The 72,089-nt window shown below is 36.1% G+C and overlaps 1 protein-coding gene across 7 annotated transcripts; it reads left to right on the top strand.

The window, feature by feature from the left end:
• The first annotated feature begins 10,403 nt into the window (after positions 1-10,403).
• On the top strand, positions 10,404-54,240 carry CD36 (CD36 molecule (CD36 blood group)). 7 transcript variants are annotated; one of them, XM_028120021.2, is made up of 16 exons: positions 16,394-16,438; positions 20,562-20,666; positions 23,814-23,907; positions 24,323-24,534; positions 33,404-33,564; positions 37,822-37,969; positions 38,655-38,834; positions 40,073-40,164; positions 42,362-42,408; positions 45,736-45,805; positions 47,013-47,200; positions 48,138-48,256; positions 49,306-49,379; positions 49,907-49,961; positions 50,790-50,954; positions 53,311-54,240. In XM_028120021.2, the coding sequence occupies exons 4-15, from the start codon at positions 24,415-24,417 to the stop codon at positions 50,952-50,954; spliced, it is 1,419 nt and encodes a 472-aa protein (XP_027975822.1). In that variant the 5' UTR covers positions 16,394-16,438; positions 20,562-20,666; positions 23,814-23,907; positions 24,323-24,414; the 3' UTR covers positions 53,311-54,240. The 7 variants fall into 7 exon arrangements, with proteins under 7 accessions (XP_027975837.1, XP_027975844.1, XP_027975852.1 ...); XM_028120014.2 differs by lacking the exon at positions 16,394-16,438 and adding an exon at positions 16,445-16,820 and having other exon boundaries at positions 20,442-20,666; XM_028120007.2 differs by lacking the exon at positions 16,394-16,438 and adding an exon at positions 16,445-16,820.
• The last annotated feature ends 17,849 nt before the right edge of the window (positions 54,241-72,089 follow it).

Below are 72,089 nucleotides of genomic sequence, written 5' to 3' on the forward strand. Positions count from 1 at the left end.
ATATACAGAGAATTACCCTTTGTGTATGAGCTATATCCTTAGACTGTGAGCTCCTTGCAGGTAGGTGTTGCTAAACGATCCAAGCCAATTTTGAGCATGCACTATTATCAGGTTATCTTAGTAAATATTGGTAGCCCTCAATAACTAACAGCAGGGCGAGCTACAGACCTTCACAAAACAAAATGGAAAGTTCTCTCAGATTGGCTTCTGACTGAAGCAGATGAGTAGCAAGCAGGAAAAGCTGGAACTCAACCTGTTGCTCACGCTCCGTGAAGCCCTCACCCTCAGTAGGCTCAGTAGTTCTTACATGGACAATTCAGAGGCATGTGCTTACCATGCAAACAACGGAATTCAGCTAACCACCCAGGTCTAGGCAGATAACCAGGAATGCCCCCAAATCAAAATTAAGACAGTGGGCCATTTCTCAACTGAGCCTTAGGCAACTGGGCTCGGTGGGTTTTAAGAGCCTGTAACGTTAGAGTAGGGAGTTAGCCATATGTCTAGGCAACTCATAAATCTTTCATTTCACCACTGAAAACCTCATGTATATATTTTCATGGACATTTTCGGATTTTAGGAGATAAAGATAATGAAATTATAGACTTCGATTACATGCTAAATAGCTCAACAGGGAGTGTTCACAACCAGGGTAGCAGCCCATTTTAAGAAGGTAGCTTAAAAGTGCTCAGTACTCACGCGTTGTATTTTCTATGGAAGTATTTGAAGTACTTTACAGAAAACCTCGTGGTAGGAGTCATGCTTTCTTCCTTTTTGTGGCAGACCTCTGGTCACATCATGGCCACATGATAAATCTTAATCGAATACGTGTATGGATAAGGATGCATGTCCTCAACAGTAATCCCCAGGGAATTATTGTCTAAATGATGTGGGAAAAATCATATTTTATTTTGTCCAGTTTAGCATATACCATAATGGCTTGATTTGGTGTTGGAGTGTCTTTGTTTTAATTTTTTATTCTGATGAGTTGTATATATAATAACATACCCACCAAATATTGCTCTCCTGGTTCTCTCATATGGCCAAAGAATGTCATGATTCTTGTAGACCCGAACCTGTTCATTTTTCAAGGCCCTGCACCAGAAGCCTCTTATCTCCAGTTTTCACAAACTAGAATAGGCATCGATGCTTTGTTTCTTATCCTAAAGACAAGTGTGCATGTTGTTATGTAGTTCCTAGGAGGGCTGGAGAGTCCTATAACAAAGACACAGGATGAAAAGAGTCAAGGGAATTGCCTTGAGAAAGTAAGTAGGGAGATCCCTGGAGAGGGACCTGCTTCTGTGTTCTTTTAAACGTCACAGAGTAATTGTTTCTTTCTGTCTCTCTCTCGCTCGCTCGCTCTCTCTTTTTTTTTTTTTTTTTTAAGGAAAGAACCAGGGTGAGGAGCAGCTCACTTTCAAGCTGGGGAGGTTGGTAAATACTGGCGACAGGGCTCACTGTGGTTTAGGAATCCCACTGCCCCAGTGGAGTGTCACTCAAAATTCCACAGCCATTCTTGGATACTGGGAGGTAGGCCTGACCGATGTACAGCCATGATTTGACCCGGCACTTGGGGCAAACTCAACCACAGTTATCAGTGTTAATTCCATTTTCTTCCAACCAGCATTTTGCAAATGAGTTAATATTGGTGGCTTCGCACTTTCTCATCGGACTTCAAACTGGTAATTATGCTTATGTAATCACTGTGAAGTTTTCTAGCTTAACAACGTAGGACTGAAGACTGGTGCCTGCAATACTAAAATCTCTCCGTTGATCTGATTTTTGCTTTCTTCTTGTCCAGTGTTAGCTCTACTTGTATTTTTCTCTTCTCTCGGTGAGTATTTGAGACCCAGACGTACAGGCAGCCTATCCCAAGCGTTTAGATGAGAAGTTGTATCTAAAAGAAAATGGAAAGAGTTGGTCAGGTGTTAGTAACTTTGCTGTGATCTTGTCAGTGATAAGTATAATACTAAGTGATAAGAGGATATTCAAAGATATTTGAAAGTATCCAGACCCTCCAACATACAAGTGCTTATATACATGCAACAATGGAGGAATATCTTAATGGAGCAACAACATACTAAAAGGTCAAATTCGTGCATGGTTATCTTTTCCTCTTAAGAATATCAGTGCCCAGGAAGACTGTTAAATCACAGATGGTCACTTTTTACGTGAAGAGGCGGTTACAATAACATGATGCAAGTTTTGGACTCTCGAATATTAAGATTGTAAGGCAGAGCGGTTGTCTTCCCAATCTTGGAGAAGGAAGCAGCTATCCTTCCCCAATTCGAGTCAACAGTAATTGGTAGAGGTCACAGGCAGAGTTTGTCCTGCTGACACTCCTGGTATGGCTCTAGTCAACAGGTGGCTACTGTGACTTGTTTGAGAGGAGACTTTGCAACTTTATTTTATACTCAGGTTAGAGAACTCGGTCATTGTATTGTATATCTGACTTGGGTTACCGAATCTTTGATTCAAAGGCTAAGGGACTATAGGATGTAACGTTAGAGAATTAGCCATTAAATTAAAGGCAGTTTTCAACTTGCACATCATTCCTACACTGTTTTTGATGGTAAGAACCAGCCACATGGAATGATAATAGGAGAGGCATCAAAGACCAGATACGAGAATTAGGTAAAATTTTTAGAGACTTCAGACAGAACCATTTTACCGGTCACATGTAACCATTTCTAGTCGTGGCATTTTATTTTGACTTGCATTGTGATACAGTGTTCTGCAGCAACAAACAATATCTGTATGCTTTAACTTTATTTCACCATGATTATCTTAAATAGTTGGAAAGTGAAACTTGTGAATTACAAGACAGCTTTAGGTTCACCTCTGTGCATATTGTGTGAAGACAGGGGACTGAGGGGAGAGACTGTTTGACATATAGACAGGGACAGGAAATGCTAATACAACCTCATTCAAAGAATAATCCGTGACCTTGCTTGTACCTCAGAGCTATACAATTCCGTTTGACATCTGAGTGGTTTAATGTTGTTTAAGGATTCTAGACAAGCCATAATTAAACATGTCAATATCAGATCACAGGCCATTATGGATTTACAGTTACACATGCTACCTAAAAGTAAACAATTAGAAAACAAACAAAAAAAAATGACATGACATGCTGTGTGGTAATGCTACTAAACAGATATATTTTCTTTTATACTAAAGGGCTAGGACTTTATGAATGCTAGCATTATGCAAATGACTTTGTCTTTAGACAGCTGGATTATTTATTCAACAAATATTTGCCCAATCCATACTTGGTACTGATTATTTTCTGTACCTAGTATCATTCACTTAACACTTTGAAAACCAATTCCCCACTACAAATATTATTTAATAAGTTAAATGGATATCAACACAGGAGCACTTTATAGGAGGTCGCTGCTCTACTGGGTCATCAGGGAATCCTCCACTGAATTTGGTACCATAGGTTTTCATATTTCTCCCTTAAGGATGATGAAAGATCAGTGAATTCCTGAGTATCTGAAGTCTGTGGAGTCTTGGGTTGCTTAGAAACTGAGTGACTATGGGCTTGCTATGGCAACCCAATTTATCAGTGAATGCAGAACCAACGCAGCTGGCATTATGCCACGTCTCCATACTTTGCTGGTAAGAATATTCAGACTAGATCCTCTGTTGTAACAGTATTTTTTATTATTTATACAATCAAACTAAAAATCACAGATTACCAAATTTTAAAATAGTGACCTATAGTTCATAATGGATAGAAACTACATGAAAATTAAGCTTAAGTTTACTGTGTAATTTTAGTTATGTCAAATATATTATGTCTGTTGGTTATTATTCCATTGCCTACCTTGCTTTTATAGAAACGATTTTCATTACATTGAAAGCATGAGAAAGGAAGACTAGTAAAGTATTTAATCTCCGTGATAATAAGAAAGTTCTGTAAATTTGACTTAGATGGATAGTTCCATACAAATAATCTGTGAATGTATCTATGTATGTAGTATATTTTAGTGATATTCTCATTTTATATTAACTCTTTATTTGCATATAATGTGTTTTACCATATCATTTTTTAAAAATCTTACGCCTTAGGCGATAAACCATGTCTTCTGACACACAAATGTATTAGATAATTAATTTATTTGGAAAGCACATTTTTGCAATAATGGAAAAGACCTTAGAGACCTACTCTCATCCTCAGTTTATTTGCTCCCTGCAGTGCACTAGCAACTATTGTGCCCTTTCTGCTTTTAGACATGTTTTCAGATTTTAATGACACATCCTCACAGCTTTTATATAGTCATGCTATATGTAAGTGTAACCTCTGCCCCTTTTCATAGGTAGGTGCTGTATTGATCTGCTCTCCCTGTTGCCCCCTGTGTTTATCACGGTCCGTAGCAGAGAGAGAGATTTTGTTTTGATTGTATTAAGGGTTCTCCTGAGAGTAAAAAAAAAAAAAAAAAAAAAAAAATCAGTGTGACTCAGGTTTTCATGGGACAAAGAAGGATACATCTGGTGATATTTTCAATTTGTTCTTTATACTCATTCATATCTACAGAATTCTGAAATTGATCAGTGTTTTGAATCCTCCAGCATGTCTATTCAGCTGGGCAATGCCCAACTTAATGTTAATATGTCTCATCTCACAGGTGGAAATAAGGACAAAGACAGCACTTGGGCCATTTTTCTGGAACTAACTGCTATCAGAACAGAGAAGCCAGTTCCCAGGGGTGCTTGTGTAAGGCGCCAATGACTGAGCCATACTAACACCCTTGACAAAGGTGCATTTTGAAGTCAGAGAAAGGCCCACCGTTGTTTAACAAAATAAGTGAGCGGTCCAGAAAAAATCCTCTACACAGCCCAGAGGAATCAAACTATTAGCAAGGGATCACATAAATTAGTTTATAGAGAGATAGATTGGCATGTAAAAAGTTAGATGGCAGAGTATACTATTTGGAAAACTTGGAAAAATTCTAGTAGGCGAAACAACACAACGCCATCACTTATTAATGGTCCACATCTAATATTGAATCATGATTTGAACAAATTTAGAAATCTTCATTTTTTTTAAAGATTTATTTTAGAGAGCATGTATGTGCGCACATGAGTAGAGGAGGAGCAGAGGGAGAGAAGCAGACTCCCCGCTGAGCACAGAGCTCATCACGGGGCTCAATCCCTTGACCTTGAGATCATGACCTGAGCCGAAATTAAGAGTCAGATACCCAACCAAGTGAGCCACTCAGGCAACCCTAGAAATATTCACTTGAATATATATGTCTTTTCCTTGCTGTGGACCCATAAACGCACTTGGTCTATTAGAGTCATTTAAAACACTTGCAAAGAGCTTACTCTGTAGGAGCTTGTCCTACATCCCTGCATTGCAGTTCCTCAGTTAAGTGTCTGTGGAATGGCAGAAGTAAAGCCCTTCGTAAGAATATTTTCTAATGTGGAAGAATCAGACTCTTGGTTCAGTACATGCAGATTTTTGCTTAAAGCAGATCACAACTGTTCTTGGTTTGATTTCATGCCTGTTGTCTACTGCATATAAAAAACACCTAGAAAATAACCAGTCATTCTAAACTTGATTATCAGATAACCTGGTACCTCCTCTCCTACCACAGTATTGAACATACCCATGTCTCTCTTTGATCTCTGCCGTGATACCTCTAGTATAGATTTTTCAGTATCTCTTCAATGCATATTTGAACACCTGTTAGCTGGTAGGCGCTATTTTAAAATCTGAGATATAAAGATAAACACTACCAACACAGTTCCCAGTGCATACGTTACAGGGAGCCCCATTGTGACAGGCTCCCTTGCAACTCTTGAATAAACAACTAAATGATGAATTGAGCTTTTTGTAACACTTTTTATGAGTATAACACTAAAAAGTTCTGGAGATACATAGAAGAAAATGTAGTTACATGATATTTTATATGTGCTTAATATTAATATATCTGTTGCCTATGGTGTTGAAAACCATATTTCTTGCTTTATTTTTTTTTTTTAAAGGCCTCCGGGTTAGGTCGTGTTTCTTGACCACACTTAATGCACCAGAATTTGGTTAGATATTTTAGTTGTTTAAAATGTATGTGATCTAAGGTCCACATTTTATGTAGAATCTCAAGGTATCGGTTTGGGTGCTTTCAGCTCAAACTAGATGAATCAGTACAGGGATTTTTGATGGTCCACATAATTGAAAACTCCAGTAGTACTCTTGAGGCATAGTTGGATCAAACTTGCTGGTTCTTTCTCCTTAACTTTCTCTGTTCTTCCCTTTATTTCGGTGTCAGCTTTGACTTAGATTGACTTTCCTTGAGGTTTTAAGAAGTCCTCCAGCAGCATGAGTATGTGTTTCCCTATTCTTCTACATCGAGGATGGGGAGGGGGGAGAGATAATAATAGAAAGAGTGATTCCCACTAATATTGAGCAATGCTGGCCAACGTCTTTGTGAGTCCTGAGGGAAAATGTATGTCCTGGTAACACTCCCTATTTAATTAAAGGAAAATATTAAATGGAACATTTGTATTTTTAGAGGCAATGCCTCTAGAACCAAAACCTTTATAAATCAAAATCGGGAGGCAGTTTTTTGAATCTTTCCTGATGAACTTGATATGTAAAGGCATTTTTAAAAGCTGAGTCAGCCATTCATGGTTTCTAGGGCACAAGCTGCTCCACCCTACATGGGAGGCACTAAGGATCTGAGGGTGTGAAGTTCCTGAACAAATGTTACTGTCTTTCTTTCCTCTGGGAAATTATCAAGCATATCCCTTGCAGATCATGATTTAGTCAATTAAAATGGCTGAATTTAGTCAGATTTATTCATTATGTTTCATCATTAAAAATCAAAGCCAATCTCCCAAGACATGTCTTAATACTTATGTATTGGACTTAAACAAACAAAAGAGACATTATCTATTCTCGGTTTTAATTCTATTTGCCTAGGATCAGATGAAGATTGAAAGAGTGACCTATACGATGGTAGAATATTCTAGAAAGAAAAGTTTTCCAGGTGATAAATTTGCACCAAAAGACTTAAAAAGAAAATCACACGGCATTTTTTCCCCTCACCTAGCTGACATGGCAGTTAAGCCAGAGTAAGTTTAGTAAATAGCACAAATGTAATTTAATCTTCATTTTTTTGAGTTTCATAGTTTGAAGAATTTAAATATTTTCTATTGCACAGGATGGTAAATATGAGGTTAAAAGAATAAGTGACAAAATAAGGCAAAGTTTTGACTAGAATATTTTCTGGTAATATTTGGTATATTGAATTCCCATTGGAGGCTGGTGCCTTTCAAAACAGAAATATCTGTTAAGAGGATAATGTGAGTCCGTTTGTAAAAGGAGTGAAGGGTCAAATGAATTCATGATTTCCACTGATTTAGGGAGAGCTGTGCTTTTGTAAATGCAGCTGCACTAAGTAATTTGGATGCAACTCCAAATCTACATGTCCAAAATCATGGACCCTTTTGAGAGAATACTAGAAAGAAAAAAAGGAAATGTCAAATAGTCACATAGAAATCAACCAGGACAGATACATGTAGGGTAACCAAGGAAGAAAAGAAGGAAAAATTAAAACAGAGAAGCTCGTGAAAGAGAGAAGTCAATGCTGAGGTTTATTATAAAAACAATATTTGGGGACATGCCACTTTATAACATAGGAATTATTTTCGGGTTTTGAATTTTGAGTTGAGCTAATTCATGAAATGGAATGGTTTCTGTGCTTTTATGGACTTACTTCAGCTCTGATTTTACTCATTGTAGCCTTCTTTTTTCCAACCTGCCATGTTGACCCAATTTTCCCGGAGGGGTTGTAGGGGATGAGAGGAAAAACAGGCCTAGCAACATTCTTGGATCATATCCAGAAAATGGTTTTAGCCTTTGGAATACATGGAGGATGCTGTTCCAAGCCTTGTATCTGTGGCTTGGGAAAACAATAGTATTCTCAGCATTTACTCTGAACAGGAAAGCACTGTGCTGTTAACAGAAGGAGCGTCACAGAATAAAATAAAAAGCCCTCAGATAACATAAGCACTCCAGTTCACATTTGTGTCCTTACCCATGAACCGGAGGCATTGTGGAGGAGCATAGTTTGCTTGCCTACATACCACAACCGAGAGACCTCGGGCCCCAGTAGCCAAGAAAACAGCTGGGTCCCAGCAGTCGTTGAGGAGAGGAGAGGTCATGAAGCAGAACAAAACTAGCAGGACTAGTAGAGTCATGCAAGGGTGACATTCTGTAGCAATTAATCTTCTTCAAGCTGCTGCTGTTTACATGAATAACACCCTCAGAACAAAAGAGAAGAGGGACCTTCAGGAATCTGAAAGGGATGGCCATGAGAAGCATGTTTTGAGTCGTTGGTGGCTTGTTGAAGAGCTATGAAGAAGACAGAGACTTGGACAGAGACAGGGTTGACGCTGCCTAAACTCACTTAAACCTCCCTAATATGGTTACCACAAGGTGATTTCCTTTATCAGTTCTACTCTCAAAGCCCCAAAATGCAACGCAAGCTTTAATGCTGCTATTAAAGTGTCACAGCCAAAATGAAGTTTAATAGGCAAGTCAAACTTCTTTATGATTCAGAATTGAAGTGTGATTACAAAGGGAAGGTTTGACTCTATCTCTACCTCTGCTTGCACGAAAGAAGCAGACAACCAGCAATCACAGAGACACATGTAGGCCGGTCTCAGGGTTTGGATATTTTGGAATTATTCTGAATTCATATATCTGTCTAATGCATCACAGAGTGGTAGTGTACCCTTTTTATTCCATCTGGATTCTAATGTTTATGGTATCTGGGCTATGCCCATTGGAATATGTAAAGGACGTGAGCTAAATGATTCATAAACTTTCCAGGTCAATATTTGCTTCTGGAAGTTTTATCAGATAGGTTTATATAAACAGTCTATGTATGCATGCGATTTTTTTTTGTTGTTTTTCTTACAGAGTATTGTACGAGGCTTTATTCAAACTGAAAAATACATCTAGAGTAAAATGTTCCCACCCTGAATCCTATGGAGTCTTGGAAATCTTAAGAATATATTTCAAGTTCTTCCAAGGAGTTCATTTGATAAGTAGCACTCTCAACCAAACTTATTGGTCTCTTTGAAGACAAAAAACTCAGGCTTGTCCAAGAGTAAACCCTTCCCTTTAGCCCACTAAGAACCAAGCTGGATGATGAAGTTGATTTGATTTCACTCTAGGGTCGACAGACTGTTTTTTATATTCCCTTCAACCTTCTAGCAGCAGCTGCCATGTCACTCAAATGCAGGGTTTGTGCCAAGTGATTCTTTGTAGTGTCGAACTTTTCCACTTCAAACAAACAGAAAAAGAAAGGTATCAAGAATACATTTTTTCCTGTGTGGTGGTTTTTTTAAATAAATTGTTGTATAACATGATTCTTAGAAACTTTTTTTCACCTTTGAAAAGAAATCTAATTAGGTATGCTCCTATGTCCCTGGAAAAGTGTGCATGTGTGCGTGTGTGCATGTGTGTCTGCACATATGTGTGCATGTGTGCGTGCACGTGCGCATATGTGTGTGTGCATATGTACACATGTATGTACATTTAACTCTTACAGGAATCTGATGTCCAAGCGTTGTGTATCTTTAAGCTTAAGGTAACAGGTTGTCTGGTGGGATGGATGTCCATATAATTAAAGTGGTTAGTATGTCTCTTAAATGGAACAAAATCACACTGATTCTCATTATCCAGCTGATTTCTCTGTGTAAATTTTTTTATTGTTATACATTTGCCACACTCTTCAATTTTTTAACTGGTGCTTAAACAGTAAAAAACCTGATATTTTAGCATTTTAAAGCACATTATTTTGACCAAGCCATGAGCTAACACGAATGTAAACTGATTTCTCTAACCCTTCCTAAAATTATTTTATTTCATTTTTAAGACCCCACTTCAGGGGCTATCTGTAGTCAGATTACATTTCTTAAGAATAAAATGTGTTGCACCTTCAATTCAGTCATTTTTTAAATATTTCTGTCCTCTGAAATTTCAAATTAGTTGGTTGTATATATTTTTTTCTCAACCTTTTCTAATTTGGCATTTGTTAACTAAGTGCTTGTTTTCCCTATTGATTATTGTGATTTTTCCCTACTATTTCACCATGCCATGTTTTCAGACCTAGTTATCCTATTACCTGACTATTTCTGTTTCTCCCCCCTAATAATTTTCCATTTAGCACAAATTACTCTGACAACTGTGTTGATCATATCTTTTCCTTGTGTTTCCTAGTATCATTTACATGTTGACTTATTTTCTTCCCCCTTACAGAGTTGAGTCAGCTTTGCAAACTGTTGAAGTAAAGATTAGTTCTGTCAACATTTTTAGATGACCTGTAAAATTTACATATTGATTTGGCCCTGCCCACATGAGCACCAGCCACATACACAGAGGTGCTCTCTCTTTAATCTCTTTTACACACAGCTCCTACGATGGCTTCTATTAAACATATGGGTAAGTTCATTTTCTAATTTTAATGCAGTATCTTTGCTTTTATCCTGTGTTTCAATTCATTAGATCACATGGTTTAAATCTAAACTTTAATTACCCTGATATTCTGCCTTTTACCTTTGGTGATGTCCTTGAAATTCTCTTTTTAAGGCCATTTTACAGGCCTCTGTTTTAATCTCTCCAGCTTTCGCTGGCATTACATTATACTGTTATGTCTTTAATTATGTACATCTATATTTATTTCTTTCTATTCCTTCATGTAAAGTCCTTCCTCACCATAGAAAGCAGGTAAAACATGCCATTGGTTTAATGCTTTCACAAATAAGCAAGGTAGCAATTGAAAATAATAGGTGTATGTTTATACACATACAAACACACACACACAGCTATGTGCATAAATATGCGTATGTATGTGTGTATGTAAATCTCTATGGTTAGTTATCCCCAAAGATTAAAGTGATAAAACAGATTTTACTTACAGTTTGACACTGGTAACTAATGTTCTGAGAAAGTTTACAGGCCTTTAGAAAAATTTTATTGAATTTCAAAATAATTCTGTTACCACTTACAGACTATGTTCACTGCTCATTCTCCCTTGTGGTTAGAAATCATTTTCTTCTCGATGTAACATCAGGTTATTTAAAATTGTTATTCAGGGTGCCTGAGTGGCTCAGTTGGTTAAGCAACTGCCTTCGGCTCAGGTCATGATCCTGGAGTCCCTGGATCGAGTCCTGCATCGGGCTCCCTGCTCGGTGGAGAGTCTGCTTCTCCCTCTGACCCTCCCCCCTCTCATGCTCTATCTCATTCTCTCTCATTCTGTCTCAAATAAATAAATAAAATCTTTAAAAAAAATAAATAAAATTGTTATTCAATTTGTACAAATGTGTCAAAGAATATGCAAAATTAGGTATTGATCAAGGACTTGTTATCTTCTTTTTTTTCTTTCAGAAAAGAGTATAGGCTTTTCATTCGGTCTATCTGGGTTTTAATCCTTGCTTTGGCACATACTAGCTTTGTGACCTCAGTTGTCTAAAGAGCCCAGGGAGGTGGTGTGACGGGTTGATGAGATAACACAGGTGGAAGACTTAGTTGAACAAGACTCCAGTGTGTGTGAGCTCCCTTATTATGTCATCATCATAATTTATAGGTCTTTGCGTACCCATACAATCTACAATTGCCATGTCTATTATACTAAGATTCTTCTTTTCATTTCCTGAACTGTAAAAAAAAAAAAAAAAAAAAAATCACTTAAAAAACTCCATCTCCTAATAGAGGCTGCATACAGATTTGCATTAGGTTTAAACCTAATATCTGATTTGATCTTTCAGCCTGAGGGTGTAGGTGGAGTCTGTATGATTATCCTCTTTGGCAAGAAAGGAAATCAGAAGTACAAAGACTATGTGTTACTGAGTCCACAGATCTTGTTGTTAATAAGCAGTGATCAGAACTCAGGCCATGTGAACCCTCTTTTAGAGTCCTTACAATGCATCTATCATCTGTTTCTCAAATATGTTGCAATATTTGTTACTCAACTCACTTTACTCTTCCTCTTTTACTTCATAAGTGTTAAATTCCACGAATCAGCTTATCTGAAAATACTGTTACAAAGGATTTTATTTAAACCATACAAATACTAAAAGAAGGTTTATTATTTTTAGTATTTTTGAAGTGAAGAGAGTCAAAGCATGACACAGTATTTAAAAGGAAATTACTGTGAAAGTTAATGACATAAAAATTTTAAATTTTAGTATAAAATTATAAAAAAATTTAAAATTGTCAAAAAATTTTTTATAACTGTCAAATGTCAGAAGACTGGCCTATTCCTTATTAATTAACAAGGAAAGGACAAAGTCATAGGAAAAAAAAAAGATGAACAGGAATATAACCACAAATATTTTAAAGATTTATTTTAGAGATAGCATGTGCACCAGCATGGGGAGGGACAGAGGGAGAGAGGGAATCCTAACCAGACTCTCCACTGAGCATGGAATCCACACAGGGCTCAGTCTCAGGACCTTGAGAGATCAGGACCTGAGCCAAAACCAAGAGTCAAAAAACAGTCAACCGACGGAGCCACCCAGGCACCCCTCACAAATATTTTAAAATAGAAATGGCTAATATACTTAAGAAAGTAGGTTAAACTACATTCTTTTGAGTATTTACCAATATAAAAGTACTTGTTGGGGGCGCCTGGGTGGCTCAGTTGTAAAGCGTCTACCTTCGGCTCAGGTCATGGTCCCAGGGTCCTGGGATTGAGCCCCGCATCGGGCTCCCTGCTCGGCAGGGAGCCTGCTTCTCCCTCTCCCACTCCCCCTGCTTGTGTTCCCTCTCTCGCTGTCTCTCTCTCTCTCTCTCTGTCAAATAAATAAATAAAATCTTAAAAAAAAATCTTAAAACGATAAAAATAAAGTACTTGTTAAAAACTCAAAATTCAGTATAAACCAGTATGAGTGTGTATGCAGACAGGTAGTCTCACACATTGTGGTGTAAAAATATGAACAGAAATTTGGTAAAACTCTACCCCCCCCAAAAAAAACGTACACACTTTTGACCTAGAAATTTCACTCACTGCTGTTTGCTGGTGTCCTAGATCAGGAAACAGAACTATATATACATGCAATGGTATTGTAATAGTGTTGTATGGTGACCGATGACAGCTACACTTAGGCGCAGAGCATAACATACAGAGATGTTGAATCACCATATTGTACACCTGAAACTAACATTGTGTGTCAACTATACTCAAAAAATTTTTAACCTGTATATGAATGCTTAGCATTTTTTGTTAAGATTAAAGAACTGCAAATAAAAATAAAAAGTATCCATTAAATAAGCGATCAGGTATTTAAAAAAGACAGTACATCCTTTACTATGGAATATTTTTCAATAATGGAAAAAGAGAGCATTAACTCTATCCAAAATATATCTCCAAGGCACATAATTTGAGAAGAGTCAGGTTGCATAAAGTATGATTTGGTATATGTATTATTCCATATACACATGTACGTAAATTTAAAGTTCATAAAGCTCTAGGCGGTTGGGGAGAACATACCTGAGCTGGGGGTTGAAAGAATTTCTCATTTTACACCTTTTTGTAATTTTCAAAATTTCTTATTTGTCTATATTACTTTAATTCCCTAAAATAAACATTTGCTTAATAGCCATTGATCACCATAGCAAGTATTGATTAAACACTATATGTCAGGATCTGTGCTAAATCCTTTATATTATCACTGTCCATTTTTACAACAATTCTGAGAAGGCAATATTTCCACCGTAACTACGAGAGGTGAAGTAGTTTGCAACAAGTCACACACTTTAGGAAGTGATGAACTCCAAGTTCAAACTCTGGTCCATTAACTTTCAAAACAGATGCTCTTCATCCCAATCAAACCATTGAATATTCATGGTATGAACAGACAGCCTAGTAAATTCGGATTTCTGGTCATCCTCACTCTTTTTTTTTTTTTTTTAAGAGGGAGGGCAGGGAAGGGGGGAGAGAGAATCTTAAGCAGGCTCCACACCTGGTGTGGAGCCTGATGTGGGGCTCAAACTCATGACCCTGAGATCATGACCTGAGCCCAAATCAATAGTCGGAAACAACCTACTGAGCCTCCCAGGGGCCCCCATTCTGACTCCTTATAAAATATTATGGTTATGACAATTATTGTGTGTCCATTTATTTAATTGGTTCCCAGCTTTGAGTCTGTTCTTTACTCTGGGGATTCAGCAGTGAACTAACCAGACAAATGCCCCCCTCCTGATGGAGCCAATATTCTAGCAGATGCAAAAACAGGACAAAAAATATAAGCCAAATCTATGTGGGATGGTGCTATGTAATCACAAGAAAATAGAAGGGAGAAAAGGGTCAGGGGCCCAACGGAAGGGGTTTGAGTTTGAGTGCTAGTAATCAAGCCCCTCTAAAGTGTTGCAAACAACTCCCTCACTTAGTTCTTCTCACCATCCTCTTACTGAGTTTTGTCCATCTTTTGATTACGAAGAATAAGAGTAAGTGGTCCTTTAACTGCTAACGCCCACTCGATACAACCAGTGCCCAGTAACACCAGGATTCACTTGTCTGTCTGATTCCAAACCCTATGTGGTCACAAAAAAAGAGAACTGTGCGTAAGTGGACTTTATTATGTTGAAAGTTTTATCCTTCATCATACTAGATCTATCTAGTGTTCTAGTGGATGTACATAAGGCAAGGTGTACTCTCGTGTAAGATCTATCCCTTCAAAATACTGTAGGTACATATTCTTTTCTCAAGATGAAAATCTCAACAATTGTTTACTCAGAAATGGGTACAGTGTTTGTCTACCTTATTGTTCCAGGTAGCGCTTTTGCTCACAATCTAAATGTATGGTTACAGATTTTACTTAGCCGTGCTCTCTCTGGGTCTTAGCACACAAGACTCAGAAAGCTACTCAGGAACTGCTGTCTATGGGATTGAACACAGCTGCTTCTGGGAATGTAAATTTGATTCTTTGGACTGCTTGGGAGTGTGTGACATTTCCCTCTCCAGAGACAGTCAGAGGGTTTGGATGACATTGGGCTACTGATGAGTGATCCAAGTAAGTTCAGTGTCAAAGCATCTATTTTGCTTGTATTTTTTTTCTTTTTCTGAAGGATCTTTCTCTAAGGGTGTTCATGTTTTCATTGTTATTTAACTATCCTTCCAATATGTTTAAAATGTGCTCTTTAAAACAGGAACTATCTGAACTCCTGTGTCTGTGAGCTATTTCTGAATTGTCATGTTGGGGGCGGGGAAAATGTGTGAGAATTCAAGTTGAGAAGAAAATATATCAAAGCAGTTTAAATCCAACAAAATAGATACTCTTAAGACAGTTATTGAAACAGCCCTTTTATTACCTTTTTACTAATACAACAAAGATTAAAGTTCACAGTTTAAAGGACTCTTCTTTTTTAAGTTACCTGAAATCTCTAAGTTCTTCTGTTGAAACGAAAAGCATACATCACAAGGGGATTGTACATGTTCATTTCTACTTTATCCTAATGGAGTGGTCTAAAATTTGGAAAGAAAAAAGCCCAATAGGCCTAAAGTATTAATACCTAAGCATTCGTCTTTAAATAAATGTGTCAGTGAAAGTACCTGGGGAAAAAGAAGGCAATGCTTGAGGGAAAAAAGAGCACTTGAGATTCTTGTCCAGTTGTACCGCAGTGCTAACAAATAAAAGATTCACCACATACTCGGAAGGGAGAGCATAGGCAATCCAATGAGAAGGGCTGCTTTAAATAGGATCTAATGAACTAAATATATTTCTGCCTGTTATTGTCAGCTCACTTTATTTCAAGGTTGACTTGGAGGCATGTATTCAGCTGGCCTGTCTGCTAGATGACGGTTTCACCTTGTAAAGGTGTTGATCTTCCTTACATGATTTTGGGAATTTCTTTGTAAGAAGGGATTCTTAATATTGACAGTCTTTCCCCCACAAGACCTTTTGTTTTTGTTAGATTTTAAATATTGCCTTTCCTTTAAAGTACCTTACGTATATACCTTTTTACACTAAAAGGTCATCTTAAATGTAATTCTATTTAAATGTTATTGAATAGTTGTATTTTGGCTGAAGAAATTTAAGGGAAATTTAATTTTTTGTTTTCACATGGATATTTTGCTGTGCTCGTGAAACTTGGGGCAAACTAACAGAAAATGATAAACAGTGAAGACTTTCTAGTTAGAACAATATGCGATTCCTTTTTTAAAGTCAGTTTATCATCCGTGCTGATTGACAGTGTCTCCAGTTGTTTTCAAAATCCTTAGTCTTTCTGCACTTTAGATTAATGCTGTACAGAGAAGTGCATTTTATTTCAACCTCATGGAGTTTTGCAAGCTAACTCATGACAAGGAAGTAAGATTGCTAATTCGTCCTAATTTACACTTTCCACCCCCCGATCCAGTTCATCATCTGGAATAATAATGATTGTGCAGGAAAATAGGATATATTAGAGGCAGATCAGCAGGTCAGTGCCTTTTGTTTCTCCGGCCTCTGACTTACTTGGATGGGAAAATGGCCAAAAAAAAAAAAAAGTCTGCTGAGTATCTCAGATATAGGTAATGGGTCCTCACCAGACTATAAAAATAGACCCGTTAAGAGCCATACCAGTAGTGTGATGTGGGTGGGTTTCTTTTTTTTTCTTTTCCTAATTCCTCTGGCAACAAACCACTCATTGGGATTTGATACCGTACTTTTTTTTTTTTAAAGCATATTTAAAATCACACACTTTATGTAACGAGGATTTTAGTGTAGGGTTTTTCTGCAGAATACCATTTGGTCCTACCAAGAACTGTCTGTTCAAATGTTTGAGCCTTTGATTGAAAAATCTTGCTTAGCCTTTTTAAAAGGTAAGTCATATGATTTGTTTTTAACAAAAAAGATTTCTATCTCCTAAGTGATAGGAGATGACTCTACTATATAAACACTCTTAAGGAGTTGTAGAACAATAACAATAAAAAGCTGTAACTTTTTTCAAAGTCATTAGACTTTATTTAAAAATTAGGTTTGTGTTGTTTTCCAAGTTACTAGTCTTTCTACATTTTATGTTTAAAAAATATTAAAACCTTGTCCAATGGTCAATGGCATTCTATTTTTTGATGTTTAAAATCTTCTGTAAACATTTATTAATATTTAAAATGATTTATGATCCAATTTGATTATTTTGAAATTTTCCTTGTACACTTAGGCTATTTGTACCTGATTTTTAATTTAATTTAGGAATAAAAATTCATGAGTAATATAATGCATTAATTGTTATAAATGACTTACCACTCTTATGTCAATGTACTTTCTAGTTTGCAATTAACTTCTTATTTACCTGACAGAGTCATTAGTGTGTTTAATTTTCTACCTATTATATTCTGTCTATTATTTCTATCTATTAATTTTTGGTGAACTTTGTCACGATGGTTAAATGCAATGTGTATTTTGGAAATGTTCTTGCTAAGCGTTTTTTTCCTTAATGAACAAAGATACTATAATTGCTACTTGGAACAGTAAATTATATTCTAAGCAATGATTTTAGATTTAATTAGTGTAAATTATGCAAAATTTGGTAGGTAGGAGAATAAAAATAAATCAAAATTAATATTTTTGGCTCTGTAGGAAGCTTATTACAAATATCAGTAAATTATTTACTTGAGTGATGACACCAAGTTTAAATAAAGGATAAATCATTCTGGGAAAATTTAAAGTTTCAATTTAACTACAGTAAGTTAATTCATACTGGAAATGGCATAAATTCTCTGGAGTGAATCTCACACAGTTGTGGAATTATCAAGAAACATAGTGAAAGACATTTTTAAAATGTTTGCATGCAATTTTCAGTCCTCTCCTATGTGGTTTTGAATTAGTAATGTCTTTTGAGTCTAAAAGAAGCATTGCTTCCAATATTGGTTCAGAAAATAATCAAAATGAAATTTTAAAAAGGTTTTGCTATATACAGTCCAGTGGTCCATTGGATTTTATGAGACAAAAATATGTAGAAAATCTTTATTTACCAGAATCACTATACCAGAACAATGAATCCAATCCACCATCATCAGATAATAGGTTAGCCTGGGAGGAACATCGTCCTTACAATTGGACAGTACTTGCACAGGATGTACTGAAAAGTTTGGAATTTATAGTTGCTTCCCTTATTTCTCATGAAAATATTTGGTGCTGTTTACTCAAGCACATTTGAATCTTGTGGATTTTTTGTTTCCGAAGGAACAAATTCTGTAATTGTCTTTTGATATAATCACAAGGTGTTTTAGTTCACTGGCCCAAGTTATGGCTAAAAGCTTTAAGGAGCATCTCCTAAGCTAGCAGCTACCTCTCCATTTGTGATACTCTAAGTTCCTATAGATTAAAAAAAAAAATCTTTTCATCAGATTTTATTGTCATCTCAGTGTTTTGCAAATAATCATTTCTATCTACACTATATACATTTGTTAGATTAAAAAATTGGCCAATATGAAATAACATTTTACTGTTTAATTGTATGGTTGTTCAAAATAATATTTCATGATTGGGCACCTGGGTGGCTCAGTCGTTAAGCGTCTGTCTTCAGCTCAGGTCATGATCCCAGGGTCCTAGGATCGAGCCCCGCATTGGGCTCCCGGCTCCACGGGAAGCCTGCTTCTCCCTCTCCCACTCCCCCTGCTTGTGTTCCCTCTCTCGCTGTCTCTCTCTCTGTTGAAAAATAAATAAAATCTTTAAAAAATAATATTTCATGATAACATGTCAAAATAACATTTTCTATGATAGGAATTTTTATACATAATCTCATTTACTTTTGACATTTACAACCTTATTTGATTAGTGATGCAGCCATTTTAGAGAAAATTTAGCCACAAAGAAACTCTCCTATTAAGACCCAGATTAAATCTAAATCACTTGACTTCAAAGTCCAGAATCTGAACCGTTGCAAACCACATGGCATCTTACTGTTTATAATATAATTTGAGGTGGGAAAAAAATAGAATTTCTGTCTGAGATTCAAAGATCAAGAAAAGCTGTAGACAGTCCTATTTAAACTGCTATGACTCTAAAAGAATCATTTCAAACCTATAGTAATTCCTGTAATCAAGTACTCCAAAAGATAAGAGCTTGTTTCTAAAAGATCCTTAGTACAGCGTATGAAGTCCAATATACTTTTTTAATTTAAGTTTACTACCAAAACAAGTTTTAAATTATAATATTTGAAAAGTATAATTTAGTGATACGTATTATTGTTTCATATTATAGATGTTTATAATTTTTTTCTATTGTATATTTTTACCTCCACATATTCTTTTTTTTTAAGATTGATTGATTTATTTTTAGAGGGGCTGGGGAAGGGCAGAAGGGGAGGGACAGAGAGAATCCCAAGCAGACTCCCTGCTGAGTGTGGAGCCCGGTGCGGGGCTTGATCCCCAGGACCCTGAAATTGTGACCTGAGCTGAAACCAAAAGTCGGACATTTAACTGACTGAACCACCCAGGTACCCCTACTCCCACATATTCTAATAGGATAGAAATGCACATATAAAAAGGACTGCGGTAACTTCAATAAGAAAAGATATTGGAGAACTTCTCGTCTAGTTATTGAAGTATCTTCTGCAGAGTGGTAGGGTTCTGTGAGGATGACTCAGAGCCCAAGTGAAGTACAACAGGAAGGGGAAAAGGCTATAGTTCTTGCCCCCTTTAACCAGAATAGCTTTTCTTGTAGCTATGTTTATATATTGGAATTGCACGTAAAGAATTCTGTGTCTAAATAGAAGTTTATAAGGTACGGATCTAATGACCTTCTGTTCCCACGTAATGAAACATAAGCAGATTCAAATTATTGGTTTACATCCATTGCAACTAGCTTGGATTTGAATCTGCATCATACTCATGTCTAGGAAATCATAGCTTGTAAACACACCTAGGCATGGTGTAGGGTCAGAGTGTGAAAAGGAATCTAATTTTGAAAGCTAACTTTCATCATTCATATCCAACCTGTTGAATTAATCACATCCCAAAACTCCAAAAATGGGTTTTGTGAGCAGGTAACATATTTATTAGGTGAGGAAGACCGTGTATCAAAAGAACTGTGTGTGTGCGTGTGTGTGTGTGTGTGTGTGTGTGTGTGTGTGTGTGTGTGTGTGTGTGTGTGTGTGGTCGAAAACAGAAGTGTGTGGTCTGGTTTTCTATCCTAAGGAAACCTGCAAGGAAGGCTTATGGAAAGAATAGGAAATCTGAGCTACTTACTCGTGAGTAAGAAAATGTCATGCGGGTCCTGGCATTCATTTGTGGTACAAATAATCTTGTAATCTGAAACTTTTTCAAGTTTTGCAGTTCACGTCCCAGGAAACATTACGTCTGGGCCATGCTTTTTCTGGGTGGAGTTTCCCAAGGAACACAGCTTTATCCACACATGGGAAGAATTACAGATTCTCTGGGAATTTTCTCTGATTTTCTGACCAATTTATTGGAGCGGCTTCTTAGAGCTTAGTCTCTCAGTTTCTACCACCAGGTTTCCAACATAGTGGAAAGGCGTAATGCTCCTAAATTCATTCTGGAGACACCCCTTTGATTTGACAAGAAAAAAATAAAAAGAAAAATTGTATTCTTCTTTCAAAGATAACCCAAGGGAATAAGATACACTTACAAATTCTACAAAAGGAATAGGATTTATAATCTGTAAACTGATAAGATACAGCTGATCTCCCTGTAGACTCAAGAAAGGTATGTGATAAGTGATATTTTTAAATATGCCTTTTTCTTTTCTCTTCTTTAGACAAGTCTCAACCGTTAGTTTTCTTTCCTGTACCTGTGATGATGCTTTGCTTTCTAAATTTAAATATGTCAAGCAAGAAGTAAATTATTGCAGATATCAATGTCTTGTCTATTCTTATGAAGGAGAAATAATAAATAATAAAATGTAATCTAAAATTAAGTGAAATAACTATTTTAATATGTAAGGAACTATGGTTGTGAAGAAAACCAAGTGTGCAAGACACACACACTTTACAAGCTAAATATGAGAGAAGAGTGGGAACGAACTACACTTTTTTTCCTGAAGATAAACATGGGTGGAAAAGCTGTTGAATAGAATGTGCTGGAACCTGAACTTTCCTCTTATGTATGCAATGTGTGTCCTACATAATGTGTTTGGCCCTCCTTTGCCTCAGGTGAATAAAACTGATTTTAATTTTATAATATGAAGCATAAGGTTAAAGTAGGAGTTGAATAACGATACCCAATTACTCATGGTATCAAGGCACTGAAGGAAAATAAATGAACCCAAGTAATGTCAAATATCTTGCCTATTATTAGGGGGGAAAAGTTGGAAACTTAAAACCGAGTACCAAAAATGAATCAGTTGAAAATTTGAAAAAAAAAATACACATAGTCTCTCTTTCTCTCTCAAAAATATTAGTACGCATGTGAAGTGATGTTAGATTAATACTCGTAGCTTTCCTTACATATCATCCAGAGCAGTGTTATCCCAGGAACTGCCTAACCATGAGTTCGACAGAATAAATTACTTGACACTTCTGTTTTCTGATGAAATTAACAAAACAGCAGTGGGATGGGTATGCTCTCTCACTTCAGTTTTAAGTTTAAAGCAAACAGAGCCTAAGCAGGACCCAGGTATGTCCATTACTTGACATCTCTAGGGCTCAGGGTCTTTAGAAGTAATAATGAGTTTCCTAGTTCAGAGAGGAAGGCATTGGACAACACGTGCTGTCCTCTGGGTCTTCTAGTGGACATTCTTGGGACTCTTTGCCCTTTGCAGCAACCCTTCCCTCTAGTACATGGGCTACTTTAATAAAGGAGAATAATTCTGGAAAAAGATAGATTCATGTCTTGATTATGGCATAGAATCTGGAAAAGGGCAAATATATACACATATATCTATTTTAGCAATAATAGAATTGTAATTTTTAAATCATTTTATGTTCCATCTGTCAGAGTTGCAAATGACATTAATATTAGTGAAGATGTTTAGTGATGTTTATGTGGAATGTAAAATAACTTTCCAAAAGGGATGACTTAATATTTGAGTTGTTTTTTTTACATAGATTCATGATATTATATAAAGAAAACTACAATTTAACTCTGGGGATTTCCTGTACTAATTTTTAAATGGGTTTGCAAAGCCATGGATTTCTATAGAGATTCTCCTAGAGCTTCCGAAAAGTGGAGAGGAGAGTGTCAGGTGGGAGTGGGGAGACCAAGCTGGGAATTGAGACCCCAGGGCGCCACAGTTGTACTCCATAGTCATTCTGCCTATTTGTCATCCATGTAAGAATCTGAAGAAGAACCAGTTCAGCTACTTAAATTAAAAAGAGCAGATCTCATCTTAGTGTCTTATTTTACACATGAGGAAACTGAAGTATGAGAGATTAAGTGGTTTGCCCATGGTCATCTGGCAAGAGAGTCACAAATCAGTTTTTGGTTTAATCTCTAGTCTACTAGGCTCAACTACACTAGGTTAGATCTCTGTATTTGGATGGCTACTTTAGGTATAACATGCAAATGAGAGTTGGAGGATGGTCTTTGAAATGAGCATTCAGTAAGATAGTACTTGATAAGCTACCCTGAATATGATTATTTGTTCAAAGTGTACAGAACACCAGGATGGCGCGCATGTTACATGATTTCAGAGGGTAGGGAAAGTTTTTCTTCACACTCCACCCCCAAGCAATTAATAAAAAGCCAACTCCAGTCCACAGGAACGCTAAGTCACTTGTTTAGGCTTATATTTTTTCCTTTTACATTGGAAAAAAACATTTGACACCTATAGGATTCAGGCTTCTTTGCCACCAGAACCTCCATGTGAATGAGTTCAGTGCATCCTGATGTACGGTGGATGTATCGAAGGTATAAGGCATGGGTAAAGGGAGATGACAAAAATAAGGGTAGAAGTAAGTAAGCAAAATTGCCATGGGGAAATTGTGTAACACTCGTCTTTCTCCATTTTGAGGAAAAGTCTAATTTTTCTTATTTTCTTAGCTATGCAAGTAATATTCTTGAAAAACGAAATGGCTCCTTCAGTGGAAATAAGTACTAATGACATCATAAGGCTGGCATAAGGCTGTTTGCAACAACTCTGTGGAGGGAAAATCCAAGACCATAAGAAAATAGAATTTTTGTTATTGAATTTACAGTGTTGGCAAAGATACTTTGTGTGTGACTTTTTTTTTTTGTCTGCAGTCTCCATTCTTTTGTTTTCCATGGCCTTGGGCGATGAAGTAGGGAATATTTGTTTCTAAGCTACAAGGCATATTTTGACTGTTTATCAATGTCAGGTCAGCCCCACTTAAAAAATACAGTTGCAACCAAAATAGGAATGTGTTTTCAAATATTAGAAGAAACAAATTCTTATTTGTTACAATAAATAGAATCCACTCATTTCAGAAATCGTTTCCTTTATATTTTTATGAAATAACCACATAGTGTATAAAGATACCAAAAATAAGATTGACTAGGTGAAATACATACAGGCACAAATTAGTTGATTTTAGCATAATTGCCCTTGATGACAAAATAATATTGCAGTTGAATATGCAAAAAAAAATCTCTGAGACTAGTAACAAAGCAATGTCTGTCATTAAAACTAGATATCCTCTACCTCGTGTATTTAAATTCTTCACACCTTTGGTCTATCCAAAATTCAATTATTAATGTTGAAAGTAAAGTACACTTCTTGAAAATATTTCCGTTTTCAACGTCGTTTATAAAAAAAATTCAGGCGTGAGCTCAGTATTCATGAAAATGAGCTTTTCTTTTAGTAGTGATTATAATTTTGGTGACATGAGAGTATTCTCGTATTAATTTCCTGACCATGTATTTTCCCAATTTAACCATATATTTTTGTTTTAACAGATAGCTTACGAATGATTAGAAGAATTGATTCTTTCTGAGACTCCTCAGAACATTCCCTATAAAATTTGTATCTTGCTCTATATTCGTGAATAAGGTATAGTAAAGAGACTGTGTGTTATCATACTTAATAACCTTTGGCAGAGAAGACCTCTGTCCACATACCTTCATGTGCAGGAGAGTTTTAGGCGGGCTGTGGGTGGGTGTGTTTGGGAGCCAAAGCCAGATAAAGGACGAGGAGGCACCCAAGTGGCCCAGGAAAGCAGATGAGGCAGAAGTACAGGAAGCATGTTCTTCTGAGAGAAAATATCAATGCTCATCATCAAACAGTAGAAAACTGAAAAGAAGAGAAAATAAGAAAGGGGGAGGGCCTAACCTAGAAAGTCTGTCTCGTAAAACTAAAAGAAAAAGCCTCTGTTTATAACTGGCAAAATGATTTTTTAATTGCGTTCTTTGTACTTTGATCTTCTCATACTGATTATTTAAGCTTCTGTTTTATGATCTCTTTCTAGTGCTAGAACCAGACCTCTTGAAACCACCTAATCTGACCCGGGAGTTTGAAAGAAGCAGGTGCTGAATTGTAATTTTCCCCCTGATTAAGAAAATGGGCTGTGATCGAAATTGTGGACTCATTGCTGGAGCTGTCATTGGCGCAGTGCTGGCTGTGTTTGGAGGTATTCTGATGCCGGTTGGAGACATGCTTATTGAGAAGACCATTAAGAAGGTACAAGTAGTCTAAAGGGTATTTCTTGTCTTGTGTGATTCAGTCTGTCTTCTGTCCCTGTTTTGCTATGGTACCTGTTTTATATTCCGTGGTCACTGGCAACATTGTGTCTTTAATACAAAGGTGATGATGAACCATTGCAACTTCACCTGATGGAGAAATGTTGAAAGTATAATGTACATTGAATGTGAATGCATCACTATCTTAAGTATAATATCCAAATTCTGACAAAAGCTGTTTAGAGGTATGCAGGTTCGTAGAAATGATTGCTTTTCATTATGTCTCAAGATTATGTTGATATGCTTTTGAATGAGAAGTGTCTTTTGTGACGGTACATTTATAAATTTAGTTGTACTTTGGTTCATTTTGAGAAAAGTTTTATATATATATATGTGTATATATATATATATACATACATACACACTTAAAATTGTATTTCATAACAAAGCAGGGATCTTTGGTAAAACTGGTATCAACTTTTTTATTTGGCAAACTGATGCTTTTTATAATATATATAATGACATATGATTGTCTTATAAACATTTCCTATTTATAAAGGTTTATATCGATTCTGCGAAAATGCTTTCAGAAACGTTATGTAGGACATATGCCAGCATATATGCAATGACTTGCCTGTAGTTTTGACAAAAATTAGGATGATTCAATACACAAGCTAGAATTCATCTCCCACCTTCATTCTTTCTAATGAGCTTCACACTCACCGAACTTTAACAGAGAGAGAGAGAGAGAGAGAGAGAGAGAGAGAGGGAGCATGAGAATAAGAAGCTGATTGGCTGGAGTCCTAAACCAAGGGTGGCAAATTCAAATGGCTTCAGGGGTTTGGAGACAGCGTTTAAAAAAAAAAAAAAGTGAGGGTTCCGAGAACAAAATAACATAAGAACAGGAACTATTGTGACCCTTGAGAGCGTGTGTCCTGCCCCAGGGCATGTATGCTCAGTTTTTTACATACGCTTGCCAAATGAAACATATCTGAGTGCTGGCCTCAGGTTGCAGCCTGGCTGGTTGTCAATGGCCCAGGCAGAGGGTTAAGGAGCATAGTACACAATGGAGAACAACAAGAATCCAATCATAAAGTGGGCTAGACCTACCAATTTATACTGAAATTTCTGTTACTGCCAAAACCTTTACTTCTCTCATCCATTCATCCCTGTTGACTTCTTGCTCTTACTATGAGTGTAAATAAATACCATTTTATTTCACTGAGGCATTGACTGAATTGACAAATTAACATGAAGAATTAATTTCAAATCCAGTTATTCATGGCAAGAAGCTATTTCCCACTATTTCTTTCTATAGCCACAAATGATAGTGGTTTGAAAATTAAAAGAAATGGTCTTGGGACGCCTGGGTGGCTCAGTCGGTCAAGCATCTGCCTTTGGCTCAGGTCACGATCCCAGGGTCCTGGGATGGAGTCCCGCATTGGGCTCCCTGCTCAGCAGGGAGCCTGCTTCTCCCTCTGCCTGCCGCTCTCCTGCTTGTGCGCTCACTCTCTCTGTCACATAAATAAATAAAATCTTAAAAAAAAATTGTGTCACTATAGCCATTGTCTTAGTATAGGACAGTAGGACATTTTTGAGGTAATGGTTCATATATATATATATATACACACACACACACACACACACGCACGCACACACACATACACATAAAATAGGAGTGCTGTATTTGCTCAATAATAATATAGGCATTTCTAACTTTTCTATTGCTAACACATTGCAAAGGTTCAGCCGCATGCATTTAACTTTAAAGATATACTGTAAATGGAATGTCACTCCCCTTCCTTAGAATTCCCAGTTTTCTTGCCATTATTTATGATCCAGTTCAATAAAGATAAGCAGATGCTGGTGAGGTAGGGCTTACGTGACCATGTAAGATGGAAGGCCATTGCACGGTGCTCTTCCTACTCTATAAACTGTGCTTCCCTTCCGGATCTTCTGGGGAGAGAGAGAACAGAATCAGTTTCTCTGCTAACACACAGGCTATCATGTGTCTTTTGGGAAAGTCTCCAGAATGGAAAGTCACAATAATCTCCCACTGTGCAGCATTTTAGACTATTTTTTTCTGACACATAATTGATGGTCAGTAGCTAAATACTGATCATTTACCTTTTTCTTCTTCATTTGACAATAGTACAGATAGCCTCTCTGTTCAGGGGTGTGTGAAGTGCTAACATCTATTTTAAGTGTTTGACATTTATCTCTACATTCATAGTAGTTAATCGTGAGAAAATAAGAGTTTTGAGATGTCAAAAATGTGCTTTTATATAGTGACAGAGTAAAATATTTTGTTTTACCTCAACAAGTTTAAGATTTAACTGGAGAAAAGCATATCATGCCAACCTACAGAGAACTGTGAGCCTCATGTATAATATGGGAAACTGCTACTTAGAAAGACGACTCTCTCGGAATATTCAGTAACTTCAGAAAGGTGAACCTGTTGGATTTTGAACAAGCATAGGATTTTGAAAGAGTGAGGAGGCCAAAAACAGCAGAACAAGGAAAAACTAATGTAGGACATATCCACTTTCAGGGAGAACCTAAGACTCTCTTTTAGGAAGATCTCTGCACAGTCTGCTCAAGATATCACAAAGGTGCTCTGGGCTAGCATGGTAGAGTACATAGGAAAAAAAGGGTAATGGAGTGCAGTGCAGTTTGGATATGGAACTAAATTAGAAGAGAGTAAAAATACTTCAAGATGTCCAGCTGAGCTATTGGGTAAGATGTGCCATAGGAGAAAAAAAAAAAAAAGACTGAAGTTTTATGAGTGTTTTGATGTGAACATCAGTGTATGTTTCAAAGGTCAGAACTCAGACTGATCATTGCTATCGAGATTACAGATAAAACTAAACAGTTGATGTGCTTTCTCGAGAGCTTGAGTGTAGAGACAAAAAAGCAGAGAGATCACTACAGGTTTTATGCATAATTCAGAGGTAGGAAGACAAGAACAAATGATTTTATGTAAAGAAATAAAAATAAAAGAGTGTAATTAATTTGGAAGTTAATGGAGGGCCAGCACTCAAGGAAAGAGAAAATTAAATGCCCTCAGGCATATGAAAATTCAGGAAATAATAATTAGAACATGGTCACTAAGGTTCTTGAACATATAAATTCAGTAGGGTAGGGTAACAAATTTAGTAGGGTAGGATGCAACAGAGAAATGGAGGACTTTCTCTTCTTGTTTTTGAAATAAGGGTTATATGTGCAACCTTTTACAAGACGGGGGGCGGGTAGTATGGAGCTAGACCCTCGAAGGTGGAGGAGGCACAAAACTGAGATTTGAGGAGGAATGAGTTCCAAAAAACTCTTAACTGATAGTTTATATTGTATGCCTGCCATGTATCCATAGACTTTCATAGACTAATCATCAGAATCCCTTCAATGGTCAGTATCTCTGATACATTTAAGACTAAGCCTGATTTTGCTCTCAGATTTCAATATAGCCATGTTGATCTTGTCAATTTTAGTCTTATAAAGATGCTGGGACTTTTTCTTTCCTTATACTAGGCTGTTTCTTTATTCTTCAGTTTACAAAACTGTTCTAAAAATAAGATTGCAACATGTATCTGCTTGACACAGAGTAGGAGTCAAATCTCTGAATTATGTGTAAACCCACAGAGCCAAGTGCCTTACCCCCTGCCTCAGGAGCACTTAGGTTAAAGCTATTGTTTTGCAAACATATAAACATTTTAGTTCTGGTTTTCGTTTACCACTGAAACTCACTGAAGTTTACTTTCTTCATTTAATTGACTAACAGCAAATTGGGAAAGTTATTACCTGCATACAAGCATCCTTTAAAAAAATTAAAAGTGCTTACTTGAAAAAGATCAGAAAATCATCCCATGCTGTTATCTCATTTATAAAGTGGAGCTGGAACAGGGTGTTGTCTTCTGTGATATCACTTAGACAGCACAGCACTTGATATGGTCTAAAATAGTCCAGAAATTTTACTACTTTTATATATAAGTGTGTGCATGTATATACACACATACATTCATTTTATGCTATTTCTAAGGGATGTTTTCTAGGGACTTCATGCTTTTTATAGATTACAGCTGAACACTTTCTGACCAGTATTTTTGACTCTGATTCCTAAGAGAGTTCTGTGGAGCCAGCAGGTTTATGCAATCTTACGTAGATAAAGTCAATGGCATCAGATGTCACAAATGTGGAAGCTACCACAGCACTTTGGAAAAAGGTCAAAGTTCTGCCAGCATTTATAAAAGATAATCTGTTACTTGACATTGTTAATATCACTTGATAAGTATTTCATGAATTTTGCACAACATTGGTAATTTTAAATAAATCTTAATTTCCCTATGCTATTAAGTATAGAACACCAAGAAGGAAATTAAAGCTTTTCCTTTCCTCCTAAAAGACTAATGTTAAATTATACCATCGCTCAATTATACCATCATTTCTTTTCCTTATTCTTGAAAAGAACAATCCATTAGTAGTTTGTAAGACATGCCTTCAGATAAAATAAATTGAAATAATTATTTGTTCAATAGCCCATATTTGACTCAATAGTCCATATTTTAAATAATATAATATTTATATTACTTTTATAATATCAGTTTACAGTATTTCCAAGTATGAAAAAATGATTTGCAGAAATCGTTTTATGTTAATGACAGTATATGAGAATATGAACATGAAACAGTGCAAAGTAAATTTTAAATTAGAGGTATAAAAATGGATTAAACACTACATACGTTTGCATTTTAACTGCAATAATGAAATTACTTAAAACCAGTGTTTCAAGAAACAGCAGGTACATGTATGTAATTTCCTTCCTCCTATCCAAGTTGTGTCAACATATCAACATAATTTAGTACTCATGCCGAATGCACCACCTCCCATATTAAGTTCTCACATCAGGTTTTGGAGGCTAATTTCCTGGGTTTCACCAAATCTTATCCTGGGTTTTAAGCGATGACTTGACTCTGAAGCTGTTCTTTGTCAGCATAGACACCGCTAATACCATAATTCAGTGCATTTTTGTGTGCATGTGCACACACACACACACGTGCATAGACGCTTGCAAAATGCACAGATCTTTTTGCACGTGAGGAAATGTCTTGTCCTAAACGGAACAAATTGTGGTAGTGAGTGGGGATGGTGAAGACTATTTTCAGTATGTTTCTGCATTTTAAGGAAGTTTTAATGTCACTGCGGTGAGAGTAAATTTTAAAATGACTAAATAGCAGAAAAAGAAATGTCTGAGAATACTATGTGAGTTATCGCCACATGACTGAGACAGGAAATGCTATCAATGAAACAATTCAAGCAGTCTGGAGAGTAAATGATGTTAGAATTCTCCCTCCAAAGGGTGGATAGGACTTGTATGAGAATAACAGCTAACATTTACTGAACGCTTGCTAGCTATGTGCAAACACTGTTCTAAGTGCTCACATTTATTAATCTCTATAACCAGGAGGATAAATATTCAACTAAACCATATTCAACTTATGTTGAATTTCAAAAAATACTAATTTCATGGGCTTCAACCTAATACTATTGTTTTTACCCCCATTTTACAGATAAGGAAACTGAGGTATAAAGAAATTAAATAACCTGCCTAAGTTTCAGTGGTTAGCACAGGACCAAACTGGGGACTAAACCCCTAGGATTCAGGGTCATTCTTAAACACTTCACTCTGCTTTGTTGGAAGAAGCCACTATACTTGTTCAGCGTGGGGACAAGATATGGGAATCTAAGTCATAGATTAAAATCTGCTACACATAATTCTGTTAGTACTTTATACGATCCTTGACAACATATTTTCTACATTGGTACTCTACATACTCCACACATAGGAGGATATCAAGGGCATTTTAATAATTACACCAAAGTTCCCAGGGTTGGTGATGAGCACTGTTTTCCTGGAACAGCAATAATCAAGTGGGTATATAACTAGGTGGAAGATATTGCTGCTCAGACATCTGCTTTCAAATTAATGTAGCAAAATAGAAGTTACAATGTCAATAGCTTTCAACCCAGCTGGAGTCCTTGCCATAGGAGAGTCATCATGTCGGAATCCAGCCAGTACTGGGGTTGGATAGACTGTATGCTTAAGGTCAGGGACAGATGCTGATGGACACATCAGCCAAGTGAGAGGACCTTACATTATATTATTTTTTTCATGTACATCATTATTGACTCTATACTTCAAATATAGTGAAAGATTTGCAAAATAGGCTAGATATAGCCCAAATTCAACTTAAAATCGAGGCCTTTTAAGGTCACAAATAACATAAAATCCTTTGTTCCTTTTAAAATTAAAGGGACTCGTGGCATGTTTGGTCTTGGTACTCAAGGAATGGCTATACACTTTTCTAAACTACTACATGCAGTAGTCTTAGGATCAGAAGAAATGCATTCCTATTTTGACTGTTTCAAGATTTTTTCTCTTTGTCTCTGATCAAACCATGGCAATATGGAAACTACACAAGTTTGGAGTACGAAGACCTGATTTCTCTATTGCCTGCTACTAACTTGTCATGTAACCTTGACTCAGACATCTGTTTTCTCCAGGACTCATTTCTACCACTGAAAAAAAAGAGAGATGGGATTAGATGGCCCTAACTCTAATAGCTGATAATTCAGTGCACTCATTTCAGTTTTTTGTGTTTCAACTTTACCATTTAAAAAAATATATATATCTCCTGATCAACAAATAAGGCAGAGTGAGTCCTGGCCTTTAGAAGAAAGGCATGATACACGGGTAGTCTTTTGATATTAAATGCACATACCTTAGAGTTAGGGAGATTTTCTGCCCCGGCAAGTACCTTCCATCACAGTTCCTTTTCAATTCTGTAAACATTTATTGAGTTTCTTTCATTAAGAACTAAAGTAAAATGTGTGCCTTAAGAATTATATGATAATGGCTATTGCATTAGTCCTTAAGATTCTTATAGTGCAGGAGTAGCAGTGTGTATGTTCGTGTGTATTTTCTCCTCATATAATCTCTTGAAACTGGTACATTATTGTAGCTTTCGGCTTCAACACCCTCATCAGACACCTTTACATTTAGAAGAATAGCCATCATACTTCATCTGCATGTAACTCTGTCTTACTATTGAGCCTCTTAGTATTGGAAATAAGACTTTTGGGGAGCTACTAAAAAGTTTTTCAAGGACAAGTGGTTGTAAAAAGTACTGGTCTAACATGTTTTAGCAGCTCCAGTGAGCCCAGTGAAAATGCATTGCAAGAGCACGGGGTTTTGTAATAGCATTTTAGCTTGGTGCCCTGTTCTTCTCTGAGGAATTTCCTTATTCTCTGCATTAAGCAATAAGTAATGTATCCTGAAGATATGAAACTTAGTTTGACTTCTACCAACTAAGTACAGAGGTGACAGGGGAAAAAAAGAAAAGACCATAATAGTATGGTGTAAAAGAGGACTAGTCTAAGAGTCAGAGACTAGGATTTTCATGATGGTTCTGCTGCTCTTAGAGCACTCATGGGCCAGCCACATCATTCCTCAGAGCCTCAGCGTGCTCACCTAGAAAATGTGATAATGTTCCATGTCCTTTCCCAATTCATCATTCTATGAATTGATGCTTCCTGGTGAGGGAAACAAATAGGTCAGATTATTCCTGTATTCATGTGTCTGTTTGGGTTCATTTTCTGTGAAATGCTTTTCTTCCTCTTCCTCAAGCACAAAGATGGAGCTTTCCATTGTGGGCACTCTTCCCAAGGTACTTAATTGGAAATACTGCCTGCTACCAAATCACCTTTGTTTGCTCTGGTTACCATAGCTTTACAGACTTTTGGCTCAGAGAACGAAAGCCATGGACAGAAACTGGAGGAGCATCTATAACTCCTTCAATGAATAGATAATGAAATTGACCCTAAGGGGCTTGGTGATTTTCCACTGAGTCTCACAGCACCTAAAACAAGGGACGAGATTTCTAATACAGGGTTTTGTGATTCTGTCATTGGTATGTTTTCCACTTGTTTATCTTCACTACATGGGGCATTGATGATTTGTAATGAATTCCACAAAATAAAAGTAAGACAACTTCCTTATTTCATCCTTTTATTCTAAAAGTAGTAAATAACGTTAGACTGTTGTAGCTTTTGGAAACATGTCCTATTCAGTTGCTACAAATATATTGAGTTAGGGATTGAGAAGGATTTCGAGAGAGAGAAAAGAGAGAAAGTGAATGAGCAGTTGGGGAGGGAGCATGGGGAGGGAGAATATCTTAAGCAGGCTCCACACCCAGTGCGGAGCCCTATTCAGGGCTCCATGTGACGACTCTGAAAGCATGACCTGAACCAAAATCAAGAGTTGGACGCTTAATCGACTAAGCCAACCAGGTGCCCCAGGATTGAAGATTTTGAAGAGAAGTCAAATTTGTGTTTTTCATCGAGAAGCTTTTCCTTTTTCTTAATTTAATAAATGTTAAGTGATGATCCTCTGAAGTGTACAACTTTTGAAAAAAAGTTAAAGCTTTCAATGCTGCCAGATTTTTCTTGGTTTTTCTGTTTTGTCTCCTCAGTCTGAGGGCAGAAGAGAAGTTAATGTTCAAGCCGATAACCTTTTAGAAGAGGTTTAATAAAATTTGCTTAATAAATTGTGTTATAACTGTTGTAATATTACCCTTAGGTCACCGGCCATGTCTGCAGTATCACACACCGATTCCCTTTATAAAAGTTTGACTAAAAGAGGTTGCTATAATAATTTGTTGAAAACTTGTCTGTTGCAATTGTATGGCAAGTTTGCAAAAGTTCTCCTGAGCAGGGTCCTTGAGCTTGGTCCTTGCAGTGGCTAACCAAAAGTTCTAAAACCCCAGAAGTGCCCATATTTACTACAAAGAAATAATGCAAACTTGTTTTCTTTTTCATAGCAAGTTGTACTCGAAGACGGTACAATTGCCTTTCAGAATTGGGTTAAAACAGGCACAGAAATTTATAGACAGTTTTGGATCTTTGACGTGCAAAACCCACAGGAAGTGGTTGTGAACAGCAGTAGAATCAAGGTTAAACAAAGGGGTCCTTACACATACAGGTGAGTCCCCAGAAATAAGCGGCGTTCTTTCCTTGACCATTTGTATTTCTGAAAAGACTTCTACTTGCAAAATGACCTTGTTTTCAGATGTACTTATTGTTTTTTCCAGTAAGGCATAATGAAATATTTTGTTTCTCCCTATAGAGAATCCCAATCTAAGGATTTAATGATTATAAGATATACAGATTTTATTAGAAATTTGGCAGCATCAAATAACTGCCCTACACTTAAGAAGTTACAGGTGTTTTGCACTTGTGACACATATTCTCGGCAACTCTGAAATATGCATGCTTAGTAGAAAAAAATTTTTCCGAATTTTAAAAAGTAGAGTATTTTAAAATCCAAAAATTGAATGTATACATTATACCAGTGGTTCTCGAAGTGTGGTTCCCACCTCAACAGCATCAGCCTCACCTGGGAACGTCTTAGAAATGTGAACTCTCAGATCTCACCCCAGGTCAAACGAGGCGGACTCTTGGGTTGGAGCCCAGCAGTGAGTTTTTACAGACCCTCTGGGTGGTTCCAGTACATACCCAGTTTTGAAAACCACAGCATTAAACTGATTTTATGTAACTACAGTATATGTTAAGGATTTCTATTGAAACTAATTTCCAAGTCAGATGGGTATTTGTCTTGATTTAGTGGTTTCATCCTTCTATTTCTCCAGGACTGAGACTGAAGATGTTACACCTATATCTTACATTCTCTAATAGTTTCACACACTTTTGAATAGAATCTTCGGATATTAGAACTAGAGGGGAATGATTAGCCAGAACTTTTCATTTTGTAAACTAAAAAAACTGACACCAGGGGAAGTGATTTCTCCACGTTCACGCAGACCTAGGAACTGGTGACTCCTAGATTTTTGAATGTTTTTTTTTTTCTTATTTAAATTACAGACTATGTGTTTTTTCCAACTATCAAGGTAGGAAAATGGGGGGGGGGGAACTGAGGTGCTAAAGGCACTAACGATCACCAGGATAAGGAATACATTTATGATATCCATGTGGGAACATAGTTAAGTCCTGCTGTATCATTTGTTATACAAATGTGTGATTTTCCTTCAAGGATAATTACAACTCGTTACATAGCACGATCAATTCTTATCACAAAATTTCATATTTAAAATGATTTCTTAAAATTCATAGTTTTAATATCTGTTTTAGTCCATAATTATATAATTTATTTCTTCATACATTAATATGTTTTTAGATTGACAACTCACACTCAAAATCTAATATAACGGCCCTTGGGAAGGTAGTGTCTGCTGCCCTAGCACATGATATATAGGCTGCCGAGGGCCCTGGTGACTCTTCTGTCCTAGCCATTGTCCCCAAGACTCTCCTCTCTGCGCACATATCTGTGACAATTCACGGTGCTATTGAAAAACACTTGGTTTTCATTGTTAACACACACACACAAAATCTTACCTTGGAAAATATTTTCATTTTTTCATGGTCTTAAGAGTTCTCATGTTATTATCAAAAGTCTATATGAGTAGTTTGTTCCCCAAAAAATAACAATGATGTATACCTATGAAAATCTAGACTTCATATGTGAGCTAGTGAGAATCTAAGAAAAATTATTAAAAGAATTATAACCTGAGTGAACTGAATACATGTGAGGAAAGCAAATAGTTATTAGAATTTGAGAACTTCTGTTTTATTTTTTGTTTGGGGGAGGGTCACTTTTTATTTTTAAGGATATTACTTGAGATGGGGAGAAATATAATCATAATACTGAATCCAGCCTGAGTCCTTCTCTGATAGGTGACAGCTAATATATATTTCCTTTTTAGAGACTTTAATCTATCTCTCCCAGGGGCAGAAGGGTTAGATATACTTGATTTACCTGGAGAGGCAGTGAGGGGAAGGTTGAATTAGTGAAGCTGGATTTGCAGCTAAAGTTTATAAACACTAAATTCCCATTTATATAACAATGTTAAAGGGATTTCTAATCAACTAGGGGTCATCCTGTCTTATGATGTCACCAAAATGGAACCATTAGTGTCTGTTTGGAATGCCTTAAACTATGGGAAAACAATTGGTTACCTTTCAGAAAAAGTTAATTTCAGAGTCTTCCTAACAGCTAATAGGTTGAGGCGAACTTGCCTCCACATAAATTATACCCTGAACGCAGTTGAAACTGGAAGGGTGGAAAGATGTCCCTCCTCAGAACCACAGGCTCATTTGGCCGATATCTGCTAACGTGAGTTCAGTGCAACTTTGATTGACAAGGTATAATATAGGTGAAAGCATGAGATTGCCTGGATTGAGATCTTAATTATATGTATTACAACTTCATTGTTTCTATGAAGACTCAGTAATTCCTTGAGAATTTTCTTCGATCCAACATTATTCTTTTTTATTGTTGTTTTTAAGTTACTTTGCTTTGGCAGGAGTACAAAGAAAGCACTCTGGGGAAAAATCTAAGGCAAATTTCTCCCTTTGACCTGAGTAACTAACACTTTGCAAAACCTGTATACATTCTATTTTTTAAACAAAAGAAGTGAGCAATTATGTTCTCTTTCTAAATGTTCATCCTGAACACAGGCCTCAGTGCAAAGGATTTTTCTCTTAGTGCCATCTACTGGTGTAATGTTGTTAGTACAACTTAAGTAAGCTAGAATCTGGGTCACTTATGTTGCTACTGTTTCAATTATTACACATACATAAGTCTTCCTGAAAATTAAAGTGCTCCAATTCTAAATGTTAATAGCAAGTTATCTAATTTTAAGATATAATTACATAAAAGAAATTAGTTGGCTAGTAATAGACTGTCCTGGATACTGCTTCAGATTTGTATATTCCTGGTATGTCTACCGTACTCCAAGAAGAATAAATAATAAATAATAAACCGTTGACAAAATTATGTTAAAAATAAATTATCTTTCCATCTTACTCTGAACTCTTTTGAAAAAAAGTGATCCAGTAATTAATGTATTCATCCAAAAATTATTTATCAATAACTCACCATGTGCCAGGCACAGTGCTTAGGGATACAAAACACTCATAATTCCTACCCTACAGGAATTTCCTTTTATTTATTTGTTTGTTTATAGAGTCAGAGAGTGTGCATGCGTAAGCATAAGCAAGGGCAGGAGGAGAGGAAGCGAGAGAATCTTGAGGGGATTCCATGCTGAGCATGGAGCCCAACCTGGGACTGGATCCCACCACCCTGAGACCATGACCTCAGCCAAAATCAAGAGTCTGGTCCCCAACCAAATGAGCCACCCAGGTGCCCCCAAGAATTTACATTTTTATTATACTTGAGTGAAATATTGTATCTTTTGTTTTTACATTTTCTTTAGTCCCATGTTTTTTCAGTCTTTACCTTAGCTGTCTATTCACCTCATGTATAGACATTCACATATATGGTAACGCAATGAATGATGCATACCTTATTTTGTCTCAATAAATACCCTGTACTTGCAAAAGATTTTTTTTTGTAATAATCACCCTTCACCATGTTCCTAAAAAGTAGTTGGTACTTTTTAGCCTAGAGATTTTACAGCCAGGAGCTCAGAACTAATAAGTATTTAATATATAGCAGGAGTGGGGAGGGGAACTGGCCTGTAAAATGGAAATTTACTGCATTAGTTATCTTTCATTCTCATTAAAGTATTGGAAAATATGTAAAAGCCAGTGCTGGATAGGCTACGTATTTTGAGCATTCTTTCTAATATAAGAAAAGGGACTCTTAATATTCCCCGACAGGAACCTTTCTACTGTCTCCTTACCCTCAGGATAAAGGCTAAATACTAGAGGATAGGATGCAACCCTTTTATGTTTGAGATCTTGCTTATTTTGATGGCTTTATTTCCCACCATTCTCTCTATTCTCATTCTACAATCCAAACAAATTCAACAATTTGCGTTTTTAGCAATACACGATGGGGCTTTTTACCGTTTCTCCTAATTTAACTTCTATTTTCAGACCACTTATGTGGAATTGCTACCACATTGTATCTTGACCCTTAACTGCCACCTGGATTTGTATCTGTTCTGGGTTTTCCCATGGATTCTGTGAAAACTCTTATAATAACACCTATTATTTCTCCCATCTATGCAGATTTAAGATCCCTTTCTCTAATTTGCCCAACACCCAGCATTGGCTTATTTATCATTTTAAACCAATTGGTTAGCATAATTTCTGACATATTCTATGTACTCAAAAATTATTTGTTACCTGAATGAATGGCATTGGAGACCTGTTCACTTGAGGCAATTATTCTGAATTGTATTGGTTTGTTTTGCAGAGTTCGTTATCTAGCTAAAGAAAATATAACCCACGACTCCGAGAACCACACAGTCTCTTTTGTCCAGCCCAATGGTGCCATCTTTGAACCTTCACTTTCTGTTGGAACAGAGAATGACACCCTGACCGTTCTCAATCTGGCTGTAGCAGTGAGTAGACTAGATAAACAATAAAATTATTTGTTTTGAAACAGTCTAGAACTGATTATAGTTAATCTCACGATTAGAACTATCATCAGATACTCTCTATCTTGTCATTCTTATAAAAATATATTCCTATGTCATTACTTTGAATGGAATTAAGGTCATTTGGAAAGAACACAAAGTCAGAACAATGGAATTGGAAGACCACTTAAAGTATATCACTATGGACTCCGAGAAACAAACTGAGGGTTCTAGAGGGGAGGGAGGTGGAGGGACGGTTTAGCCTGGTGACGGGTATTAAAGAGGGCATGTACTGCACGGAGCACTGGGTGTTATACACAAACAATGAATCGTGGAACACTACATCAAAAACTAATGATGTAATGTATGGTGGTTAACATAACATAAAACAACAACAACAGAACTGAATCTCAAAAAAAAAAGTATATCATTAAAAAAAATAGGGTCTAACTTTAATGTCTCCTTGTGACCGGCACTGAGGCAGGGAAATGTAATCATCTAGGGATTAGACAAATTACATTTTTAGTCCTGGCAAGATTGGGTAATAATTTTAAAGATACAGTTAGATTTTTCTCCCCATTGAACTTAATTCTGGTATTTAATCCATCTATTTGTTAGATACTAAATAGGTACTAAAATTGATGTCTCAAACAGTGGCTTTTTTTTGTAGGCTGCACCCCATCTCTATCCAAATGCATTTGTTCAAGTGTTACTCAATTCACTTATCAAAAAGTCAAAATCTTCTATGTTTCAAAAAAGAACTGTGAGAGAGCTCTTGTGGGGCTATAAGGATCCGTTCTTGAGTTTGGTTCCATATCCTATTGTTACGACACTTGGTGTGTTTTATCCTGTGAGTACTCAAATATGAATGTTGATTTTTTTATACTTTAGTTGGATAAATATGGGCAATGGCAATTTATAATTTTATAATTTAGTGTGTTTACATGATTTCTGATCTGGGAATAAATATCCTAATTTTTTAAAATCTCTATCTCACATGGCTTCAGGTTTCCTGGTTAGAAAACTTTATTCATCTAAATTTAACAATTAAATTTCAAATGAAGCTGAGATTTACTTAGGTTTCCGTTCTTTGAGAAATACAAAATTGTCTAAAGTCGTAAGCCAATAAGGCTTTGAATTCTATTTGTGGTTTGATTTCCCTTCTCAAAAAAATCAAGTTTAATACCATATTTTTATTTGTGTTAAATGGATTCACTTATCATTCCTCCTTCTCCAGACCTCTTACAAATTTGTGTTAATATAAATTTAAAAGCCTAAATTTGCACACAATGAGACGGATAAACCAGCAATGTCCTATTTTAATGCAGTTTGTCATGAAATAGCAGTTTGCAGATTACAGAAAAGGCGAACTTGGCAATGCACTTAGTTGTAGCTTAAGGTTTTGAATTATAAATAGGACAAGGTAACTGTTGAATTGGAATTTTGACTGTGACTTATTTGGCACTCTATATGGTATTAGTTATATTCTCCAATTCATGGTTATTTTAGTTTTAGATAGTGTTTAGGATTACAAGGCTATAGGTCAAGAAATATCCTTTACGGCTTTCTGCATTCAGAGATACAGTTACTATAACTCGTAACTCCTTCCTTGGCTAATTCTGTTTTCAATTTTGTAGGCCTAATTTTTAGTATCTACTTATTAAAGATCATAACATTTAGAAAGAAAAAAACCCATAACATTTGGAATACCTCTGGAAGTCTGTCCTTGTTCTATTATATAAGTATTTTTTAATACTCCCTTACCTCAGTATAATAGGAGTAGTGATCAAAACTGTCTTACTGGCTTAGCTAGGACAAAGAGCACTAGAGTTTGGATCATGTCAACTTCTGATGCTGGTTTGTCTTCCTTTGTCTCAACCTTTGGCACTTATTTCTAAGTGCTTTTTATAGTCTGTCTTTTTAAAATGTTCAAGACCAATACTTTTAAAATTTCATTGCATATATATTTCCAACCATATAATTATGAACCACCAGGATCTGAAAAACACCAACGTGAGTTACATATTTTATAACTTGGAAAATATGGCTTGTCCTAGAAGTAATTTCTCCTTGTACTTATCTTTTCAGTACAACGACACCGTAGATGGTGTTTATACGGTTTTCAGTGGGAAAGACAACGTAAACCAAGTTGCCATCATCGACACTTACAAAGGTAAAAGGTGAGTATCCAGATAAAGTGTGTGCACTCAAAGGCAGACATGGTATTCGTTTAAAAACTGGTAAGGCCCAGGCACCAACCGCGGTCCAGATCTGCCTGTATCTCAGCCCTGAACAGTTTTGTTCTGCCAGGTGTTAACACTTTAGTTTTGACAGCTGGTCCCACCTAGTGCATAGCTGCTGAATATCAGCCCCACTTGAGAATTTGGTTTACCTTCATGCACAGGTTCTCTCACATAAAGAAATCCAAAGGGACTATTTCCATCCCTGCTGCATAGCCAGCCCTGCAGGACATTCCTGCAGTTACGTGACCACAGAGGAAAGGAACAAAATCGATACATCAGCTGATCGACTAGACGCTAGAAAAATATAGCTTGCTGGGTGTGTTGTACTTTTGTTATGAAGCCTAGCAAATAAAAATTGTTCATTTCACCGCATGATGTCATGTGTCTATAAAGATGAAAACTTAATGAATCCAGGCAAATGTTTTGAAATAATTTTCTATATTGATAAATCATTTTTAAACCTTTATCAGTGCAAAAATGGAATTAGTACTTCACGTACAGTTCTAAACTGGGCATATTAAACTTGAAAATAAAGACTGTGCCGGGCGCCTGGGTGGCTCAGTTGGTCGGGCGACTGCCTTCGGCTCAGGTCATGATCCTGGAGTCCCGGGATCGAGTCCCACATCGGGCTCCCTGCTCGGCAGGGAGTCTGCTTCTCCCTCTGACCCTCCCCCCTCTCATGTGCTCTCTCTATCTCATTCTATCTCTCAAATAAACAAAATCTTTAAAAAAAAAAAAAAAGACTGTGCCTCCTTTGAAGTAGTAATAGAATGAGATAGGTTCACATAGTCATGATTTGCTTTTTTTCCCTACCTCCTGACTATTCATCTGGAGTATACATAATAATCCTATGTGTGAAAAATAGGAAGAATCTTCATAAGTGTCAGAGAAGATAGTCCTTTTCTAATCGAAGTTAATAAATGTGCTTTAGATCAGTTATTTCCTGGTAAATAATACAATAGTCAAAATTGAAAGAGATGAAATGTTTTTATTAATATAAGTAACCACTGCCTCACACTGAGTCCCTATCTAAAAATTGCATATAGCCATTACACATTCACTAAGGTGGTCATTTTTCTTCTACAGATTCCATAGACTCTACATCTTTCTATAGAAAAGTCTAGTGGAAGAAAACAAACACTTCTTAATGCTTATTTCATTAAGCTCTTAATGCTTAACGTATAGCATTACTGTACATCGAAGAACATGAGCATTTCTGCCATTTCAGTATTAGAGACATTTTGAGGACAGATGCTAAGTGTTTCTAACCGGAGTGAGAATTCCACATCATTCTGAGATTATGACAAGATCAATTTAACTGATCAGGGCAAGACTGAGCATAATTGCCAAGCTTATTCTGCTGAAAAAAGAAGCAACAGTTTGCCTTGACATGTCACTGGATGATATGTTAACAGTGGGAAAAAGACAGGTTTTCCATCACCAAAACGTGGCTGAGGATACAGAGAAACTATTACTACTATTATTTGTATTGCTTCCAGGTATATATACATGTATCTTACTTAGATACCAGAGTAGAAATTAATCAACTCCATCCTACTTGAATGCCAGCTTCTGCAAGCATTAAAAGGGAGAAAAGTATAAATTGATGATCTGCATGTTTCCAGTCTCTTCTCCTCTCTTCAGTATCTACTTTTCTTCTCTTCAACATCTGCTTTTCTTTTCTTCTCCCTCAGACTGAGCTTACATCAGTTAACCACTTATTATTTTTCTCCTATTTATTTTGAACACTCAACATATTACCAAGTGGTCCATTTCTCCCAATGGGAAAAAAAAAAATTCTCCCCTAGGTAGAGATCTAAATTTCTGATGAGTTTCTCCATTTTCTTTCTTCAGAAATGTTCTCTATTCTGCTGTTTTGAATTAACATTTGGCAATTTTTATTATATAATCTGGCCACTTAATGGTATTGGGCCCTTAATTGATCTCAATAAGATGGAACCTTCAAACAAAACACGGGCTCAATGATTTAGAACATTTCTTCAACTTAGCATTTGTCACACATCTAATCTTTATTATTTTAGCAGAAGTACTGAATCATAATAGATAAAGTAACGTGAGAAAGGTGCTCTAGAAAAGAGAATGTTTGTTCATTTCCTTTCTTTTTATTCCTCAGAAATCTCTCCTATTGGCCAAGTTATTGTGACATGATCAATGGTACAGGTAAGGGCATTTGTTTCACGGTAATAATCACAATGAACCTGCCTCCCTCTGTCGCACAAATTCCACCACTGTACCTACAATGTTCTGAAAGTTAAGGGTAGGCATTTACCTATCTTTATAGCCCTGCAACAAAATTCAGAATCTCTATTGTTACATAGGCTTAGCAAATGTCTGTCTAATGTGATGGGATTTCTGAAGATTATCCTTGAGGATTAGCCTTTCCTGCATGACCAAGGAAACATTTGTTATATAAAAGCTCGACTTCATGAACTACCTTCATGGCAACAGAAGTAGAGGGTTAAAAAAGAAATAAAAGCCTAGAGAAGTAATTACTATTCACATATTTTATAAATAATATACAGATAATTTAAAATTGACAGAATTTGAAACATAATACATTATATGTTTAAAAAAAAAGTAGGAAGGGTAAAACGAAGGGGGGAATCGTAGGGGGAGACGAACCATGAGAGACTATGGACTCTGAGAAACAAACTGAGGGTTCTAGAGGGGAGGGGGGTGGGGGGATGGATTAGCCTGGTGATGGGTATTAAAGAGGGCACGTACTGAATGGAGCACTGGGTGTTTTACGCAAACAATGAATCATGGAACACTACATCAAAAACTAATGATGTAATGTATAGTGATTAACATAATAAAATCTTTTTAAAAAATGAAGGTAATTACAAAAGGTAAAACATACTTCCAAGTGGGATTTCAAGCTGAGGTAGAATCCATGAAGTTGCAAGACAGAGCTGTCTCTTTTGAATAAGGTGGTCCGAGTGAAAGAAAAAAGAACAAAAACTTAAGGTTAGATGTCTACTAACCATGAAAAACGGGTGCAAAAATGAACATTCTGATTTAGAAGTGGGGAAAAAAAAAAGTAGTATGAACTTAGATTTTGCAGCAGGGTTAGATCTGGCTGGCTGCTCACTCTCCTTGAAGAAAAGCAAAAGCAAAACACAGGTATACCTATTAGTTTAAGAATTAAGGTTTTAAAAAGCAAATAGGAATCGAATACCATGAGGTAATTAAAACCTGAGATGAGGAGAATTCTCAGCAATGCAGAAGCAGAGGAACAAGCATGAGGTTTCCGAAGTTGGTGAGGCAGTACCCTGTGGGAAAACAATATAATAAAGAGGAAGACAGTTAAATACAAAGTTATGTAAAGGGTACGGAATAACAAGGAAATACAGGGAATATTTACTTTTCCAAAGTTATTGTTGAGTTTCACACATCTATTTAATTTTGTTACCACTGTCTTATAGAAAAAGAACAGCAAAAACCTTGAGTTTGCTTTGTACCAAATTTCAAGCCCTAAGTAAAGTATTTTTGCAAATAAATTGCCAAGTGTCCTAATGCTACTCACTCCCGTAATTACATAAGCATAATATTTCAGACCTTAGATACAGAGAAATATATTGTACTGCTCCTAAAGAGTAAAGGATTCTTTATGGATTTAAGAAAAAAATTAAAAAATTCTGTCCAAAGGTACGTTTTAAAAGGAGAGGTAGAGGATTCATTAATCACAAAATGACAAATACATGAGCATCAGGCATAAATTTAAAGGTATCTGAGAAGAGGGCACCTGGATGGCTCATATGGTTAAGCATCTGCCTCTGGCTCAGGTCATAATCCCAGAGTCCCGGGATCGAGTCCCGCATTGGGCTCCCTGCTCAGTGGGGAGCCTACTTCTCCCTCTGCTTCTCTCTCTCTCTGTCTCTCATGAATAAATAAATAAAATCTTTATTAAAAAAAAGGTATCTAAGAAGAAAATAGGAAAACAAATTAGAATCAGGTAGATTGGACAGGGCAGGGGACAGAGACTCTTGGTTTATGGCACTGGGGAAAAATGACCGACAAAACAGAAAAGGTCATGATTTAAAAGTGCCTCCTCTACCTTCTACAGTAAGAAGAGATATAAAATGAAAATACTGATATACATTTGAACTTTAAAAAAAAGTTAGCAATCTTGTAAGTTATTTCCCTGGTAATTGGGAATAATTATGGCATAATCTTCAATGATATATCAGATCATGAGTCTTAAAGCTTTTAAATGTATTCTTTTCCTTTAATGGTTTTGGTGTTGGGAAGGCAGCTGTAGACAATGTCCATTGAGTGACCTATCTGGGGAGTTCAAGCCAACCTTGAAGATCCAGTTCTCTCAATGCCAGAATCAAGTTCACTGTGATCTTCTATTATATTTCACCCATCACAAGAGTATAAGTGAAATGTAACAGGATCACAAGGTTGAGACATTTAATCAGAAAAAGAACCCACAGGGCATAATTAAAGGATAGGTCTTCCTGTTTTCAACAAACACATTCAATGGTATGGCTCATTTTAGCGATACTAACTGGAGAAGCAAATGCAGGAGTTATTTAGTTATTTCTTCAGATATCCAGTGTGTGATGGATATGTTTTCCAAGCATTTGGAGGAAATTCTGGTTAGTGAGAGAATTTTAATAAGTGATTTTTAAAATATTAATCAGTCATTAGGACAGACGAATGAATCACTCTCTAAAATAAGAACAATTGGAGGGGGAGACGAACCATGACAGACTATGGACTCTGAGAAACAAACTGAGGGTTCTAGAGGGGAGGGGGTGGGGGGATGGGTTAGCCTGGTGATGGGTATTAAAGAGGCCATGTTCTGCATGGAGCACTGGGTGTTATACGCAAACAATGAATCATGGAACTCTACATCAAAAAACTAATGATGTGTAATGTACGGTGATTAACATAACATAAAAAATTAAAAAAAAACAACATTAACAGAAGTCCTAAGGGAACTTTATAGTAAGAAAATTCATAGTAAGAAAAGTATCACCTACTGATGGGGTGGGGGATTTCAAAAACAAATATAATCACAATTTTAACATGTAATTTTGCCATTTTTGTAACTTTCATTTATTTTTAAGGAGTGGGAAGATTTAATATGAAATTAAATACCAATGAGTATATATATAGCATATGGACTTCTTGAATAGGATAACTGTTAGGCACATGCTGATATTATGGAAAGTAAGAAAATTGTGCTTAATGGAATTATGAATTGAAATGTGCTGTAAATATAAAATACACATTGGATTTTGTTAATTTTTATATCAATTACATGTTGAAATGATGGCATTTGAGATGTATTGGGTTAAATCAAATACACCTGTTTCTTTTTACTTTCTAACAAAATGTGGCTACTAAAGAATTTAAAAATTACATATACAGTTTGTCCTATATTTCTATTGATGATACTGGCATAGAGATTTCTAGATTTTTTTCTAGGATACATGTTACCTCTAATCCCTTGTCACTGGCTTGATTTTTAAACAGATGCAGCCTCATTTCCACCTTTTGTTGAGAAGACACGAGTATTGCGTTTCTTTTCCTCTGACATTTGCAGGTAAGACCAAGACAACAACGTAGTTCTGGGAGTCAGAATTTTTTCCCCCAAGTGACAAAACACAGACCTAAAGCTCATACTTAATAATGATGTTATCTGAGGGGAAAAAAGTACACATAGGGAAATTTTTCTTGATTTATTCAGAATAAATACGATATGGTATTCATGATGTGCTTAACTTTTGTAAAAATTGAAGGTTGCAGAAGGATCAGATACATTACACAATTTTTTTCTCATTTTTAAGTAAGACCTATTTTTCCTTTTTTATTTTTTTTTTACTACACTAGACTATATTTAATAACAGTCACGTCTAGAAGGTCATGCCCATCTTTCTAATGATGTCCCGAGAAGAGGATGCCATTAACACAGAACGATGTTCATGAGCTCTGGTACTACAGCCTCTTAAAATTGATGGCACCCAGCAGATATCATACAAGCATTAGAGCCCACATCAGTCCACTTGAGTCCTAGCCCTGTTCCTGAAGACGAGATTATGGGCAAACCTTTGAAATATCTCAATATTTTCCTTACACGTAAAATTGAAGAGAGCAGTGTTTCTTTACTTAGGGTTATGTGGGGATTAGAATATGTATTGAGCCCAGCCCGTTGCCTAGGTGTTGGTGAGTACTCAGTAAATGATGCGGGCAGTCAGTAAATAATGAGATGATTTTATATATATATATATATATATATATATATATATATATATATATATATATATATATATATATATATATATATATATATATATTATAAGAACTCACATGCACACGCCCCAGTGAGTACTTGGCCTTTAGCTCCAGGATTAAGTTCTGAAAGAAAGAAATTTTCATTGTATTTCATTTAAAGTGGGCACAAATAAAAGATTTGAGGGAAGTCATATGAATATTTGATCTATCAGGGAAATTAACAATGAGAAATGTCTTCGGTATAAATTCCCATGGTAGTTCACAAGCACAAATTGCTCTTGAAAACTTTTGAGAGTAAAGGTAAAAATAGTTCATACTCAGGTATTATGTCCTGGCATGCCTTGAAATTTCACAAGAAGTTTTTTCCCTGTGAAATGAGAATTTAAAATTCTAACAAGAGTATCCAATCCAATTTTTCTAAGTTAAAGCAAGATTATAAATCTAAAAATAAGAGGAAAAAAAATCTCCAGACTGTAGTTCAGTTTCCTGGAATAAAGCACTTTCTTATCTGTGTTTAGGTCCATCTATGCTGTGTTTGGAGCTGAAATTAATCTGAAAGGAATCCCTGTCTATAGATTTATTCTTCCATCCATGGCCTTTGCATCTCCACTTCAAAATCCAGATAACCACTGTTTCTGCACAGAAAAAATTATCTCAAAAAATTGTACATCATATGGTGTGCTAGACATTGGCAAATGCAAAGGTGGTGAGTAAATGTTCTTAGTATCACAGTCCATGATACAATTTGCAGTATTCTTTACCCAAGATCCCTTTCCACCAAAAATTTAAAATCTAAGCAAGAAAGCAATAAGGCCAGGAAGTAAGTGTGGTCGTAGAAAAGTGTTTTGATTTTGCTTTTTCAGGTCCCAATTGTGTTCCAGTATTGTGAAACTTAGTTATTATTAGGTAAAACCATACTGATATTTTCCCTGCTCCTTTGGAAAATATTTGTTTAGGTCCTTAGCCCATTTTTTAAAACGGGTTATGTGGTGTCTTTTGTATTTTTGGGGGGGTTCTATGAATTCATTGTATATTTTTGATACTAAGTACTGATTGGATGTTTTGTAATCATTCCTGTGCTCCGTTCAGATATCTGGTAAGAGAAAAAATAACTCCTAGACTACTTTGAGCATCTCAGCTTATCCATCTTTATTTTTCTTCCCTAGAAATTGGTTAATAAAAATATGTTTTCAGTATGTCTTTGAAACAAGAATTGACTTAAATACAACTTGGAGTCTCTCTTATTTAGCTCACTTCTTTCATATTGGGATGAATGTGAATGAGGAAAAGAAACATTAAATTAATTCCCAGTTCACAGATATAGTACTGCCTGAAACATAAACATAGTGGTTGAAATTTTGTGCTCAGCAGCTCAACTTTACATATTGAACATTAACACCTCAGGAAGAACATTAGACACTAGACATTAACTGACTAGGATGATGCAGAGATTTGTATTTTATTTTTGTACAGTAGTGATCAGGTCATATAATTTCTTCCCCACATTTATTCCCTAGTGTTCAAGCCCAGCTATGCCTTTATTTTTATTTAAAGAGTTTTATTTTCAAGGAAATATTTTCTGAGTGGTATGTGAAATGAGGAAAATGATTTATCCCCAATTATTTCTTAAAACTTATTTTCAGGAAGACCTGTGTACATTTCACTTCCTCATTTTCTACATGCAAGTCCTGATATTGGAGAACCTATTGAAGGCTTAAGTCCAAATGAAGACGAACATAGTACATACTTAGATGTTGAACCTGTAAGCAAATATATTATTGATCTGATTTGTTTCATTAAATTGAAAGAAAAAATAAATTCTCTCCTTTTTGTTAATCACATTTATTGAATCACAATCTTGATAAATTACTACTTTTATTTCAGTGAAAATTACATTGATTTTTCTCTATTGTTTATGAAATATTGAGGTCATTAAATAGTTTTTCAGCTTATGGAACTTTATAGGCCTTTTCAGTGGTTCATAAGTCAGGAATATCAATGATGGGAATGAGTCTAATTGGCTTAAAACGATATGTATAAAATAAGCATAAAACAGCAATTTATGGGGCACCTGGGTGGCTCAGCCCTTTAAGCCTCAGAATCTTGGTTTCAGCTCAGGTCATAATCTCATGGGTCCAGAGTTCAAGCCTGCCTCGGTGCTCAGTGGGGTCTGCTTGAAGATTCTCTCCCTCTGCCCCTCTCTCTACTCACACCCTCTCTTTCTTTTACTCTGAAGTGTAAATATCGCTTGCCTGAAGAGATACTGCATATTATGAGGAATTAAAAGATTTTATGGATATATGTGAATCTGGGGCAAGATCTATTAGTGTCAAGAAAAATCAAATTCCTATAACTCAACTCAAAGTTTTAAATTATTTTAATATTTTCCTCTTCAAAAGTTCAATGAAATAGCAAAATTTTAGTGGTCATGTGTCAGTTTAAATAATGATAGAACTAGTCTTATAATTAAACTGATGATGCATCAATTCTGAGTGAATATACATTTGATGATGCATAGTTCAGGAATCTATATGAGCTCAGCGTTGCAGTATTTGGTTAATTACCTAAAACCAATTTCAGTAGATATCACAAATCTAACTAAAACCTTGACATTTGGTTGGGCAAAGAAATTGTGCATGTACATGCATACATATGCATACCTGCATGTACACATGTAATTATAGTTATGTAATACATTTAACATGTCAATTTCACAAGTTTCAAGTAGTACAGTTTCATCTTAAATTCTATATAACAATAAAATTTTGGGATTTTTTTTTAAAGTTAGTAACTAGTTTGTTCTCTTTTTAGATAACTGGATTCACTTTAAGATTTGCAAAACGGCTGCAAATCAACATATTGGTCAAGCCAGCAAAAAAAATTGAGTGAGTCTCTTGAACAAGTTTAATGGTTACCAGATTTTTAGTATTTTCTTGTAAGAACGTTAGTTCTTACAAAATTTCAACTTCTCTTTGGCTTAAGGTCATTAACTCATCATTAAATGCTATAATTTTTATTTGTAACTTAGAATATATCTAGTGTTTACGGAAATGATAATTACACATATTTCAGAATGTTTTGAGTATTTGGTGGTATCATTTTGTTAGCTGTCCAAATATTTCTATGACCAGTTTCTGGAATTCCTATTTTACTTTCCTGGGTAGAATTTGAGGAAGGGGAAAATCTGTGCTTAGAAAAAAGTCAGTCTAATTAGAAATCAGTATTAGAAAGGTTTGTAAGAGTGAAAGGTGTCTGAAAAACAGTCACATTAACATTTAAATGATTACAGGGAACAAAAATCAAGGAACTTAACCAAGTTGCTTCTGCACATATATTTACACTAGTACTTACTGAAATTTCTGTTGTATATGTTAATATGTATTTTCATAATTACTTTTAATGTATATTACAGCGCATTAAAGGGTCTGAAGAGAAACTATATTGTGCCTATTCTTTGGCTTAATGAGGTTAGTATTTTTTTTTTAATCTCTCAGTCATTAAAAGCAATAAACTTCCATGTATATAAAAAAAGCTTTTGGTGTCTCAAAACTGAAAATGTATGTATAGTATTTGAAGTTGTATATGTTTTCATTACCCATATAGGTGAGTATATATACCTATTTGAGAAAACCCGACCATACATAAATATCAAGTTTGTGTTAATTTTCAGTGTTTTTCTATCATTTTTGATTATTTTCAAAATGCATCTTTTGAAACACTTTTTCTTGCCATAGTGCTTGTTTTCGGAAAGAGTCATATGTACATGTAACTCCAAATAACTCAAGACTTGGGGAACATTATGGTGCTAATAAAAGTCAACCAATCTTATAAAGACCTGGTTGGAGTAGGTGTAGGCAGTCTATCCTATTGCCTGATGAGATATTTGTAGTTTAAACCATGGAATTAATTAGCCCCAGAATTAGGAAATGCAGCACATAAAACTTGAGAGGGATTGAAACTGTTGACCCTTGCCACTTCCCTCTGTCAATAGGAAACATCTGTTGGAAAATTGTGGAATATGTTAGGCCATTCTGAAGATCAATGAAGCTTAGTATGTTCAATAGTGCTATATACCATGTTCAAAGAGAGGGGGATTATATTTCACTAAGTATTCTTCCTTGGCATTTATTGCCTTCTTTGACATGCAAAGTGAATTCTATTGGCTTGTCTTAAAGATACAGATGATTAACACCTATGCAAGTGTTTGGAGAAAAGACTGATATGTAAGTAGAAGGTTCTAAGTGTTTTGCTCCACTAATCTACTCAAATAATGCTAATTATTCATCTGATTACAGACTGGTACCATTGGTGATGAGAAGGCAGAAAAGTTCAGAAAACAAGTGACTGGAAAAATAAACCTCCTTGGCCTGGTAGAAATTATCTTACTCAGTGTTGGTGTGGTGATGTTTGTTGCTTTTATGATTTCATACTGTGCATGCAGAACAAAGAAAGTAAAATAAGTAAGTATATATCAAAAATTATATATTGCTTCAGTAACATTAGTTTACATATTACTTGTTTTCATTTTACCAAAGAGGGGTTCTAAATTAGGCTGCAACCATTTCTAGACTTGTCTAGCCTAGTATCATTTTTAATATATCCTCCAAGTTTTGAGATGTCTAAATTAAAACACAAATGCTGATTGAACAAGTAAATGTGGCCTATGAATATCAAGCAGATTACTACATTACATCTTAAGTTCTGGAAGGAATGAAATAAAAGATGAAATTATCACCTTTGAAAAGTTAGTATGAATATAGCTTTATTCTGGCTTTTCATTTCTTATTTCTCGCTAATTATAAAAAAGTCACAAGTAACTTATCATTGCCTAGAGAAGGTTCTGCAAGATTGAAATTCTTAAGGGGAAAAATAAAAATTAAGCTAGAAAATGATAAAAGAACTAAAAATTCATTACGAAAGAATAGAGATAGAAGAAAAATATGCTATTAAAAAACAAGTAAAATGAATAAAACATGTTAAAATAAAAACAATTGCTGCATATAGACATGCTGGTCTAAAATTAGGGTGTGCACCCTAGATGTTTACTGTGGAAACCCCAATGTATGATTAAACTGCATGCTTTGAATTTGAATATAACAGTACAAGAGAATAGGAAAAAATAGTGTTCAACACAGAACTAAATTACTCAGTTTAGAAGAAAAATCTGTTAAATGTGGGCAAGATTTGAGTTTTTGAAAAATTGTAGAGGTAGTTCAGACCTCTGTGTTATAGATATTAGTGCCCATGACCCCTTGTTCATAAATAGGAATGAAAGCCTGACCCTATCTTCCCTAAACTGAAGTCTTTAATCATCATGGGTGGCATTGGTGTGGCCTCTAGGGGAGAATTTTCCATTTTCCCAAATATTTCTTCCACTTCCCCACGTGTTTCCACCAGCCTCTCTTCCCAAGCACTTCAAAACAAAGACAGCAAAATACAACCTAAATAAAAGCAATACGCTCACTTTGACAATCACAACTTCAAAACAAATCTTATTACCTTACTTCAAATCAGACTGCTGACCCTAAGCTGTCTTATATAGAAATTCTGGAGTTGCCACCAGTAACTATGGAGCTTTTACTTTGTGCCAAGATTATGCTAAACAGTTTTCATGGATTATCACCATTAATCCCTAATAAAATTTCATGAGTTTCCAATAGTCACAGAATCTTTAGCATTCATTCTAACTTCTGAAGACATTCCAGAAAATTATAACAGTGCAGAATTGTTCTTTAAAATGTGAATCAAATTGTTAAATACAGTGGAATTTTCAGTCCAATATTTTTGTGTGAGATTCACAGCTTGTATCTAAGGAAGCAGCCAGATCTTTTTCTGATCACTTCAGCCACTATTTACTCACTAGGAAGTAGACCAGACGACTCTGCCTACAAACTATTTGGACAGAATATTCAAAATGATAACCTAATACATTCACATTAAAGGACATATTGCATCACTTTAAAACCTATCATTAGCACAGTAAAAAATGTTATGATTAGACAAAGATATTCATATGACAATTTATGTAATAGAAAAGATTATCCACTAAAAAGCCAAAGTACCGCAAAAAACTTGTTCTAGTGGGAAAGCATATTTTCCAAAGTATAATTTTGTTTCTGTATTCTCTAGTACGATTACATGATAAATTTCATCAGCGCTTAATGAGCCCTGAATGTCAAATTTCTTCAGTCCATACACGACTAAGGTGAATAAGTGAAAGCTTTCCAGAGTGTCTTTGTCAGCAAGTATGTTAGTTTTGCTTGAACATGACTGTTGTTGTAAGAGTTACTGCTTTTTAAAAACTTTCTTTGTAAGAGAAGAAAAATTTGTCCTTTGCAGATCACTAGTTCTAGAAAAATCATGGAAGATGGAAATTTCCTTAAACAAACATCAGTTTTGAATATTATAAAAATTATGTCTTTGGGTAGATTTGAAAAAAATAAGATGGATGTATAAGAGGGAATAAAGATGGTGGAGCTAACATGTGGTTTTACTCAATGGATCACAGATTAAGCCAATAGTTCTTTCAAAAGCAACAGTATATACCTCTAAATGAAAGATGGCCTGAAGGGACAGCAACAAGTGGTTTAATTAGCTACCACTCTTTATCTGGCTAATTCTTGAGGGTCAGAAAGTAGCATTCATGATTGGGAATATGTATTGCCTTACCTATAACGTCCATCTGAGAACTTTTGTCATTTGGAAAAATTAGGCTAAATAGAAAATATGATATCGTGCCTATATAGACCATAAGTATTACCTGTATTATTTTTCCACTGCTTTCTGGTAAGTAGTAACATTTCTTCTATTTTTCAGGCAGTAAATGAGTTTTTACCTTTCTGTACCAGCTACGTCAGGACATTTGTTACTATTGGCCTACAAAATGAAGATTTAATATGCTCTCTTTTTACAAAACACACCTAATCTTCTAGTTGAAGAAACGGTGACTTTTTTTTTTTTTTTTTTTTTGCACTAAGCAGCAGCACATTTCTAAAGGATTTTAAAATGTTGGTAAAATCCACACTTTGAACACAAAACTGGAACCTTTTAAAATTCATCATGTGCACAATCAAATTAATTTCAGTTTCTGTAGACCTGGCTCAAACATGAACCAACTATTTTTATTGGGTACTGATTCACTAACTGGTTCCCTGGTGGCAAATTCAGCAGAGTGGACATTCTCAACAAAATTTGAACCCTGAACTCCTGTCTTCTTTATCGAGGGAAAGACATCAGTGTCCCTGTTCAGTTGCAATAGACTGACCCCAGGGCTGTCAGTACATCACAGTTCATGAGCACCGACTATTTTGAAAGACATTTAAGAATGGAAAGTAAAATTATATATTACTCAAGTTTCTCTCTCTGTGGAATCCTTTGTACAGCAACAGCAGACGTTGTAACCATTTCCTTACTGTATAACGATATATTTTGTCACTGATTATGCAAATGGACATCCTTTTTAGCACATTTTGGCTCTTCATGTTTAAGGACCTTGTCATCTTCCATGTTCTGCAGCTCTTCTGGCAATATGAAGAGGTTGTGATCTTTCTACTCAGTTACACAGAACTTACACTGGGCACCTTCAGAATGCTGTGCTAGGTATTAAGAGATGTAAATGATAATAAAGGAATTATTGTATGAAAGATTATCAAGAATAGAATGTGCGTTAATGGCTATTTGTAATAGCTTTTGCTTTCATAGTCACCTCAGAATGGTCTCAACCATTAAAATATGTTCTTCCTCAAATTCCTGTGCTTTGCATGGTTCTTGTTGTGTCACAAAACATTTACCCTAGTTTTCTGTAAGAAGTATTCTATCTGAATCTCTACGTCCTTCTGGCATATGCTTCCTGAATTCAATCATGACCACTTTCTCCTAGGCTAAGTTTTTAAGCCCATATGGGGAAAGCAAAAAAGATACTTGGTTTCATCTTTACAGCAGCAGAACTTCAGTCTAGAGCTTAAGGATTTTTCCTTTTTATTAGGAGACATACTGTTAGTAATCTTTCTTTAGCAAGGGTTCACTTATTGGAGAGAGCACTAGTCCTACTAAAAAGCTTCTCACAGAAAGGGAAAATGGGCCACATTCTGTCTTGTGTTTTATACACAGTGGCTTATAGGACAAAATAGTAGTAACTGGTTTGGATATTAAAATTAATTAAAAATAACTTGTTTCCTCACATTACCTTCCAGGGCAAATATTGAAAACCCTAAAGACACCACCAGTTCAGAGGGATCTTGAGAAAATCTCAAAAGTGTACTGATTTCTTTACATTTAGTTGAGGGGCGGTGGGGTGGGGGGAGGTATCACTGTGAGATATTGAGATTCTAGACATCTGATACTTAAAAGTTGACATGGTGATCTAAGAGATATACGAAGGAAATTTAATTCTTGAGCTAAGTGGGGCTGAAGAATTGGATGAAAAACATATATATCCACCTCACACAAGATCTATGTATCCGAGAAATGATTCAGACTTTAAAATACAGAAAATCATCTCACAGCATTTAGGTATCAGGAAAAAGATTTGCACTTATGTGTCTTTAGTATTGTTTAACTAAATGCATGTATATTCTAATCTTTATCATTACTCATTTTCTTTAAATTCTATAAAATATGTACAAGAGGAAAGACAAGACATATGCAAAAGTAAGTTATATTAAAAATACCCTATAGCAAAGAAAATACTTTCTTTAAAGAACAGATTTTTTTTATAAGAAAAATGGGTTTGGACGTATGTGTGCATGCTCATGTGTGCTAAGATGGGAGTGGGACATTTTTGGGAATGTATTAAATGTGTGACTTGTATGTGTTCAAGGAGGGAAAATGTTTGAATACCTATAACTGTGCATTGGTAAATTTGTATGCTTTATTCCATAGAAAAACTACACCATTTGGTAGAGAGGCACATTTTCATTCCAAACTATCTTAACTATCACACAAACTATACTTGTTGTTCATACCTTAAGTTTGAAAATCTATAGCATCTGCAAAGGGGTTAACATAAGTTAGAGAATCTACAACATCTCAAAATGGGTTAATGCTTATTGTTGCTGACAAGTGCGTAAAGAAAAAAAAATCTATATAACTTTTGATTCTCAGGAACAAAGAGGTAAAGGGGCTATCATTTCAGGGGGAAAAATGAGGCTATAGACAAATTGGTTATCCCTGAAAATGCACTGTTGAAAGTACTAGATATTTGTGTTGGATTTGTGCATTTGCAATAATCTGTCAATCTTTTAACCCATTATCAGTGTTGGAGCTACACAACATTTATATCTATAACTGAAGTAGAGGCAAAGGGAGAGCTCAAAGATGACCTCCATTAGCATGTTCCTTGAGAACACCTCCATAGGCTCTTGGATGTGTGCCAAACCTAAAGCCTATCCCTCAGGCCAAAGCTCCTGGACAAGCAAATCGGCCTCTTAGATGAACTGGATTTTGTTTCAGTCTGTTGTCTGTGCAATGCTCTGGGAGTGGTAATCTGTCAAGAACCATCTCCCGATTGTTTTGGTCCTATGGGATCCAGGAACATAAGCTCCCCTGGACACTAGAGCCAGGTAATCAAAGGGTGTTTCCTGGGCAGCAGCGGCAGAAATCAGGGCACCAGATGTGTGTAAAAGCTCCCCTCTGGGAGCTTCTGGCACTCAGGAGCATGGCAAGGAGCTTGAAATTGGTGCCTATTGGCTGGAGCAAGGCAGAGGACACAAAAATGGCACCTGTCAGTTTCTGTCCCTGGAGAGTATCTTAGCAGGCCACTAGAACTATGTTAAAATTCATCTGGAGGTTTGGTGACTGCTGCCCAGGGGACACCTAGAGTACCTGGACCTAGTAGCCAGCAGGGCATACGTTTGCAGTTCCACAAGACTGTATATATTTTCATACTTCAAAAGCTGCTGCCTGAGGGTCTCTCAGACCTCCTCAAAGAGAAGGAAACTCTTTCAAGACTATTTCATCTAATACATAGAAACTACCACAGAGAGTCAGATAAAATGAAGAAACGAAAGAATATATTCCAAATTAAAATAGCAAAACTTCAGGAAAAAAAAAAACCTTAATAAAATGTAATTTACCTAATAGAGTTCAGAGAAATTATCATCAACATACTCAAAAGACCCAGAAGAAGAATGGATGAACACTGCGAACTTCAACAAACAGAAGATATAAGTATCAAACAGAAGTCACAGAGCTGAAGAATCAATAACTGTACCAAAAGTACATGAGAGGGGTTCAGCAGAAGACTAGACAACATGATCAAACAGAAGAAAGGATCAATGAATTCCAAGACGTGGCAGAGGAACTCACCCAATCAGAACAGCAAAAAGAAAAAAAAAATGAAAAAATGTGAAGATAGCTTAAAGGACTTAAGGGACAACATCCAGTAGGCTAACATTTGCATTAAGGGGGGTCCAGAGGAAAGGAGAGAGAAAGGGACGGAAAACTTCTTTAAAGAAATAAAGACTTAAAACTTTCCTAACCTACAGAAGAAAATAGACATCCTGATCCAGGAAGCCCATAAAATTCCAAATAAGATGAACCCAAGGAGAGCCTCATTGAGACACATTACAGTTAAACGTTAAAAAGTTTAAGACAAGCAGAGAACCTTAAAAGCAGAAAGAAAAAAACTACCTGTTACACACAAGGGAACCCCCCATAAGGTTATCAGAATTTTCAGCAGAAACTTTACAGGCCAAAAGAGAGTGGCACAATATATTCAAAATGTTCAAAGGAAAAAAAAAAAAATCCCAGCCAAGAATACTCTACCCAAAAGCAAAATCATTCAGAGAAGATACAGAATTTTCCAGACAAATAAAAAAGCTAAAGGAGTTCATCACCACTAAACTGGCCTTATAAAAAATTCGAGAGGGAGTTCTTTAAAATGAAAATATATAAAAGTATAAATCATACAGATATACATAAATATATAGTAAAGGCAATGGAATAATCACTACTAAAGCTACTATAAAGGTTAAAAGATAACAGTAAAAATAACTATAATAACTAATAAGGGGCACAAGAGATTCAAAAAATGTAAAATGTGATGGCAAAAAACAAAAATGTGGAGCTTTAAAGATGCATTGAAACTTAAGTTCTTATCAACTTAAATTGTTATAAGTTTTTCTATGTAAGCATCAGGATAACCACAAAAACCTCTAGTAGATACAAAAAAAAGGGTAAGAAATCTTTTTTTTATTTTATTATGTTATGTTAATCACCATACATTACATCATTAGTTTTTGATGTAGTGTTCCATGATTCCTTGTTTATGTATAACATCCAGTGCTCCGTTCAGTACATGCCCTAGAAATCTAAACATACCATTCTGAAAGTTATCAATTCACAATGGAAGAAGGCAAGAGAAGAAGAAAGATATAGAGAAGAACTACAAAATAGCCAGGAAACGAAGAAAATGGCAAAAGTACATACCTATCAGTAAATACTTCAAATGTAAATGGAGTAAATTTTATTATCATAAGACATAGTGACTGAGTGGATTTAATAAAGGAAAACAAGACCCAGATGCAGGCTGCCTATGAAAAATTCACTTTCATAAGGACACACAGAGACTATAAATGAAGGGATTTAAAAGGATATTTCATGCAAATGGAAACCAAAAGAAAGCTGAAGTAGCTATACTTATAATAAAATAGACTTTAAGATGAGAACTGTAATAAATGACAAAGGACATTATATGATAAAGGGGTCAATCCAACAAAAGGATATAACATTTGTAAGTATTTATGCACCCAATATAAGAACATCTGAAAATATAAAGCAAATTTTAACAGACTTAAAGAGGGAAAGAGACACCAATATAATAAAGTAGGGGATTTTAAAACTCCATTTGCATCAATGAATAGATCATCCCAACAGAAAATCAATAAGGAAACATTGGCCTTAATCAACATGTTAGAACAGATGGACTTAGCTGATATATACAGAACATTCCATCCAAAAGAAACACAATACACGTCCTTCTCAAGTGCACATGGAACATTCTCCAGGATAGATCATATGTTAAGCCACAAAACAAGTCTTAATAAATTTAAAAGATTGAAATCATATCAATATCTTTTCTGACCACAATGGTATAAACCAGAAATCAGTTATAAGAAGGACAGTAGAAAATTTACAAATATGTGGAGATTAAACAACATACCACTGAACCCCTGCGTCAAAGAAGAAATCAAAAAGAGAAATTAAAAAAATACCTTAAAACAAATGAAAATGGAAATAAAGCATACCAAAATGTACATGATGCAACAAGAGAAGTTCTAAGAGGAAGTTCATACCAACAAATGTCTACATCAAGAGAAAAATATCTCAGAGATACAACCTAACATTACATCTCAAAGAACTAAAAAAACAAATAAAGCCCAAAGTTAGTAGAAGAAAGAAAATAACAAAGATCAGAGTGCAAATAAATGAAAAAAAAAGAAAGAAAATAGAAAAAAATCAATGCTAATAAGGGCTGGTACTTTGAAGAGAGAAAAATTAAACTTTTAGCTAGACTAACCAAGAAAAAGAAAGAACTCAAAATGAGAATGAGAGAGAAGACATTACAACTGATGCCACAGAAATACAAAGGATCATGAGACTCCTATGAACAATTATATGCCAACAAATTGGGCAAAACTAGAAGAAGTGGATAAACTCCTAGGCATATACAACCTACCAGGACTGAATCATGATGAAAGAGAAAATCTGAACAGACTGATTACTAGTAAGAAGAATAAAGCAGTAATCAAAAACCTCCCAACAAACAGAAGCCCAGTACAAGACAGCTTCACTGGTAAATTCTAGCAAACACTCCAAGAAGAATTAGTACCAATTCTTCTCAAACTCTTCCAAAAAACAGAAGAAAGAACACTTTCAGCTTCATTTTCACAAAGCCAGCATTACCCTGATACCAAAACCAGAAAAGGAGGCCACAAGAAAACAAAATATAGGCCCAAATGTCTGATGAACATAAATTCAAAATCCTCAACAAAATACTAGCAAACCAAATTCAAAAATACATTAAAGAATCATACATTATAAACAAGTGGGATTTATTCCAAGGATGCAAGAATGATTCAACTTTGCAAATCAAGCAATGTGATACGCCACAGTACATTAACAAAATGAAGAATAATCATACGATCATCCCAATAGATGCAGAAAAAGCGTATGGCAAAATTCAACATCGATTAATGATAAAAACTCTCAACAAAGTGAATATAGAGAGAACGTACCTCAACATAACAAAGGCCATATGTGATAACAGCACAGCTAACATTATCCTCAATAATAAAAAGCTGAAAGCTTTTACTCTGAGATCAAGAGCAATACAAGAACGTCCACTCTCACTACTTTTATTCAACATAGTATTGGAAGACCTGGCCACAACAATTAGGCAAGAAAAAGGAAATAAAAGGCGTCCAAATTGGTAAGGAAGAAGTTAAACTGTCACTATTTGCAGATGACATGATACTATATAGAAGTCCTAAAGACTCCACCAAAAAGCTATTAGGAACAATAAATGAATTCAGTTAATTGCAGGATACAAAATGCATATGCAAAATTGCAGTTGTGATTCTATACACTAATAACAGAAATTAAGACAATCTTATTTACAATTACATCAAAAAGAGTAAAATAACCAGGAATAAATTTAAGCAAGGAGGTGAACGATCTATACAGTAAAAACTGTAAGACATTAAAGAAAGAAACTGAAGGTAACACAAAGGGAAAGATAGTCCATGCTCATGGATTGGGAGAATATTGTTAAAATGTTCATACTACCCAAAGCAATCTACATATTCAATGCAATTCCTATCCAAATTACAATGGCATTTTCCACAGAAATAGAATAAATAATCCTAACATTATCTAGAATAACTAAAGAAATCCTGAGAAAAACAAAACTGGAAGCATCATGCTTGCTGATTTCAAAATACGTTACAAAGCTAGAGTGACCAAAACAGTATGGTATTGGCACAAAAACAAACATATAGATCAATAAAGCAGAATAGATATCCAAGAAATAAACCCACGCATACATGGTCAATTGCTTTATAACAAAAGAAACAAAAATACACAATACATAAAGGGCACTCTCTTTATAAATGGTGTTGAGGAAAATGAATGACCACAGGCAAAAGAATGAAACTGGACCATTATCTTAAAACATACACAAAAATCAACTCAAAGTGGATTACAGATTTGAATGTAAGACCTGAAACCATAAAACTCTTAGAAGGAGACATAGGCGGAAAGCTCCATGACATAAGTCTTGGCGATGATTTTTTGGATCTGACATCACAAGTAAAGGCAACAAAAGGAAAAACAAACAAGTGGAATTACATCAAACTAAACACCTTCTGCACAGCAAAGGAAACCATCAGAAGGCAACCTATAGAAAGGGAGAAAATACTGCAGATTATATATCTGATAAGGGGTCAATACACAAATATATAAAGAACTCTGGCAACTCAAGAGCAAAAAAACAAAACAACTACAAAAACAAAATGAAAAAAAATTTAAAAATGGACATAAGATCTGAATAGACATTTTTCCGAAGAAGACACACAGATGGTCAACATCAATAATCATCAGGGAAAGGGAAATGCAAATCAAAACAAAAACAAGTGAGATACTACGTCAAAAAACAAGAAAAAATAAGTGTTGGCCAGGATGTGGAGAAAAGGGAACTCTCGTGCACTGTTGGTAGGAATGTAAATTGGGTGCAGTCTCTATGAGGAACTGTATAGAGTTACCTCAAAAAAATTAAAAATATAACTACCATAGGATCCTGCTATTCCACTTCTTGGTATTTTATGAAGAAAACAAAAATGCTAACTAGAAAAGGTATCTGAACCCCTATGTTCATTGCAGCATTACTTACAATAGCCAACATAGGGAAACAACCTAAGTGTTCATCAATGAATGAATGCACAAAAAAGATGTGGTAAATACACACACACATGCAAACGAACCACTATTATTCAGTCATTAAAAAATTTAAAAATTAGGGGCGCCTGGGTGGCTCAGCCGTTTAGCATCTGCCTTCAGCTCAGGTCGTGATCCCAGGGTCCTGGGTTCGAGCCCCGCATCGGGCTCCCTGCTCCGCGGGGAGCCTGCTTCTCCCTCTCCCACTCCCCCTGCTTGTGTTCCCTCTCACTGTCTCTCTCTCTGTCAAAAATAAATAAAAATCTTTAAAAAAAACTTAAAAAATTAAATCTTCCCATTTACAATGTGGATGGACCTTGAGGGCTTTATGCTAAGTGAAGTAAGTTGGTTAGAGAGAGAAAGACAAATACTGTATGATCTCATTTATATGTGAAATCCAAATAAATAAATAAGGCCCAGCTTACAGATATAAAGATCGGTGGTTGCCAGAGGTGGGGTGTGTATGAAGTGATTGAAAGGGTTGAAGGAGGTTGAAGGGAGCAATCTTCCAGTTATAAAATGCCTAAGTCATGGGGATGTAATATACAGCATGGTGACTATAGTTAGTAATATGATATTACATATTTGAAAGTGATTATGAGAATAAATCCTTAAAGTTCTGTCATAAGAAAAAAGTTTCCTAACGACATACAGTGAGATGTGAACTAGACTTATTGTGGTAATCATTTTACAATATATACAAATATCGAATCATTACATTATAATCCTGAAACTAATATAATGCTTTATGCCAATTATACCTCAATTTAAAAAAAAGAATATTCAGCTCTGCTAATAAAAGAAATAATATGGAGAGATGAAACTAAGTGTGTAAGGAAGTAGTTTGTGTGACATGTTAGACAAAGTCAAGCATGTGTTGAAAATAGGAAGGTACGGAATTATCAAGTACGTATGAGTCACTAAGTGTGTATAAGACATTTCCAAGAGACACAGACGCATCCCATTTTCCCCTGCCAGTAACATACAGAAAAAAGCAAACACCAAAGCTGTGGCTGTCTATCAGGTCACTGGTTCTCTACAGCGGTGGCTAGACATATTTGCCCCTGTGTGTCTCTCTAATACAACAAGAGTGGATTTTTGACACCAAGCACCCTCTATATTTTGGACCTCCCTTGCTCAAACCCCAACTCTGGTCTTACTCTCGTCGCCGTCAGCAGGGAAGGCTGTTGCGACAGCACAGGATTCAGGTATAGTGGGGCTTCCACTCTGTCCTAACTTTGTAAACCTACGCAATCTCTTTTTCATAACTCCTCACTGTGCATTTTAAATGGATAAATTATGTTATTTGATCAGCTGAAGTTCTCTGAGATGTCTGTTCCATGACCTGTGGGACAGCTCCTGGCCATATTCTCAGAGGATGCTACTGCATCAAAGAAGTTCCCTACACAACACTATATAGTTCTTCTATTGGGACTAAAAAAACAATGAACAAGTTTGTTTAGAGTAACTCAGCAGGCAAAATAAGAAGAAAATATTTAACAGTCTTGCTAAATAAACAACAAATTACAAATAGTATATGCACATTAAGGCCCAGATGGCAAGTAAGTTTCTTTTAGCAGCTATTTGATGGTAGTTGCCTGAAATCATTTGGTTGAAAAAGAATGAACTGGCTGAAAAAGATAAGTAGACGGGTCCAAGATCTGTGTAGACCAAAGGCCATGAATAGTTAGCAGGGTCTATCATGGGAAACATTGAGAGAAAAATCCCTGGATCTCTAGAGGAAGGGGAGGTCCCTAAAGTTAGCTGTATGAAATGGGCAAGTTGATGTGTGGGTTTAAACACTGACACCCTTCAATGGGAGAAACCTTTATGATCAATAAGTTTAATTCACTGCCACATTGTAGAAATGTTTACAAACAAAAACTCTCAAAGTTTTATTAATTGTAGGGTTCACTTCTAAACATTAAAGTTACATGTGTGACTCAGTTTTATGTATATGCATTTAGGTATTTATCACTGATGAAAATGTGCTTAAGCTACTAAAATAGGAATCAGCATACTTTCCCTGTAAAGGACAAGACAGAAAATATTTCAGGCTTTCCAGCTCACATGGGCTCTGTGGCAGTTGCTACTACTTAGCTGGGTTTGTATCCCAGCTGAGGAACGCGGAGTTTCAGGAATCCACCACTCTGAGAGTAAACAGTAAGCAAGGCTGCTTTTTGTTTGGGGATGGGAGTGAGACATTCCCTTAACCCCCCTCTTCCCCCTGCTGCACTGACCACTGCAAATATAAACCTTAGAGAAGGACCACATTTTTCTTGGCACATCCAGCAAGACATATAGGAAAACAAGAAGCCTGATGGTTACTATCTCTTTCAGGAGTAGACATGGCTAAGCCATTTGTGTTAGGTTCATTTTTCTTTACTCTTTTTAGCTATATGATAAACACTTTGATAAATGTGGGTAAATACCATTAAGCTGATTTCTTTCTGGAAAGCTTCTCAAAGGCTTTAAGGTACTATAAATCTCCAAGAGGAAAAATTACTGTTCAATGTATCCCAAAGTTTTATGACTCTGAATTCCTTTTGCTTAAGAATAATTACTTATGAATGCTAAGTACATTCTTTAAAAACACTGTTGGCTGTTCCTATTTTGCTTGTTTCTCACAATTTATTTCTTGTTTTTTTGTTTGTTTGTTTTTTGTTTTTAAGTCACTGTAAAATAACCATACCCTCAATCTATGCAGGAATATAAAGTGCCTAGGACAGGGGCACCTGGGTGGCTCAGTCATTAAGCGTCTGCCTTCGGCTCAGGTCATGGTCCCAGGGTCTTGGGATCGAGCCCCGCATTGGGCTCCCTGCTCCGCGGGAAGCCTGCTTCTCCCTCTCCCACTCCCTTTGCTTGTGTTTTCTCTCTTGCTGTGTCTCTCTCTGTCAAATAAATAAATAAAATCTTAAAAAAATTTTTTTTAATTAAAAAAAATAAAGTGCCTAGGACAAAAACAAAAAAAGAGAGACACATATAAAGTGCTCAATATTTAAAACCGTTGTCTTGGGCACTTGGGTGGCTCAGTCATTAAGCATATGCCTGTGGCTCAAGTCATGGTCCCAGGTTCCTGGGATTGGGTCCCTCAAGGGGCTCCCTGCTTAATGGGGAGTCTGCTTCTCCCTCTCCTTCTGTTGCCATTCCCCCCTGCTTGTGCTCTCTCGCTCTCTCTAATAAACAAAATCTTTAAAAATAAAAATAAAATAAAACCATTGTTTTCCCCTACTCTCGTGACTTTCAATGACAAGCTAGTTTTAATCATCTGATCACAGTAGTGACAGCATTGTTTCATTAACTTTCTGTGCCACGTGACACATTCCTGGACTACATAGCTACCCTTTTTAAGCAAATGCCAAACGTTCCTTTGGTTCCTTGCAAAGACTTTCTGAAATTCTTCTCTCACTAGGACACGACACATATCTTACTAATGCTTTAATCTTCTTACATTCAGTATTTCCTCATTCTGTGGCAGACTATTTACCATGTTACAACATGTATACTTATCTCTCGTGACATTCAGGAGACAGTGATCTCTTAATGCCATGGAAACTTCACTCATAAAAAGAAATGAAGAAGCATTGTTAGTAGCAGCAGAGAAGGTGGTGTCCCCCAACATTTTGTCTACTTCCCTGCATCTCTCAGACTGCTACATTTAGGAGTCGTGTGATATATTCTGGCCAACTGTCTACAGATAGAAGTGCCATGCAATACTTCCTCAGAAGCACTGAAGAGCTTTGAGATCATCGTTAACCTGTCGCTGCACGAGACAGTCTCGCAGAGGAAGCCTGGCTTCCTGAGTGTGCGCAACACAGCCGCCAGCCCCAACTTGGAGGCACGTGGCATGGAAAATAAGCTGTTGAGTTATGCTGTGGAGATTTGGTTATGTTATGATAAAACACAAAACCAATTCTGAACAAAAAATCACCCCCCATAAAAGGATTCCCCCAAACTGTTTCTTTTAAAGTTGTTTTTGGAACCAACAACAGTTTATGTACAATCTGTGTTAATAAATTTGGAAACCCTGAAGACCCTTATATTGAGAATGAAGATATCCTGTAATAATGTTTACTAAATGGTGTCCCTTAGCACACTAATTCTCGGATTGGTTCTATATGGGAAAATATTGGTCCTCTGGTGAAATATTTGGGAAATATTACAAACTAAATATGGCTCTCTTACAGAGTCACAAGATATATAAGCATGATATATGTTCCAAGATTCCACTGACTCCTTCAATCCAATGTTTTCTAAACTTAAGCATGGAACACAGTTTTTTCCATTAAATATTTGTAGTAGTGACTTACAGAATTCCAATTTGGGAATGCCAATGTAGAGAAATGTTTAATACTTCTTCTCACTCAGCTGCTATGTAATAGAGGGATTATGCATATTTCATATCGCTCAAGAGCTCCAGGATAAGTGGGTCCAATATAAGGAAGATAAAGAAGATAGACATTGACTAAAAAAATAAAGCTCTTTACTGCTATGCAAGTGCTTGGATATAAATAAATAAGGACAACACTGAACTTCAGCAGGCAGCACTCAAGCTCCAAAAGCAAATAGATTATTTGGTGGGGTGCCGAAAGCACCTGAACCTTAACTTCTCAGGCACGCAAAAATTCATGTTTCATACAGTGTTAAAGCAGACAAAAAAAGGGAAATACGAGGTATATGTGTACGCACATATGTACTTACATGCAGACTGTACACGTGTGCACGTGTGTGTATATAGAAGAACATGAAAATGTCCTTGTTGCATGGAATGTTAAGTTTCTCAAACAAACATATACGCTGAATTTTATGAACAGTACATTTGGAAAGGCTAGAGACTTAGACAAAATTGAGAGAGTAAATATTTTCTGAGCACCTGTTAAGTGCCAAACATTATTCCAGGATCATCAGATATAAGTTTTTTTTAAAAAGAGAGGTTATAAATAATTAAATTAAGGTGATATGATAAAGCGCTGAGCAGTCCCTTAATATTGGGGAATCAGCAAAGATCTCTGTAAGGATTTGACATTTGCAGTAAGAAGACTGGTCCTCCAAAGACGTCTATGCCTTAATCCCAAAAAGCTGAGAGTATTTTGTTACATGGCAAAGGGACTTCATAGCTGTAATTCAAGTTATAGACTTCAATTGGGAGATTATCCTGTATTATCCATGTGGGTCCAAATAAATCAGAGGAGCCCTTCAAAGTACAGAATTTTTTCTGCCTGGAGAAAAAAGAAATGTAGCAGAAGGGAACATCAAAGAGGAGGCAAGCAGGTTTCATTCAGGTCTTGGTAAATGGAGGTGTAGAGTTAGACTCATTTCCATACAATAGGACCACATTGTGAGAATGTGCCAAGGATTATGAAGAATAAGCTATGTTAATGCAGTATTTCTCAAACTTGTTTTTTTCAGAGCAACTTGCAGGACTCATGTTCTGCAGAACAGGCTCTGGGAAACAGTCGTCCTGACAAATTATAATCCATATTTGTGAAGGGTAAAAGGTTTTGGCTGATAAGTAATAGACCAACAGACAGGAGCTCCAAATTTAGTCCTAACTGCCAATAACTTTCTGATTAAATTTCATTGGCTTCATCTATAAATCGGAGGAATTGAGCTAACCTAAGTGTTCTTTATCTTGAAAATCCTAGTTTAAAAAAGCTTATGCTAGTTATAACATGCTGTAAAGAATACACAAACAAGAAATTGATATTGTTACCCTAGAATCACACTGATTACATTTCCACAATAAATTGACTGAAATTATTTGAAACATCTTAATATTTTATCTGATGAGATTTGATTATTTTGAAATTTGTCCTCTCACTTAAGACAACATTTTCCCGTATTTAAGGCTTTTGCCCAAATTACAACTGACTTAAATGCTCCTCAAAGGCCACGTGCGCTACCTTAAATATCCTGGAAATACATCTTGGCCTATATATGGTTCATGCGCCATTGGTGCTTCCGAAACTTGAATGGGCATCGAATCACTTGGGAATCTTTTAGAATGCAGACTCTGATTACATGGGTCTGGGATGGGGTCTGAGATGCTGCATTTCTCACAAGCTCCACGTGTGATCCTAATGCTACTTCTCTGTACGCAGTAGCACAGACTTGAGTTTTAAAGCATTTCTATAATTGTCAGCCTTTGTGAGATTGATCAGCCAAGTATTTCTGTTCCTGTTTGCTCACTGGCAGGCAGTAGTAAGAAAACTTGCTCTAAATGCCTCTGAGTTATTGTGAAGACAAAATGAGATTTTATATGGTGATTCACCAAAATTTAAAATTATTCTATCCAGGGACGCCTGGGTGACTCAGTCGTTAAGCGACTGCCTTCGGCTCAGGTCATGATCCCGGGGTCCTGGGATCGAGCCCCGCATCAGGCTCCCCGCTCAGCGGGAGGCCTGCTTCTCCCTCTCCCACTCCCCCTGCTTGTGTTTCCTCTCTTGCTATGTCTCTGTCAAATAAATAAATAAAATATTTAAATAAAATAAAATAATTCTATCCAAATAGGTTATTTTTATGTAAATTCAGTGATTCTCTCATGGGCAATTTTTATCTTCTTTCCCACAACAGATGAGACTTACGTTAGTCATCTTTTAAGACCTCATTTATTGATTCTCCACATAATTCTGGTCTTCTAATAACTCACTAATACGTATGAATGACCTAAGTAAGGTATGAAAATAGGGGAAGAGTGTCAATAAAAAATTGCGATTTTTACTATTAAGTCAAGATTTAGTATAGTGCCACAGAATTTTATAGTTGAAAGAGATTTTAACTTCATTTTGTGGAGGAGTAAATGAAAATTGGGGAGGAGGAAGAGAGATATTATTGTCCAAGGTCACATAACATGTGAGTAGCCTAAAACTAGATTGTAGAAAAAATTCAAGATGACAGAACACCTACTAATGCATGACATAAGAAATAATATGCACATAAAAGTCCTTTAAAAGTGTCAGGTAAAGACAAAGACTTCGATTAAATTTCAAAACCAAATAGATAGGATAACCTACAGCAGGGAATGATTCCTTAGTTTTTACATGTGGTTTTTCAACATTCCACTAGATGGCAGACAAAACCCAGCGTAAAATACAGTGGGCCTTAAGAGGGGACTGGATAAGCAAATTCCGCCCCCCCCCGCCCAGTAAATACTTTCTTATTGAAACACTGGGCCTCTGATTTTGATATGTTTATTCAATTTACTAATATAAATCCTATCACTAATATAGAGAGATATAATTCCTATACATTAGTTTAACACTGAACTAATTGGCTCTACAGAGAAAAGTATTTAGTATCATGGAAAGAACATAAAAGGAGGCTTGGGGCCTGATCATAGTCTTGACACTAAATGAAGGAATTATATGAAGATATCTAACCTCTGAATTTCATATTCTTACCCATAAACTGTGGATAACAAATAATAAAGCACTACCTAATCGGAGGGTGTTGGGTTGTATGGGAAATTGCTTTGTGAACTATAAAGCGGTACTCAAGTGTTGATGAATGTTATTTATTTCAGCCTTTCCCCCCTTTTTTGGCTGGATGGTAGGAACTGAGAACCTCAAGTCAAGCTGGCCCCCCTTAGCCGACCCCTACTCCGGTAATCACCCCCAGCGTCCTTAGGCTCCAGGAAGCATCGGTCTTCACAGATTCTGGCTGGCTTCGGTGTTTGATTCCCAGACTCCTTTGGACATTTTCAGGTATGTCTACTTCAGGTGAAACATTCTACTACTTTAATACCATGGGTCACAAGGACTCTCGTTCCTCCCACTGTGACTTAAAGCCCCGACTTGGCTCTCATGAGAGAAAAACAGGAAACTTCAGAGTCACTTTGCTAGAGTCACTGAGTTTTCAAACCTACGAGACAGAAGCCAGGTGATGTCACACGTGTCTCCTCACATTCCCTCTGTCCTTCTGCAGAAGTTTTGTTCCCCTCCGGGTACTGTCCAAATTCCAGTAATTCACACTCAGCAACAGCCTCACTTCCTCCTTATATCGCCTCAGAAGGGCAGATTCTCTCTTGCAAGCCACACCCCAACAATAAAGCTTAATTCAAGATTCAAATTACTACATGCAATATGACTCAAAACTCTAACTACAGCGGGCAATACTGAAGACATATGTGCTATTTAATACGTGAGAGGAAATGGAAGGTGACTTGTCAGATCTGAGCTGGTTAGCACAACAGGTTGTAGAATATGCCCCAATGAAGGTGATGGCCAAGCCATTACTGGAGAGTGTGACCCCAAGGCGTTAATCAGAGGGCGAACTAGCCAGTCCATGCAGGAACGGTGGGAATCTTTGAACAGTATGCAAAACTTCTGAGTAATAAACTGAATTCCAAATAACAAAGCATTTATCTGCCACTTACAGCTGTTAGAGACATGTGTTCATCTGTCCTTCTTGTTAGTCCCTTTGGAGCACTGGGCCTACATGTAAATAAGGCTGGCTACTCTTAAACCACAGGCTGAAGAGACCAGCTGAAGAAAACACATGGAGATAAGGAAGTGCCTATGGAGCCCCAAGTCTTCCAATCTCCAGCTGTTTGAGTCTTTTCAGCCCACTCCAACATGGGACTGAGGAAGCTTTCGAGAGGACTCCAGCATCCAACACCATCTGAATATGACAATGATAGCGACCTATATGAATCATATCGGGCTGCCATAACAAAACACCATAGACCGGGTAGATTAAACAACAGCAATTTACAGAGCAGAGGCTGAAAGACTGAGATTAGGCTGTCAGCGTAGTCAGGTTCTGGTGAGAACCACCTCCCTAGTTAGTAGATAGCTCCCTTCTCACTGGGTCCTCACATGGTGGGGAGAGACAGGAAGCAAGCTCTCTGGTGTCTCTTCACTAATCTCATCACAAGAGCTCCACCCTCATGACCTCATCTAATCCTCATGACCTTCTGAAGGTCCCACCTCCAAATACCATCAAATTGGGCATTAGGGCTTCCACATACGAATTTTGAGGGGATATAAATATTCAGTCCATAACAGATCTGGAATGTCTGCTTGAGGCTGGTCCATACCAGAACCATGAGAAAGAATGTCAAATAATTGTTCTTTTATGCCACTAAGTTAGGGATAATTTGACATACAGTGAATGACAGAAAACCAAAACACTGGGTGACTCCTCTTTAATCTTCTTGGCTTCTGCCAGTTATGTCTGCAAAGAAAAATTTTCTGTACTATTCTTCTTCATTCCTCTCACTCAGGTGTAAGGAAGCTATACATCCTATGTGCTCCCCCAAGTCATTTATTTCACTTTAATATGGCATTCATCACAAATGAGTACAGTTGTCTGTGTCCCCTGTGAGAGTCTCTGGAGGCAAGCGATATAGAAGTTAAAAAAAAAAAATGTTGAAAAGATAAGCATTTAAAATCCATGCTCATATGCTATCTCTGAGGAGCATACTTGTAGGTAGAGAGGAATTAGGAACAGCACAGGGTGTGGACGGAGCAATTGCATATGATTCCTAAAGAAAATGACATTAGTTTTACCCTCCATCTTCAATCCCCTCAATAATTGTGTGTGTGTGTGTGTGTGTACTGAAGTCTGGTTGAATTTTAAGAAGGTACAGACCTAGAGAAGAGCATCACCAGAAGTGGCATGCTTGTTTTTGATATAATTATATATGAATGAATAAAGAGAGCCACAGATGGTGACTAACATTGCAAACATTAAATAGAAGCAAGATCCAAATGTACTCAATTTATCAAAGCATATTTATTGAATGTCTGCTATGTGTTTGGAACTATTATTTGCTATGGGAGAAATGAGGGAATTATAAGGAAGACTTCAAGGGAGTAGTTATCTAATTAGTGAGATAAGATATAAACACCAAAGAAATTTAATAACAGAGGAGATAAATGGCTTATTTGAGTATATTAAGATCTAATACAACTCAGCAGGAAATGATCTATGTAAATAAGTGACCAATGCTACGTTCAAAAATATGTTTCAAAGTTGGGACATTTAAAATTTAGGAAAATGAACTATACCATGGTGAAACACAAAAGCAATTGCTTATATTTATTTATTAATGCCAGAATTATAAAAAATGAAGCCAAATAAAGAACTCTTTATTGAATTTTCTGATTAAGAAAATGGAAGTGTTCCCCTGGGGGATCTAACAACAAGAACATTTACTTATTGATTTTTCTCTTTCAGCTTTATATTTAAAGGATACTTCTAGATTTCTCCTTGACGTTCTTAAGGCCTTAACATTTTCAAAATTTTTCGTATGGGAAGCCATTATATCAAATCTGATTCAGGCCATCAAGTAATATATGAACATTTCTTACTATTCTCCCCAAAATTCATAACTCCTGTTCCAAACAATTATTATTTATTCTTTTGTAGGCTTTGAGACTCAATAATTCTTCTCAACAAAAATTATACTACTGTTTTTAGTTGTATGCATAATAAAAAGTTAATATAAAAATCAGAAAAAAGTACACTGGACACATATTGGAGAGACTTGAGAGAGCAGAAATGCGTTAAACTAATTATATTTCCTTATCCAATCCTTTTCCTTTATTCTCTATGTTAGTGAATGGCTCCAACATGTATGCAGTTGTAAAGAAAATGAACGTAAGTCACTTTCAGTGTAGTGGGTATACAAATCAGTAAATAGCAAAGTATAATACAATGTT

This window comes from Eumetopias jubatus, unplaced genomic scaffold (genome assembly GCF_037043125.1).
Source record: "Eumetopias jubatus isolate StellerSeaLion01/CBP00866 unplaced genomic scaffold, mEumJub1_p1.0 scaffold_14, whole genome shotgun sequence".
NCBI classification, from domain to species: domain Eukaryota; kingdom Metazoa; phylum Chordata; class Mammalia; order Carnivora; family Otariidae; genus Eumetopias; species Eumetopias jubatus.

What these genes read in the sequence shown, in the direction of transcription:
- CD36 (XM_028120036.2), top strand. Translation starts at nt 24,415, where the DNA reads ATGGGCTGTGATCGAAATTGTGGACTCATTGCTGGAGCTGTCATTGGC. An exon ending in CACTTGGTGTGTTTTATCCT is followed by an intron (nt 38,835 to 40,072) that starts GTGAGTACTCAA and finishes TTATCTTTTCAG; the next exon opens with TACAACGACACCGTAGATGG. An exon ending in AAGCCAGCAAAAAAAATTGA is followed by an intron (nt 49,380 to 49,906) that starts GTGAGTCTCTTG and finishes TGTATATTACAG; the next exon opens with CGCATTAAAGGGTCTGAAGA.